At 43.6% G+C, this 72,089-nt stretch overlaps 1 protein-coding gene across 1 annotated transcript; it reads right to left on the minus strand.

Annotated features, from left to right (window-relative positions):
• Window positions 1–12,013: 12,013 nt before the first annotated feature.
• Window positions 12,014–36,611, minus strand: LOC126419315 (uncharacterized). The gene is made up of 2 exons (XM_050086495.1): window positions 35,777–36,611; window positions 12,014–12,161 (listed from the first exon to the last, which is right to left on the minus strand). The coding sequence occupies exons 1-2, from the start codon at window positions 36,212–36,214 to the stop codon at window positions 12,132–12,134; spliced, it is 468 nt and encodes a 155-aa protein (XP_049942452.1). The 5' UTR covers window positions 36,215–36,611; the 3' UTR covers window positions 12,014–12,131.
• Between the last annotated feature and the right edge of the window lie 35,478 nt (window positions 36,612–72,089).

A 72,089-nucleotide genomic window follows, 5' to 3' on the forward strand; every position in this document is an offset into this window, starting at 1 on the left:
ACACGTTCTAAACTGACATTAACACACTTTGATCCACTGCCTCTCACAGAAAACTAGACGTTGCATGGTGTAAATCATGTTGTTACTGCTGCTACCATAACACACCACACACACTCAGTGACACGTTCTAAACTGACATTAACACACTTTGATCCACTGCCTCTCACGGAAAACTGGACGTCGCATGGTGTAAATCATGTTGTTACTGCTGCTACCATAACACACCACACACACTCTATGATTTTAAATAGAAGAAAGTTACAACATAAGGAAGAGTTTGGCAGCATTGTGGAGCGTTTAGAAACTGTAGTCCGAAGGTGACTGACGACCTCTACAATTAAACTCGTATGTTACAGTGATGGAATAGCTGATGACTCTGCAGTCTGTTTCGACTGATTCCTCATATTGCAGTCATGGACGCTATCACTGTTTCGGTGCTAGCCATCGCCAGAAGGTGTTGCCCCTCCACCAAAACTCTTTCTCCATTTCAAACAAAAGATGTCAGTCAATCATTATGAAGTGACCAACAGCGTACCAGTCGATGGATGGTATGGAAAAGAAACCGTCGCTGTACTGTAATAATAAGCATCACAGTTGATAGTGAAAACAAATTCAGCAGCTTTACAGTAATTCCAATACCGACAAATGATGCGACAGCATGTTTCCCAATGTCAGTATCACTGCTAAACCGTCCATTCTCTTCTTTGTGAGTGTCATTGCGAATGTAGATTGATGACTATGCAGTATGTCCATTTACTGTTAATTCCCAAACATATACATCAACAAAGTATACCATACATCACTCTAGATATTTCTAGCATCTCTAGCATAGTGTATAATTGACGATCTATCTCTATGCGGAGTTACAGATCATTCTCGCAGTCTTAGGATAAAATCAGAGACTGAAAGACCCCCTCGCACTGTCTTTGATTAACCTACCCCGCAGTACCGTTACCGATTTAATCTGCAGCTGACCAGAAGTAGACTGCTACATTCCGCGTCTCGTGAATGAATGGACCTTGCTGAGTCCTTACCCATCCATGTACACAAGATTTCTCCAGATGTGCCCATATTGAGAAGGTTAGCACCCCTTATCTGTGTAAATTAACAGATTTGATAGCGTTTTAATAGCAGGTGATTAAGAGCAAAGACAAACGGGTAGTTTTCATGGATGATGGAGCTCCAGACGGACGGTGATCGAGGCATTTTAAGTAAATCAACTATGCTTTCAATTTTAAAATACTGTTCTAGTGTCTGGAATCAGCCAGGAGGGTATTGGTAAGAGAGAACGTAAACACATGCATTCCTAAGGCTATACGGTTCTGCATTTAAAACAGGTTATAATGTTAGATCATTTTCCAACCTATCAGTGATGTGGAATGCAGCGCTGTTAATATCTCACTCTAAGAAATATATTTCCAGCGCATGACATACATCCTTATTGCAGGTTTCTCTACGATAAACTATGGGAACAAACAGTAAAATGGAAAAACTACTTCCTTAAAACAGCATCTCCGTGTGATACATGCGCAGTGTAATTTTCCAGAGATGTATAGCGTCTGCTGCTCATATGTGATCTCAGTTCAGAAATTATACTATGCCCAGTTCATTGCTATATAAAATGGTCGTTAGTAATGGAGAATACATCTTACAATGAAGCAGATAATCACATAGCAGCAGCGTCCAACATGTGAAATTACGTGTCATACAGCCACTAACTCTGTAAACAGCATATCTGTCAGGAAGATGTATTCATGGGTATTGCAGTGTCTCACAGATACCTATTGCTAACCTAGAATCATCTTAGTTATGAAACTGAAGTCTCGATTTTATACCCAAGATGCGTCAGGGGAATGGAGTACATCGCATAAATCTTCATTCATTTATAGGAATGTGTCGAAACTGGAGGGTCACGTCTCATCACACAAGAGATGGAAGTCCTCTGATGACCGAGAGGTTTCCTGCTGTCGGTCGCGAGTAGACAGTGCTCTAAGTCACATACAGAAAACATGGTTGTACACGAGTCGAATGCAGTTACATCACACGACCATTGCATCCTGACAGAACAGCGGAAAAAATAACCTGCACCAACATCTCCCTCTCTAGAATGCTTCATCAGTCTGTCATTAAATCCTACCTCGTTACTCGTTAGTGATCAATCGATCACTATGTCGTCTCTCTCTCTCTCTGTTATCCTTTAATGCAGAAGCATGTATGTTCAGTGGCAGATAGTTGTCTGTTTTCTTGAAAAGCGTCAAATACAATAGTCAACTCGTGTATATCACTGTTACCTCAATAGATATACAGTAGAATGCTGCCTCGACAGAAAAAAATTGACTGTTTCCCTGGTTCCCTTCGCCTTCACGTCGACATTTTCTTGGATTCCTCTTGCAGTCGCATACTTGCTCCCATGCACAAGAATTGTTCTGCGCCAACCAGGAGACACGCAAGTTTTCCTCAATTTCCCCACATTACAGTGTATTTCCCTCAATTTAAACATATTTGCCGTCATTTTTCGCAATTCTATAGATTTCCTTAAGTCATTTCTACCCATGATCTGACGTGATGTGAGTATAACATTGAGAACCTTTTAGATAGTGAGTCGCCACTATATCATTTTCGGGCAATGCGTCAGCCACACTGCTGAGGTAAATGCATGCATGGCTAGACACACCTCATATGTCTTGTTAGGATCTCTAGGAACAATGCACCCTGTGCTATTCTTGGAAGCATTGGAACAGATTTCTATAGCATGACCTGTGACATTGGTATCCACAGGCAGAGAGGCATAGCACCAGCAATCGTAAACACGAGTGCATGCCTCAGAGGCATCTCATGTATGGCACCAGCATGAGTGCGCCACCTAGCGTGCACGCCCTGGAATTCTGTAGGGGAGCAGTTCACTGATACGTAGCGGTTAACAATATTAAGTGCCATGAGTGTCTGAGCACTGCATTGCAGGTCTGTAGACTATTTACTGCGACCTCAAGCACGCCAGGGTGAGTATTTTGTATCAGTGTAATAAAAGATGTAATCTGTCCCTAAATAAATTGTATGCATTGTTTTGACAGTTTATAACAAGTGAGCGTTTCTGCACATCAGTGAACTGCATTATTTCGGTGATTTACGAATAGTTTGTAGCTCTGTTGGCTGTTCATTGGATTATTTCGACAGTTTAGAACTAGTGAGTTCGTTTGCAGAAAGTTATACATGCATTATTTTGACAATTTACGAGTTGTTTGCGTGTCTGCACAATAGTGTACGGCATCATTTCGCTGATTTACAAGTAGTTTACATGTCTGTAGGCGGTATATTGTGACCCGAAGCATGTTAGGGTGAGTGTATTGTATCAGTGTAATAAACAAACTATATGAAATCCGTCCCTAAGTAAATTATTCCAAAAATAAATAAAGTACACCTCCCCCTCTCTCCAGCAGCCTAGTGCAGGGTGAATCCTTTTCCCACCATTTTTCCAACAGACCGCCATCATGTATTATGTCATGGGAGGGATGACAGTGCCCTCTGGTGACAGTACTGTTTACTACATCATTTGGACTCTGGACCTCATGGTGGACACACTGGATGCATCTACTCCTCCAACTTGTTTAAATAAAGTCTATTTAAATAAAGACTTATGTCCATCCTATCCAGCAGCCCAGCATAGGCTGAGTCCTTTTCCCGCCAATTCCTAGGAAGAGGTGGCGGTCAGATGACTTATGTTAGTGGAGGTAGCCGAAGTGACCTGTTTTCCTGCAATTTTCTTAGGTTAGTGGAGGTAGCCATGGTGTGTTGTATTGTACTGTAGGAATTTCAACTTCCTGTTATTTTCTGGTTAAGGGGGGGGGGGGAGATTGTGAGGGGGTTAGGTTGGTGGAGGGAGCCCAATTGACCTATCTTACCTCCAAAATTTGAACTTCTTGCTATGGAGTCATTGCAACGTTGCCATATCTATCACCGCCATCTTGGATCCGCCATCTTGAATATATTTGGCAACAACAGAGAGTGGGGTGACATGCAGGTTGCTCCTCTACTGTCGGTTGTACCCTAGGTGCCTAGAAATCCGTGGCTTGGTCAGATGAGTTCCAATTTCTTTTGGTGAGCGCTATTGGTAGGGTCTGTCCGTAGCTCAGATCCCACCAAGCCATAGACCCACGCTTTCAACAAGGCACTGTGGTAGCTTGTTGTGGCTCCATAATGCAGTGCTGTATTTACATGGAATGCCCAGCTGAAATAATCATTGTCTGGAAATGGTTACATTCAGCTACTTGGTGACCATTTGCATTCATTCACGGACTTCCTGGTCCAAAACATTGATGTAAATTTCGTGGATGACCATGTGCCATGTCAACGGTTTGAAGATCATTCTCGACAGTTCGAGAAATGACCTGGACACCCAGATCGCCTGACATGAGTCCCATCAAACATTTATGAGATATAATCGACGGATCAGTTTGTGTACAAAATCCTGCACCGTCAACTTTTCGCAATTATGCATGGCTATAGATGCAGCGAGGCTCAATACTTCTGCAGTGGACTTCCGACGACTTGTTGAGTCCATGCCACGTCTAGGTGCTGCACTATACTGGGCAAAAGGAGGTCCAACACTGTGTTAGGAGGTATCCCATGATCTTCCTTGCTTCATTGTATGTGTGCCAGATATTACTGACATTGAATTCCTGCCTGCCAGTTGCTCGTCGCTGGTCGCCTAGGGATCGCCTGAAGCACAGATGTATGTTGACAGTGCCACCACGCTTTATCTGCGTGAAGCTTTGGACAGAGATTTTAGTGAGCATATGGAGAACTACCAAGGATAGACAACAAGGGACACATGAAGACAGGTGTGTGCAGCAGGGTCAGAGCTGCAAGTTCTCGTGGCAGCAATGGGACAGCCTGATGGAGACGGGCCCGAGCTAGCAGCGAACGGAACTTGTTACCAATACCTAAACATGTGCTCCTGTTCTGAGCAGTAGGATGGTGACTTCCGTCTTGGCTCCAGGGGAGTCTGTACCGGCGTTACACAAGTGAGTACAACCTGTGGCATGTGCCCTTCAGCGGCAGTGACAAGAAGTGCATTGTGCATCATGCATAACATATGTTATGCAGTAGTTTGCATTGAGTTTGTCACTCACCTTCAATTTGTGCTCGCAATTGGAAGGTTAGGTATTTTCGGGTTTACTAATGTCCTAAGTGTGGCTGAAATACGTTTCATTCATTGGAGATTTATGTGAATTGTACCTTGGTAGTGTGCTCTTATATTATTATTAATTTCTGTTTAAATGGGTGATCTTGTATGTAACCAGTTAGCCTAGTGTCTAATTTTGTTAGCCCTTTCTTTCTTGTCTATATTCCAGCATAGTGAGCTTTATTTTCCTGCTGTTGAATTTGTCATATTGCATTTAGTTGATGAGTCTTAGGAGTTTTATTTTGTGCCTCATTTGTATTTTAATTATGAATTATACTCTGAACTTTTTCACAGCTCTATTGTATTATTGTCCCTTCTAACTTGTATAACTAATTAGTTGTAGGATTGTTGATCTACTGTGTGCTTTCCTGTTCTTGTAAAGTTAAATTTATTTTTAAGTCCTGGAATTTTGAAGTTGTGGGATTTATGTTTGTTATTAAGTTTATGTGTGTACTGAATTGATTTGAGTGCAAGTAACATTTTCTTACGTTTTTTCCTATGCTCATTTTCTGTGATTTCCCGAATTGTGTTACTGCCAAATGATTTAAAATTAGACAAGTATTTACAACCACATAACCCACAGCCACTTACGCCTTCCACAATCTCCTATGCCACACGTGCTAATTCTTCAGTGATTACTTTGAACTGAAGACGCTGCTCTCCAATGATGACATGGCGATCACGCATGGTGGTCAACATAAACAGTTGAAGTTATTGTTTATTTTAGACGAATCGTGTGTGAATAAAACCTTAACCCATTGTAAGAGATTTCAAAGGGAAAGAAATGTTATTAGTTAGATCCTTCAGCATGTATCATTTCTCAAGTATCTAGATGTCATATCAATACTAAAGAGAAGGAAACTTAAGTCTTTAACTTAATAAGATCTAATACATTTATGGTGCAGTCCTTCAGTATCTGAAAAACACAAGCAGACCAGAATTAAATTTTGTAAGGTACTGTATGTCCCCACACTACTAGATCCACTCCTATTACTTATATACGTTAATGACCTTCCACGTAATATTCAACAAGCAAAATTGGTACTTTTTGCAGACAGAATTAGTGTTATAATAAACTGCATTAGAGTGGAAGCAATAGAACAGTTATTAATTGATTTTGCCAAAGGATTACCGAATTAGTGTATGGTTCTTGGAAAACAGGCTCCCTCAAATTTTAGAAAAGCACAATACATTCAGTTCAGTGTAACAAATAGGGTCTTACCAACAACTGATTTAGCACAGAACTGGAGTCAATAAGTAGGATAGAATGATCCAAATTTTTGAGTGTATTTATTTATGAAATTTTGAACTGCAAAAAGCATATTACTGAGCTGGTAAAAAAACTAATCTTGGAAACAAACGTATCAATGTTTTGGAGTAACTCATCACATAGAAAGAAAGTATTAATTGAACAAAACCGTGCAGTAAGAATAATATGTTCACTCACTGACATCATGCAGGTACTTCAAGGAGCTAGGCAATTTAACTGTGCTATCACAATACATATTTTCGCTAGTAAAATTCGTCCTAAATAATCCATCACAATTTGAGAAGAGCAATGACTTACATACCTACAACACTAGAGGTAAAAATGACCTTTATTACCAGTTGTTAAAACTGTCAGCGGCTCAGAGAGGAGTTCAATATACAGCAACATAAATTTTTCATCATTTGCCCAATAACATGAAAAGTCTGACAGGTAACAAAAGAAAATTTAAATCATTTCCTCTGGACAACTACTCCTATTCCATTGACGAATTTCTACTTAAAAACTGGAAGCCAGTAAAAAAAAGCATGTTTTTAAATGTAGCTGCATACGTAGGAATAAAATGATAATTTGTTCAATTACGTTAGCACTAATCATGAACAGACATCTTGTAAACTGACTCGTTCCACATCATTTCGATAAAAGAAACCTTCAAATGGTCTATGGAATACATGAATAATTAACTAACTAGCTATAAGGGAACGTCAAATGAAAACGAGATGTATGGATAAAAGTAAGTAAATTGTTAATTATTTCAAAGGTAATCACCATAGCAGTTAACACATTTATCCCACTGTGAGAGGAGAAAATGTGGAAAAATGTTTGTGGTTGCCTACGTAAACATGAATGTTCCCAAGCACGCATCTCTTCATCTGAAGCAAATGGATGGTCACGAATGTTTTTCTTCTAGACTTCAAAGATATGGGATGGCCCACATATGGCCATGCTCGGTTCAGGCACGCTGCAGAACTTCGTTGCGAAGCCACTACACATCCTCAATACAGTTTCGATCTCTTCCCACGCGATTCCATATTTTCAAAGCCTCGATTTGCTTTGAGCAAGGAAGTGAAACCCTGGAGTCTTGTAGGTAATCCGATCCTTAGCTGATCGTACACAGTATGGGCACCAGATGAGTAAGCTGACGTCGTAGACGACTGGTTGACAGGTAACGTTAATGAAATATACTCGGTTGTCTGTTAGTGGTCTGCTGACACGCAATGCGTCCCCCAGCGAAGAATTAGTGGTGTGTGTGAAGGCCTCAGTCTTTTAAAATGACTTCTGTACATTAAACATTATCAAAACTTCACAATAGTCTCTACTATGCTTTGAACTATGAAGTTGAAGCACGTGTAGCGAAATTTTAAAATGTCAGATTCTCTATCTGGAACAGGGCGTATATTGCGTTCTGCAGAGCAGTTTTCTGCGCTAATGATGATTTCTACCACCAGGATCATGATACGAGTGGTCACTTTACTAACAGATTCCAGTAAGATGCTTCAACTAGCAAACATAGCTGAAGCGACAAGAAACTGGTATAGGCATGCGTATTCAAATACAGAGACATGTAAACAGCCAGAATACAGCGCTGCGGTCGGCAACGTCTATATAAGCCAAGTTTCTGGCGCAGTAGTTAGAGAGGCTAATGCTGCAACAATGGGAAGCTATCAAGATTTAAGTGAATTTGAACGTGTTGTTATAGCCGGCGCTAGAGCGATGGGACACAGCATCTACGAGATAGCGCTGAAGTGGGCACTTCCCCGTACGACTATTTCACGAGTGTACCGTGAATATCAGGAATCTGGTAAAACATCTACTCTCCGGCGTCGCTGCGGCCGGAGGATGGACGTGTAAGGGTATAGAGGCAACGTCATGAATCCATGGACCCTGCATCTCAGCAGGGGACTGTTAAATCTGGTGGAAGCTTTGTAATTGAGGGGGGGGAGGGGGGGATGTGGAGTTGGACAAATATGGGACCCCTGATACTTATAGATACGACTCTGGCAGGTGACACGTACGTAAGCATCCTGTCTGTTAACCTGCATCCATTCATGTCCATTGTGCATTCCGACTGACTTGGGCAACTCAAGCAGGAGAATGCGACACCCCACACGTCCAGAATTGCAGAATTGCTACAGAGTGGCTTCAGGAACACACTTCTGAGTTTAAACACTTTCGCTGGTCTCCAAACTACCCAGACACGTACATTATTGAGCATATTTGGGATGCCTTACAACGTTCTGTTCAGAAGAGATGTCCGCCCCCACGTACCCTTACGGATTTATGAACAGCCCTGCAGGATTCATGGTAATTCCCTCTAGCACTGCTTCAGATATTATTCGATCGATGGATATGTTGTTATGGGCGCTCAACAGTGTAGTCTTCAGCGCCCGAGATATTATTCGAGTCCATTCCACGTCATGTTGCGGCACTTCTGCGTGCTTGAGTTGGCCATACACGATATTAGGCAGGTGCACCAGTTTCTTTGGTCCTTCAGTGTGTAAATATTGTCAGGTGAGGGATTGTCCAACTCCGAAATCCATCATGCTGGGTTCTCAAATAAAAACTGGAAAAACAGTTTTAAGTGACTTCCTTTGTCAACATCGTGACATTGTTGTCAACCTAGTAGAATTTTTTTTCAGTCTTATATCTGTAATGGTGAGATAAAAAACTTCCTGGCATATTAAAACTGTGTGCCGGACCGTGACCCGAACTCGGGACCTTTGCCTTTCGCGGGCAAGTGCTCTACCAACTGAGCTACCGAAGCACGACTCACGCCCGGTCTCACAGCTTTACTTCTGCCAGTGTCTCGTCTCCTACCTTCCAAACTTTACAGGTAGTCTCCTGCCAGGTAGTTTCATATCAGCGCACACTCCGCTGCTGAGTGAAAATCTCATTCTGGGAATGGTGAGATATTTTGACAGTAGTGGCATGCATAGCTATAATGCTTGCCGGCACGGTAGCTCAGCGTGTTCGGTCAGTGGGTTAGCTGCCCTCTGTAATAAAAAAAACTGAGTAAATGGACCAATAACGAACTTCAATGGGCGTCAGGGAACGTCCGCCATGAACAATTGCAACGAACCATAACGAACAAAATGAGATTCAAAAATTAAAAAAAAAAAAAAAAATGTTGGCAGAGCACTTGCCCGCGAAAGGCAAAGGTCCCGAGTTCGAGTCTCGGTCCGGCACACAGTTTTAATCTGCCAGGAAGTTTCATATCAGCGCACACTCCGCTGCAGAGTGAAAATCTCATTCTGAAAATGGTGAGATATTTTGACAGTAGTGGAATGCATAGCTATAATGCAGCACATTGTGGTTTTATACACCTTACTTCTCTACACACATTTCGCTGTGTGATCAGTACTTACATCGTGCAAACGAGATTTTACCATTAAATTCCGACATAGTTCACAAATAGTGTTCATTTCACACAATGTTCAATTTCTAGTAATAATCATCATAAACGCCACGCTGCCCTTTACTTGGTTTATAAGCGTCTGCTGCGTAATACGTCAAGCGGAGTTAAGACGGTGGTGAAAAAGCCTTATTTTACTTCATCAAAATAACGTACCCGAAATGTCGTGAAAATATGGTGTCATAAATACTGCACTGTTAAATGTCCGTAGTCTCTTGGTTAACAAGATCATCGGAGCCACGGCACACAAAGCCGCATGAACTGGCGTATCACCTTGCGACTCGCCAAGTGTAGCCCGAGCTGTACACCTCCTGGCTCCTCATCGCGGGACCTTGCGTCTCTCTCATTGGCTGACGGCCAGCGGTTGCTGTAGCTGTTGTCATGTAATTAAGAGAATTCTCTTAACTAATTATACATTTAAAAGGAATTTATATTAATTACCAAAATATATTTACGAAAACGCCGAATAAACTTTTGATAATGATATCTTTATTCACTCTTTGGGCTGACCTCAATATATTGCTTCTTTGATGTGATCATCGGCCTTTTTCACATTTTTAAATTCATTTGACTCACTTCATCACTGCCCAACGTTATTTCACATGGTGAGATATGCTTAATTACTCATAAACTCCAGATTCGTTTTTCAATTACACTTTCCATTCACTGCATTGACATTCTAATGATACGCAAACTGTAACTTATCTCTAACTGCTGAAAATTTTGTGTTTTAATGAAACTTCTATACCTCTAAAACTACGGACGATACTCATTTGACGTGTATATGATCAATTTATATAACTGCATTGCACAAATCATCTTCAATATTGGGCCATTGGGACGAATTAAAGTTGAGTCACATCTCATGTGCGATTTAGCTTCTCTCTATATGGACACGCACTGCAACATGTCATACGACGCACTGCATAGCCTGTGGACGGTTCACGTGAATCCTTCTCCACACAACATCTCCATAAGCTCGAAACTGCCTTTAGTATTGAACGACATATCGCCTCACCACGTTTAGACCACATAAACCCACCTATACGTATCAATTTGCAGCGTCTAGAATCATTTACTTTCAGTGGTATTTCATACTTGTCAAGAAAGGAATGTATACGAATGTTCAATACTGCCAAGTACCAGTCTATTTCATCAACAGTTTTCATACTAATTCTCAAGTATATCACAAATTTCTGGATATTAACGCTGGATGTAGACACAAAATCAGAAAAAAACTTGATAAATCCATATTTTCGAGGCAGAATTACAAATGAAGACGTAGGAAATACAACTGTACTAAAGGACACATATTCCAGCCCAAAACACAGAGATACACGAAGGAAATATCAATGTACGATGACAGCGTTAGAACACCCACAGAAGTGAAATGGAGAAGCTATAGAGAAGAATCCAGGGAGATTAGTCACGAGCTGGCAGAGCGATGCTGAGAATAAAGAAAGGAGTGGGCAAGGCCTTCATTCACCAGCGACCGAGAAAGGTTGTCTCACACTGCACTGGCATTCGAGAGAACGTAGGTTCAAATCTCCCAGAGGTAGAAATCATCATAAGCCCAGAAATCTGATCTGCCTTTCGCAAGATAGGAGAATCAGGCATTTTAAAATTTCGCTACACGTCCTTCATCTTCGTAGTTCACAGCATGTTAGGGACTATTACGAAATTTTGATAATGTTTAATGTACAGAAGTAATCTTAAAAGACTGCAGCCTTCAAATAAGCCACTAATTATGTGATTCCCAAAGTCACTTTAGGCTTATACCAAGGTGGTTGCTTAGAGAGAGCACAGCAGATATCTCTCCCTATAAATATTCAAACCTAGGTGGTGCTTCTTCTCTAACGAGCTCGTCGCCAGGGCATTTAACTCCAGCCATTCTTCTTTTCATTTATACCAGCTGTGGAACACTAACGGTAATCGAGAGTTGGATAAAACTTATTTCTCCGGACGATACTGCACATCTTATCTAGATTCCCAATTACTACGCAGTAATGTTACTTAAATCATACAATAGAGTAATATTTGTGTATCTGGAAAGTGCAGCCATTCCTATTAATGCACAACTATGGAATTTACTCTGCAGGAGGATTTTTAAAGGAGCGTGGTTAAAATTCGAATAAGGTTACATTACGCAAACTTTAAACGTTAAATATTCATATTTATTACATTAATATAAAATAATTTTCTGACTATTCTCGCTAGTTCCAGCTTTGTTGTCGTAAAGAATCTTCCGTTTCGCTGACGGAGATATGCTGTTAGCCTCGTGGCGTGTTCTCTGGTTGTGGCTGCAACAGAGAGAACATCAGGCAAAATTGGTTAATGCACACTCCATCACAGGCTGCCCATGTAAATTAGAGGTTACTGAAATTTAAAACAGTTTTTGAACTGATGACGCATTCGAGACGAATTTGTAACTACATTAATTTAAATATACATATTAAATAATATTCTGCAAAACATTGATTAACAATATTAATAACAATTATTTTAACATCACAATTTATTAATAAATAAATATACAACCTATATTACAGCAATACATTTATTAGAAAATTGTGTCAATATATAACTCTCTTTGTATAATAGTACAGCATATTACTTGATGTCGGCGCATGGCAGAAATGATAGTAATAGGAAGTGTTCTCCACTTAATATTTTGGCAGAGAAGCTACTGCAAGCTTTTGTTAGCATATTCCCAACTTTTTGACTTCAAATATTAACCAGTATTTACACTGAAGAACCAAAGAAACTAGTGCACCTGCCTATAATCGTGTAGGGCCACCGTGAGCACGCTTAAGTGCCGCAGCACTCGACTAATGTCTGTGGAGGGCACTGACACCATGAATCCTGCAGGGTTGTCCATAAATCTGTAAGGGTACGGGGAGTTAGAGATCTCTTCTGAACAGCACGTTGCAAGGCATCCCAGATATGCTCAATATGTTCGTGTCTGGGGAGTTTGGTGGGCAGCCGAAGTGTTTAAACTCAGAAGAATGTTCCTGGAGACACTCTGTAGCAATTCTGGACGTTTGGGGCGTCGCATTGTCCTTCTGGAATTGCCCAAGTCCGTCGTAATGCATAATGGACATGACTGGATGCAGGTGATCAGACAGGATGCTTACGCATGTGTTACCTGTCAGAGTCGTATCTAGAAATGACTCCACCTGATACGCTCCACACCATTGCACAGCCTCCACCAGCTTGAACACTCCCCTGCTGACATGCAGGGACCATGGATTCATTAGGTTGTCTCCATACTTGTAGACGTCCATCCACTCGATACAATTTGAAACGAGACTCGTCCAACCAGGTAATATCTTGGTGTTGATGGGCCCAGGCGAGGCGTAAACTATTGTGTCGTGTATTCGTCAAGGGTACATGAGTGGGCCTTTGGCTCCGAAAGCCCATATCGATGATGTTTCGTTGAATGGTTCGCATGCAGACACTTGCTAATGGCACACCATTGCAATCCCTAGTAATTTGCTGAAGGGTTGCACTTAGTCACGTTGAACGATTCTCCTTAGTCGCCGTTGGTCCCGTTCTTGCAGGATTTTTTTCCGCGTATTACGGGATTTCTGATATTCATCCCTCCCCCCCCCCCCCCTTCACCACTATCTCGGAGATACTGTGTCTCATCGCTCGTCCGCCGAGTATAACACTACTTTCAAACTCACTTCAATCTTGACAAACTGTCATTGTAGCAGCAATAACAGATCTAACACCTGCGCCAGATACTTGTTGTTTTGTATAGGCGTTGCCGACTGCAGCGCCGTATTCTGCATGTTTACATATCTCTGTATTTGAATATGCACTTTAGAGCTTCAGTGTACAGAATTCCCTGTTACATTATGAAATGAAATTCTGTTTGTATTTAAAGAATTGCTGGCAGTGTAATGTAATACTATTAAGAGTAATGTATGCTGCCTCCCTTCCATTCCCACCCCACCGCTATTATCTGAGAAATTCTTCGAAATGCTGTACTGGCGCTGAAAGAGTGAAACAGAGAGAAGGAGTGGCTGTGAAAGGGAAAGAGGCAGAGACAGAGAAAGAATACTAAATTTAGTTACTAGGGCAGCCCATCCAGAATAGTGCAAGAAACTGCCCTCGATACCGTGAAAGACATCTTGACAATCTAATAGAGTCCGAACGTCTGCCATGAGATGAATCGTTCGTTTTGCTTTACAGGGTCAAATCAAACTTTATACAGTAAATTGAAATAATTTATTCATACATAAGAACCCATAAGGTTACTTCTCCTACGAAGCTTTAACAACAAATATATGAGGCAAGGTCAGAACTCACAGAGGAGCTATTATAAACCCTGTGATTACACGCTCTAAAAATCGTGAAACTGAAAGCTGCCAGATCTTTTTTAAGTGCTGATTTGCTTGAGGTATGGATAACAATTTTCTTGCATTAGTCATTTAAATACTCAAACGTAAGTTGATTGCATTAACACTTGTGAAAATTGTAATACCCAAAAAAAAAGTCTTGAATGAATCGAAACTTAAAAGAACGTGTAGTAACGTGCACTTAAAATCACACTTCAGACTTGCGTCACGTGTGTAGACATTGTTGCGACATCTCTTGTGTGAGCGGGAAGGTCAGTCTTGCGTCAGTGTCAATTAGTGACAACCCACTGCTAGTTTCCGCCGTAGACGTCAAATGACAGAATAACAGCATGTGATCTGTAACGGCGCAGAACAAGCGGCATGTGAGATAGGTCTGTCATTCCGACACATTTCGCCGTGAACGGGGATGACTGCTACTCACCGACTCGTACTAGTGGTCGTGCATAGGAGACTGTTGTACACACTGATGAGCCCGTTCCGAATCATGCTGTGTAATCGTGCCATAAGACAATCGCCTTCAAATCCCTAATGCTCCGTACACAGTATTGCGTATTACGTAATTGCGACTTACATCTACATCTACATCCATACTCCGTAAGGTAACTTCTCGTGTGTGCCAGAGCGTACCTGTGGTATCACTATCTTTTCCTCCGTCACCCGATTCGTTTACAAGTGGTGTATCAGTAAAATGAATGTTGGTAAACACTGTTATGTGCTCTATTATTCCTTTGATTTTGTTCATCGTGATCATTTTGTGGGACACACACACTCATGCAGACACACACACACACACACACACACACACACACACACACACACACTCACACACACAGAGGATTAAAAACATCTACCTCGCCTAGAAACCGCTCAGCCACAGCGGCCGGCAAAGTAACGCTACACACATACACATATGACAGTATTATGACGTACACAAGATATAAATGGCCAGTGCCTAGTTGGAGCTCTCATTTGTTCTCAGGTGGTTCATGTCAAAAGATTTGTGACGTGATTTGGGCCACTCGACGGGAATTAAAAGACTTTGAACGCGGTATGATAGTTTGAGCTAGACGCACTGGATATTCCATTTCGGATATCGTTAGGGAATTCAATATTCCGAGAACCACAGTGCGAAAACTGTGAGGAGAATACCAAATTCAAGGCTTTATCTACTATCACGGCCAACCGAGAGCATCGCCGTTTGCCCAGAGTTGTCAGTGCTAACAGACAAGCAGCACTGAGTGAAATAACCGCAGAAATCAATGTGGGGCGCACGACGAACGTATCCGTTAGGATAGAGAGGCGAAATAAGGCGTTAATGGGATATACCAGCAGATGAGCGACTCGAGTGCCTTAGCCAACAGCACGACATCGCCTGCAGGGCCTCTCCTGGGCTCAGAAACATGTCGATTGGGTCCTAGAGAACTAGAAAACCGTGACCTGGTCAAATGAGTCCCGATTTCAGTTGGTAAGAGCTGATAGGGTTCGAGTGTGGCCCAGATCTGACGAAGCGATGGACGCAGATTGTTAACAAGGCACTGTGCAAGCTGGTGGTGGCTCCCTAATGTGTGGGCTATTGGTTTACATGGAATGTACTGGGTCTGGTCCAACTGAACCGATCACTGACTCGAAACTGTTTTGTTCGGCAACATGGAAACCACTTTCAGCTATTCGTGGACTTCATATTCCCAGACTGTGATGGAATTTTAATGGATGCTAAAGCACTATATCATTGGGCCATTATTGTTCGCTATTTATTTAATGAACATTCTGGACAATTATCGAGAATGATTTGGCCATTGGGATCGCCCGACATGAATTACAACGAATTTTTATGGTATATAATCGAGAGGTCAGTTTGTGCACAAATTCCTGCACCGGCAGTACTCTCGCAATAATGGCAGGCTATGGAAACAGCACGGTTCAGTATTTTTGCAGGGAACTTCCAACGACTTGTTGAGTACATGGCACGTGGAGTTGCTTCACTACGCCGGGCAGAAGGATGTCGATACAGTATTAGCAGTTTATGCTTCAGACTCTGTCCTAAATTGTTTTAGGCATTGTAAATTGATACCTAGTACACGTAGAGATACGTATTTCAGTGCGTAAGTGCTGTTATATCGTCGATATGTGGCGTAACAATCTGCAGTTGTCATAAACATAAGCATATGGAAAGCTGTGTGGAGCGGGATCCAAGTGGATGCTTCACAGGCTATACTTTACATCGTCTGTTATGCTGCAGCATACGTGAATATAGAGAGAAGCTACACTACTGGCTATTAAAACTGCTACACCATGAAGATGATGTGCTACAGACGCGAAATTTAACCGACAGGAAGAAAATGCTGTGATATGCAAATGATTAGCTTTTCAGAGCATTCACATCCGGTTGGCGCCGGTGGCGACACCTACAACGTGCTGACATGAGGAAAGTTTACAACCGATTTCTCATACACAAATGGCAGTTGACCGGCGTTGCCTGGTGGAAGGTTGTTGTGATGCCTCGTGTAAGGAGGAGAAATGCGTACCATCACGTTTCCGACTTTGATAAAGGTCGGATTGTAGCCTATCGCGATTGCGGTTTATCGTCTCGCGACATTACCGCTCGCTTTGGTCGAGATCTAATGACTGTTACAAGAATATGGAATCGGTGGGTTCAGGAGGGTAATACGGAATGCCGTGCTGGATCCCAATGGCCTTGTATCACTAGCAGTCGAGATGACAGGCATCTTATCCGCATGGCTGTAACGGATCGTGCAGCCACGTCTCGATCCCAGAGTCAACACATGGGGACGTTTGTAAGACAACAACCATCTGCACGAACAGTTCGACGACGTTTGCAGCAGCAGGGACTATCAGCTCGGAGAGCATGGCTGCGATTACCCTTGACGCTGCATTACAGACAGGATCGCCTGCGATGGTGTACTCAACGACGAACCTGGGTGCACGAATGGCAAAACTTCATTTTTTCGGATGAATCCAGATTCCGTTTACAGCATCATGATGGTCTCATCCGTGTTTGGCGACGTCGAGGTGATCGCACATTGGAAGCGTGTATTCGTCTTCGCCATACTAGCGTATCACCCGGCGTGATGGTATGGGGTGCCATTGGTTACACGTTTCGGCCACCTCTTGTTCGCATTGACGGCACTTTGAACAGTGGACGTTACACTGCAGATGTGTTACGACCCGTGGCTCTACCCTTCATTCGATCCCCGCTAAACCCTACATTTCAGCAGGATAATGCACGACCGCATGTTGCAGGTCCTGTACGGGCCTTTCTGGATACAGAAAATGTTCTACTGGTGCCCTGGCCAGCACATTCTCCAGATCTCTCACCAATTGAAAACGACTGGTCACTACTTTTGATGAACTGTGGTATCGTGTTGAAGCTGCATGGCAGCTGTTCCTGTACACGCCATCCAAGCTCTGATTTTCTCAATGTCCAGGCGTATGAAGGCTGTTATTACGGCCAGAGGTGGTTGTTCTGGGTACTGATTTTTCAGGATCTATGCACCCAAATTGCATGAAAATGTAATCACATGTCAATTCTAGTATAATATATTTGTCCAATGAATACCCATTTATCATTTGCATTTCTTCTTGGTGTAGCAATTTTAATAGCCAGTAGTGTATTTCATGACCACGTATTAGACCTTATTGGAGGACAGAAATATCCTCTATAGAAATGAACACTGACTGCGTAAACATAGGTTGTTCGTGCATGTGATCGACAAGGCCGCAGATAACATTGAGTAAAACAGAGCTTGGATGGCGTGTACAGGTACAGCTGTCCATGAAGCTTCCACACGATACCACAGTTCATCAAGAGTAGTGACTGGCGTATTGTGACGAGCCAGTTGCTCGGCCACCATTGACCAGACGTGTTTTCAATTGGTGGGAGATCTGGAGAACGTGCTGGCCAGGGCAGCAGTCGAACATTTTCAGTATCCAGAAAGGCCCGTACAGGACCTGCAACATGTGGTCGTGCATTATCGTGCTGAAATGTACGGTTTAGCAGGGATCGAATGAAGGGTAGAGCCACGGGTCGTAACACATCTGAAATGTAACGTCCACTGTTCAAAGTGCCGTCAATGCGAACAAGAGGTGACCGAGACGTATAACCAATCGCACTCCATACCATCACGCCGGGTGATACGCCAGTATGGCGATGACGAATACACGCTTCCAATGTGCGTTCACCACGATTTCGCCAAACACGGATGCGACCGTCATGATGCTGTAAACAGAACCTGGATTCATCCGAATAAATGACGTTTTGCCATTCGTGCACCCAGGTTCGTCGTTGAGTACACCATCGCAGGCGATCCTGTCTGTGATGCAGCGTCAAGGGTAACCGCAGCCATGGTCTCCGAGCTAATAGTCTATGCTGCTGCAAACGTCGTCGAGCTGTTCGTGCAGATGGTGGATGTCTTTCAAACGTCCCCATGTGTTGACTCTGGGATCGAGACGTGGCTGCACGATCCGTTACAGCCATGCGGATAAGATGCCTGTCATCTCGACTGCTAGAGATACGAGGCCGTTGGGATCCAGCACGGCGTTGCGTATTACCCTCCTGAAACCACCGATTCCATATTCTGCCAACAGTCATTAGATCTCGACCAACGCGAGCTGCAATCTCGCGATACGATAAACCGCAATCGCGATAGGCTACAATCCGACCTTTATCAAAGTCGGAAACGTGATGGTACGCATATCTCCTTCTTACACGAGGCATCACAACAACGTTTCACCAGGCAACGCCAGTCAACTACTATTGGTGTATGAGAAATCGGTTGTAAACTTTCCTCATGTCAGCACGTTGTAGGTGTCGCCACCGGCGCCAACCTTGTGTGAATGATCTGTAAAGCTAATCATTTGCATATCACCGCATCGTCTTCCTGTCGGTTAAATTTCGCGTCTGTAGCACGTTATCTTCGTGGTGTAGCAATTTTAAACGGCCAGGAGTGTGTGTTCCTTAATTCTACAACAGAACGACGTCAGCGATATACTACTGTAATTGTCTGCGTATGCCCTATGACCCTCGTTGAGAACGTTATTGATCTCTATCTCTTCCCATTCGCTTAAACTATTCATTCCACAGACCTATGTTTGAAGCAGACCAAATTATTTCACATGGTGAGTGTAAGATCGCAAAGATATCTCATCCGGTCCACATGCTATCTGACGTTCAGAGATTTTACTTAATTTCCTATTGCTCCCAATTTTTGCTGTGTATGCAATTTCTGCATACTTGTAACGAGTGGGCAGAGAAACCATATTACGATGTTCCTCACCGAGACCGTTTCGAAAGACGGAATTCACAGCCGGTAATGTGGCAGTGCGGTTCTAGGCGCTTCAGTCTAGTTACGTTAAATAGTTCTAAGTTCTAGGGGACTGATGACCTCAGATGTTGAGTCCCATAGTGCTCAGAGCCAATTTGAACCGAATTCAATATTTCCGCTTTTTCTATGTCTCCCTCTGTCTCAAGGCCTGTATGGTCAGTGTCTGACTGAAAATATGATTTTTATCCATTTAATGATTTTACGGAAGACCAAAACATACGATTTTTGGTCAGATCGCTTCCCAAACGCTCTGCAGCTGCATGTCCTGAGGTAGGTGGTCTACAGTGCATCATACTACCACGTTTGTCTCACTTTTGCAGCTTGCCGTCATTCAGATTATTCCAAATTCAAGATCTGCAACAACGTCATCAAATATTAGAAAGCTCTTTACTGCAATAAATACGCCGGCATCTGTTGGCGAGTAGCCTATCATTGTGATGTAGGTTCAAAAATGAAACGACTTGACTTATTGGCTGTCGCTTACATATTTGAACAGTTTAATCTCTATACTGTGTACATACGCGGCCGGCGACGATGAACACCAAATTGTTCAATGTTGTTCACACACGGCAGTGCCCTTAGCACTAAGAATGACGGCCTGTTCCTGTGGACCATTCCTACATATCGGTAACTGAGCCCAGTCTACATCAAATATTGTTCAAAAATAGTTCAAATGGCTCTGAGCACTATGGGACTCAACTGCCGATGTCATTAGTCCCCTAGAACTTAGAACTAGTTAAACCTAACTAACCTAAGGACATCACAAACATCCATGCCCGAGGCAGGATTCGAACCTGCGACCGTAGCGGTCTTGCGGTTCCAGACTGCAGCGCCTTTAACAGCACGGCCACTTCGGCCGGCCTCAAATATTGTGATCGTGGATAAGTGGCGATGGTAAACTACGCTCCGGTACAAAAGCAACAGCTGTAGCCAAAAGGGCCAAAAACGCTTGAAATGAAAAAAAAAGGAAAAAAAAGATTCAGCAGTGAGGTCAAAGGTCGGTGTGAAAAGTTGCGACTCTTTGAGTGCCTGAAAAAATCGTTATCGTCTCGGCCCGGCATACAGTTTTAATCTGACAGAAATTTTCATATCAGCGCACACTCCGCTGCAGAGTGAAAATCTCATTCTGGAAACATCCCCCAGGCTGTGGCTAAGCCATGTCTCCGCAGTATCCTTTCTTTCAGGAATGCTAGTTCTGCAAGGTTCGCAGGAGAGCTTCTGTAAAGTTTGGTATGTAGGAGACGAGGTACTGGCAGAAGTAAAGCTGTGAGGACGGGGCGTGAGTCGTGCTTGGGTAGCTCAGTTGGTAGAGCACTTGCCCGCGAAAGGCAAAGTTCCCGAGTTCGGGTCTCGGCCGGGCACACAGTTTTAATCTGCCAGGAAGTTTCATATCAGCGGACACACCGCTGCAGAGTGAAAATCTCATTCTGAGCTCTTGATATTCATACAAGTGGTTCTCTTTTCTCAAAAGGTCTCTTTAATTTTCCTGTAGGCAGTATCTATCTTACCCCTATTGATATATGCCTCCATATCTTTACATTTGTCCTCTAGCCATCCCCGCTCAGCAATTTTGTACTTCCTGCCCATCTAATTTTTGAGAAGTCTGTATTCCTTTGTGCTTGCTTGATTTACTGCATTTTTATATTTTCTCCTTTCATCAATTAAATTCAATATATCTTCTGTTACCCAAGGATTTCTACAGGTCCTCGTCTTTTTACCTACTTGATCCTGTGCTGCCTTCATTATTTCATCTCTCAAAGTTACTCATTCTTCTTCTACTGTAGTTCTTTCTCCCGTGCTTTTCAGTTGCTCCATAATGCTCTCTCTGAAACTCTCTACAACCTTTGGTTCTTTCAGTTTCTTCAGGCACCGTCACCTTAAATTCCCACATTTTTGCAGTTTCTTCAGTTTTAATCTACAGCTCATAGCCAACAGAATTTGGTCAGAGTCCACAAGTACCCCCGGAAATGTCATACAATTTAAAACCTGGTTCCTAAATCTCTGTCTTACCATTCTACAATCTATCTGAAACCTTCCATTGTCTCCAGGCCTCTTCCACGTATATAACCATCTTTCATGGTTCTTAAACCAAGTGCTAGCTATGATTGAGTTATGCTCTGTGCAAAATTCTAACAGGCGGCTTCCTCTTTCATTACTTACCCCCATTCCATATGCACCCACTACTTCTTCTTCTCCTCCTTTTCCTACTATTGATCGAATTCCAGTCCCCCACGACTATTAAACTATCGTCTCCCTTCAGTATCTGAAGGGTTCATGGAGGGGGGGGAAGGGGGGGGGAGCAGGCTGGTACCGCATATTGCTACGAGATATTTTATTTCTCACAAGTCACTCTTGAATCCATATATATTGACAATCAAGTGAATGGTGTTCTTTTTCTTTCGCAAAGTATCTCAAACACAGAATGACAAAGAATTATTAATGAAAGTACAGTCATATGTGGTATCAAACGAAAATTCTGACCCGATTGAGAATTTACTAATAGAAATGACGCACTTTGTCATCTTGGATCGACATGTGACGTCAGTCGTGAACCACACGAGTGTATTGCGACCCTCCCTGTTCATTTTGTGTATTAACAGGTTTGCATACCACAATAATGGTAGCCTCAGTTCGTCTCAGGTGATGCAGTTACCTGTATGAACTACCGTCTGAAAAAAGCTGGCCGAAAAGTAAGTCACCTGTCGATACACTATGTAATCAGAAGTATCCGAACAGCTGGCTGAAAACGATTTACAAGTTCGTGGCACCCTCAGTCGGTATTGCTGGAATTCAATATGGTGTTGGCCCACCCTTAGCCTTGATGACAGCTTCTAGTCGCAGGCATACGTTCAATCAGGCCTGGCACGAAGTCGGCGTTCCGAAACATCCCAAGGGTGTTTTGCAGGATTCAGGTCAGGACTCTGTGCAGGCCAGTCCATTACATGAATGTAATTGTCGTGTAACCACTCCGCCACAGGTCGCGCATTTTGAGCAAGTGGTAGATTGTGTTGAAAGATGCAATCGCCATCCCCGAATTGCTCTCCAACAGTGGGAAGCAAGAAGGTGCTTAAAACATCAATGTAGAGTTGCGCTGTGATAGTGCCACGCAAAACAAGGGGTGCAAGCTCCCTCCATGAGAAACAGGACCGCACCATAACATCACCGCCTCCGAATTTTACTGTTGGCACTACACACGCTGATAGATGACGTTCACCGGGAATTCTCCATACCCACACCCCGACATGGGATCGCCACATTGTGTACCGTAATTCGTCACTCCACACAACGTTTTTTAACTGTTCAATCGTCCAGTGTTTACGCTCCTTACACCAAGAAAGGCGTCGTTTGGCATTTGCCGGCGTGATGTGTGGATTACAAGCAACCACTCGACCATTAAATCCAAGTTTTCTCAACTCCCGCCTAACTGTCATACTACTTGTAGTTTGGAATTCCTGTGTGATGGTCTGGACAGATGTCTACCTATTACACATTACGACCCTCTTCAACTGTCGGCTCTGTCTCGTGATGACTGGGTGTTGTGTAATGTCCTTAGGTTAGTTAGGTTTAAGTAGTTCTAAGTTCTAGGGGACTGATGACCATAGATGGTAAGTCCCATAGTGCTCAGAGCCATTTTTTCAACTGTCGGCGGTCTGTTAGTCAACAGACGAGGTCGGCCTGTACGCTCCTGTGCTGTACGTGTCCTTTCACGTTTCCACTTCACTATCACATCGGAAGCAGTTGATCTAGGGATGTTTAGGAGTGTGAAAATTTCGCGTACAAACGTGTGATACAAATGACACCCAATCACCTGGCAACTTTCGAAGTCCGTGAGGTCCGCGGATCGCCCCATTGTGCTCTCTCGCCATGTCTAATGACTACTGAGGTCGCTGATATGGAGTACCTGGCAGTAGGTGACAGCACAATGCACCTAATATGAAAAACGTATGCCTAATATGATAAACGGAGACTGCTCAAGAAACATTCTAGCGACCTATCCCAGAATGTTTCACAGACATGTGTGAACCCCTCACGCAATAGCACTAGCAGGTGAAATTGAAAGTCCACAAAGAAAGGCGGCAGGAATGGCCACATGATTCTTTGACTCACGGGAGAGGGCCGTGGAAATGTTGAAGAACCTCAACGGACTGAATAGGCATTCCATTAAAACAGACTTCACTTACACCTGAAAGCCTCCTTATAAGTGTACAAGAACCAGTGCTAAGTGAGGAACTAGGGACGCTGGAATACGCTACAGGCTCACACGCATCGCTCCCACAGGTTAGCGAAGGTAAGGTTAGATAAATTACAATGCTTGTAGAAGCGCTTGAGCATGATAGGCGAAATGAATTTGAATAAACGCACATATGCAGTAAATGTTCTTCATAGACCACCTAGCAACAGACAGACCTAAAATTATCGAATAAATTAGCGTAGAGGAAGGTATCAATGGTCATAAGGCTGCGGTAGAAACTATGACTACGGATTTTACAAGGAATGTTAATAAAAGCAGCAAGATACTTTTTCTTAGCAAAAGTGACAGGATACAAATCGCAGCGTATAGGAGTAGTCAGCATCATGTATTCAGTGTTGAGGACGAAGATGTGGAGCACAAAAGGATAAAATTCTGAAGTGTCGTTCAGTATACCTTAGACAGGCCCGACAAGTTGGCCGTGCGGTCTAATGCACGACTTTCCGGGTGGGAAGGAGCGCCTGGTCCCAGGCACGAATCCGCCCAGCGGATTTGTGTCGAGGTCCGGTGAACCGGCCAGTCTGTGGATGGTTTTCAGGCGGTTTTCCATCTGCCTCGGCGAATGCGGGCTGGTTCCCCTTATTCCGCCTCAGTTACACTATGTCAGCAATTGCTGCGCAAACAAGTTCTCCATGTACGCGCACACCACCATTACTCTACCACGCAAACATAGGGGTTACACTCGTCTGGTGTGAGATGTTCCCTGGGGGTCCACCGGGGGCCGAACCGCACAATAACCCTGGGTTCGGTGTGCGGTGGCGGAGGGGTGAAGTGGACTGCGGTAGTCGTCGTGGGGTTGTGGACCACTGCAGCTGCGGCGGGGACGGAGCCTCTCCGTCGTTTCTATGTCCCCGGTTAACATACAATACAATACAATGCCTTAGACAAGTATGTTCCAGGCAAGGTCTTAAGAGATGTGAAAGACCCTCCATGGTTAAGCAGTAGTATTAGCAAACTGCTTCGTAAACAAAGCGAGTTTCATCTCGGATTCAAGAGAAGTCAAAAACTAGCTGATGAACGAAATCTAAAGGAAGCGAAAATGAGCGTGACGAGAGAAATCTAAATGAAGCTAAAATGAGCGTGGCGAGAGAAATCTAAAGGAAGCGAAAATGAGCGTGACGAGAGAAATCTAAGGGAAGCGAAAATGAGCGTGACGAAATAAACGAGAGAAGTGTTCAATGACTTTGTAAGTAATTTCTTTTCAGTCGAAATCAGTAACTGATTCGAAATCATCTATTCTTTCACTCAAACGCCATACTGGTACCGAAACTGAAGATACCAGAGAGAAAACCCAAATATTGAATTCCGTCTTCCGAAACTGTTTCATCGCAGAAGCTCGTACCATGGTTCCTCCAATCAGTCATCGCACGAGCGTCCAAAAAACAGATATTCAGGCAACCCATGGCGGAACAGAAAAGCAACTACAATCGCTTAGTCCAGATACCTATACGATTCTACAAAGATTACGCGAAAGAACTTGCTTCCCTTCTGGCAGCAGTTTATCGTAGATCGCCAGAGCAAAGAAGGGTACGTGGCGATTGGAATAAAGTGCACGTCATTTCCGGTTTTAAGAAGGGCCGTAGGACAGATGCACACAATTATAGACCTATATCGTTGACAGCAGTCCTCTGTAGTATTACGGAACACGTTTTATGCCCAAGAATTATGACCTTTAGGACGAAAATCAACATGAATTTTCCAAACAGAGATCTTGCGAAACTCAGCTCGCTCTGTTCCCTCATGAGATCCATAAGGCAGTTGACAACGTTGTTCGTGTTGATGCCGTGTTTCTTGACTCCAACAAGGCATTTGACACCGCCCCGCACGGTCGTTTAGTGTGAAAAATACGAGCTTGTCGGGTATCGGACAAGATTTGTGACTGGATTCAAGACCTCCTTGCAGACAGGACACAGCTCTTAGTGGAACAAAATAGACTGACGTTAATATAATTTACGGATTACCCCAAAGAAATATGATAGGTTTGTTACTGTTTACGGTGTATACAATTACTGGTCAGAATCCAACTAACTAGGGTATGCACTTGTGTCGTTCTTTGGCGTGTACTGCCACAGGCATTGTATAAATGCCGGTGTGGGAGCTTTTCGTAAGCGACTCGCACTAGAATGCAGCATCAAACACCACTGACATTTTACTTTACCCTAATTAGTTTCTTAATGTCAACAGGCTCTGTTCCATGTAAAAAAAAGTCTATGTTTGCACAAAAAATATACTTTCTAAGTATTTTACAATCTGTGTATTGACTAACAATACGAGCCTCTGACTGAAAAACTATTGTGTAAAAAACGTATGTCAATAGCACTTTCCAGTACCGCAGTATTTGCGATGCACGTTTTAGGTGATTCACTGCGTATAAATTATCTAGTAGAAAGCGTTGAATGCTCTTTGAGACTAGAATGAGATTTTCACTATGCAGCGGAGTGAGCGCTGATACGAAACTTCCTGGCAGATTAAAACTGTGTGCCGGACCGAGAACCGAACTCAGGACCTTTGCCTTTCGCGGGCAAGTGCTCTACCAACTGAGCTACCCAAGCACGACTCACGCCACGTCCTCACAGCTGCTGGCAAAAGTAAAGGTGTGAGGAAGGAGCGTGTCGTGCTTGGGTAGCTCAGTTGGTAGAGCACTTGCCCGCGAAAGGCAAAGGTCCTGAGTTCGAGTCTCGGTCCGGCACACAGTTTTAATCTGCCAGGAAGTTTCTTTAAGACTGTTCGCAGGTGATGCGGTTGCCTTCAAAAAAAAAATGTAGCAGCCCCTGAAAGCAGTATCGATTTTCAGAATGACCTGCAGAGGAGTGATGAATGGTGCAGGCTCTTGCAGTTGACCGCGAACGTAAATAAATGTAACATACTGCGCAAAGATAGGAAAAGAAATCCATTAGAGTACATTTGATGTTGATGACAAACCGCTGGAAACAGTATCTGCCGTAAAATATCTAGGAGTAAACATCCAAAGCGACCGTAAGTGGAATTACCACATAATAGGATGCGAGACAGATTCATGGGAACAATCTTAAAGAAATGTAACTCGTCACGGAATCATTTAGTCGGCGCGAGAGCGTTACCGAGAAGATTGGCAAACTCAATTCCATTGGTACCTTACAAGAGAGGTGGTGTGCATCATGGACACGTTTACTAGTGAAATATCGAGAGAGAAGTTTCCGGGAAGAGGGGGACAACATATGAGTTTCTTCCACATACATCTCACGCACCGATTACGACAAGAAAATTTAAAAAATTAAAGCCAATGCAAAGGCTGCCGACAATCATGTTTACCGCGTGTGATACAGGCGAGGGGACATCAGTTAGTGGTACCGGAAGTACCCTTAGCCACACATCATTTGATGACTTGCGGAGTATGGTGTAGATGGTGGTTTTCAGTGTATACATGCAGAGGGGATAACGATAGTTAGTGTAACAGCTACCGATAAATTGTGGACTGCTAACTTAAAAACATTGGAGAAGCAAAGAACACTATATCTTCCAAAGAACGGACCAATGAAAATGACCGTCGTATGTAGATGTAACACCTCCGAATTCTACAGCTGACTAGCATAATCTAAAACGAAGTGAAGGTATTTGTTCTCTTAAACACATTTAGCTAAAGCAGGCAAATTTCTAAAATTAATACACCGTCGTAACTCTTGACTGCCAGCTAGTTTGTCGATGGATTTGCGTAGATTAAAGTCCACTGTATTAAACCCCTAACTGGTATCGCTGAGAGAGCACATGTTTGGTTCTCGTCCTTTGGAGCCTCAACCTCGTCTCTAATCTCTAATGATGTCTTCGTCATTTCGAATGACAGTAATTTACGATTGCTAGAAAGTACGCTACAAACAATGAAAAACAACACGAACTGGATCAAAATTAATGGTAGATAATATACTGTATTCTATTCCCTGATGATATAATAGTCTTGTCATAAAATATTTTCTGATGACTAAGACACGTACAAATTTTAAAAAAATACATTTCATCCGATTCGGTGATGACATGGTGGTCAGGCACATACTGAAACGGACGCGAATTATACGTTAAAGGTGCACTCATTGTGTATGCCGGAAGGTCTCATTCAGAATGTCGAACAGGCTGTTCTGGCAGTCATTAAGGCAGCATCGCGCAACGAGCTGGAGATTGTGCCACACATTGGAACAAACTATGCCCGTCGTCTAGGCTCCGAGGTAATACATGAATGATTCCAGAGACAAGCAGCACTCCTAAAAGCAGCACTTGAGATCTTTGGGCAAAAATTTAAGTGTATGTCGAAAGCATAGGCTAAGGGAAAATGGAGGTGATGTATATGTCACAGTAGACCAAAAACACAAATCCATTGAAATAGAAATGGAAGCTGCATGCAAGATTGTTTCTGCAAGACCCAGTATCAAGGGTGGACATAAAATCTTCCTATCGATGACCAGAATCACCGCATGATATGACCGAAAGCTTTGCAGTAAACTTCAGTTCATCTGTACGTTGAGAAACAGCTGAAATCGATAAAATTGAACAAAGGCCAAGGGTCCGCTAGAATCCCTGTCAATTTGTATACTCAATTTACGACTGTGTTAGCCCCTCTGTTAACTACAGTCCATCGTAGATCCCCCAAACAAAACAAAGGTCCCTCCCGTCACGGGAAGCGTAGCAGACGTTTCCCACAAGACTACAGTCCAGTATCCTTGATATCCATTTGTTATAGAATTTTAGAACATCTTCTGAACTCAAACATAATGGAGTATCTCCTCCATGCCAACCATCATGGATTTCGAAAACATACATCACGCGGAATCCAACTCCTAGTTCTCTCACATGTCATACTGACAGTTGTAGCTGTAGGTTCAGCGGAAGGCCGCTAAATCGTAACCGAGAAGCAGATTTTTCCAGTAAAAGCTTTTACATTATGACGCGGCTCCATACTAAACTGAAGAAACTGCAAAAAGGTGGGAATTTAAGGAGATGGGACCTGGATAAACTGATAAACCAGAGGTTTACAGAGTTTCAGGGAGAGCGTAAGGGAACAAATGGCAGGAATGGGGGAAAGGAATACAGAAGAAGAATGGGTAGCTTTGAGGGATGAGGTAGTGACGGCAGCAGAGGATCAAGTAGGTAAAAAGACGCGGGCTAGTAGGAATCCTTGGGTAACAGAAGAAATGTTGAATTTAATTGATGAAAGGAGAAAATATAAAAATGCAGTAAATGAAGCAGGCGAAAAGGAATACAAACGTCTCAAAAATGAGATCGACAGGAAGTGCAAAATGGCTAAGCAGGGATGGCTAGAGGATAAATGTAAGGATGTAGAGGCTTATCTCACTAGGGGTAAGATAGATATCGCCTACAGCAAAATTAAAGAGACCTTTGGAGAAAAGAGAACCATTTGTATGAATATCAAGGGCTCAGATGGAAACCCAGTTCTAAGCAAAGAAGGGAAAGCGGAATGGTGGAAGGAGTATATAGAGGGTCTATACAAGGGCGATGTACTTGAGGACAATATTATGAAAATGGAAGAGGATGTAGATGAAGATGAAATGGGAGATATGATATTGAGTGAAGAGTTCGACAGAGCACTGAAAGACCTGAGTCGAAACAAGGCCCCGGGAGTAGACAACATTCCATTAGAACTACTGACGGCCTTGGGAGAGCCAGTCCTGACAAAACTCTACCATCTTGTGAGCAAGATGTATGAGACAGGTGAAATACCCTCAGACTTCAGGAAGAATATAATAATCCCAATCCCAAAGAAAGCAGGTGCTGACAGATGTGAAAATTACCGAACTGTGAGTTTAATAAGTCACAGCCGCAAAATACTAACGCGAATTCTTTACAGGCGAACGGAAAAACTATTAGAAGCCGACCTCGGGGAAGATCAGTTTGGATTCCGTAGAAATGTTGGTACACGTGAGTCAATACTGACCCTACGGCTTGTCTTAGAAGCTAGATTAAGGAAAGGCAAACCTACGTTTCTAGCATTTGTAGATTTAGAGAAAGCTTTTGACAATGTTGACTGGAATAATCTCTTTGAAATTCTGAAGGTGGCGGGGGTAAAATATAGGGAGCGAAAGGCTATTTACAATTTGTATAGAAACCAAATGACAGTTATAAGGGTTGAGTGGCATGAAAGGAAGCAGTGGTTCGGAGAGTGAGACAGGGTTGTAGCCTATTCCCGATGTTATTCAATCTGTATATTCAGCAAGCAGTGAAGGAAACAAAAGAAAAATTCGGAGTAGGTATTAAAATTCATGGAGAAGAAATAAAAACTTTGAGCTTCGCCGATGACATTGTAATTCTGTCAGAGACAGCAAAGGACTTGGAATAGCAGTTGAATGGAATGGATGGTGTCTTGAAGGGAGGATATAAGATGAACATCAACAAAGGCAAAACGAGGATAATGGAATGTAGTCGAATTAAGTCGGGTGATGTTGAGGGTATTAGATTAGGAAATGAGACACTTAAAGTAGTAAAGGAGTTTTGCTATTTGGGGAGCAAAATAACTGATGATGGTCGAAGTAGAGAGGATATAACATGTAGACTGGCAATGGAAAGGAAAGCGTTTCTGAAGAAGAGAAATTTGTTAACATCGAGTATTGATTTAAGTGTTAGGAAATCGTTTCTGAAAGTATTTGTATGGAGTGTAGCCATGTATGGAAGCGAAACGTGGACGATAAATAGTTTAGACAAGAAGAGAATAGAAACTTTCGAAATGTGGTGCTACAGAAGAATGCTGAAGGTTAGATGGGTAGATCATATAACTAATGAGAAGGTATTGAATAGGATTGGGGAGAAGAGAAGTTAGTGGCACAACTTGACTAGAAGAAGGGATCGGTTGGTAGGACATGTTCTGAGGCACCAAGGGATCACCAATTTAGTATTGGAGGGCAGCGTGGAGGGTAAAATTGTAGAGGGAGACCAAGAGATGAATACACCAAGCAGATTCAGAAGGATGTAGGTTGCAGTAGGTACTGGGAGATGAAGAAGCTTGCACAGGATAGAGTAGCATGGAGAGCTGCATCAAACCAGTCTCAGGACTGAAGACCACAACGACAACACCCATACTTATAACACTTTTATGTCATACTGAAAGCCGTATATCAGTCAGGCAGACGCAATAATTCTCGATTTTCGAGAAGCATTTGACTCAGTTCTTGGTAAGATTTCAAAGTGGTGCAGAGACTGGCAACTTACATCAAATTCTCAGAAATTTAAAATTGTGCACTTCACAAAACCCTATGAAAATAACATCAGTGAGTGACAGTTGGTAAAATCATAGGAAAGTCTGGGTGTAGCACTTAGTAGAGACATGAACTGGAGCGTGATACTATATATTGAGTGTAAGTGACAGAGGGCAGCAGAGGCCATTATTTTGTCAAGGATGGTGGAAACGCCACTTTGTGGGGGGTGGGATGGGCTCTTTCCTTGGATCAGAAGGTGAGGTGTGAGTGAACCATTGGTGGTTCCACTAACAGTAATTTATTGAGACATAAGACCCTTTAAACAAACAGTATAATACATGGAGTACATAAAGTCCGGGAACACTTTCAATTATTTATTGCACAAGAACTAAACATTGTACAGATGTCATACATACTATGAATTTTCTTTTTTTTTTTTTGACAAACATTCCCTATGCGAACCATGAGTGACATGGCAGACGTCAATACTGCAATCGAATTCTTGCCATATCCCTCCCAGTCTGGCATCATCGACAGTGGCAGCCGCTTCCCGTATTCTCTTGACACGGTACTGACATCTTCTTCTGTCGATCAGCGTAGCGGCTAAGTCGTCGTAGCGAAGTATGATGTCCGCTGACTAACCATCGATCTGTCCATCCAGGCGACGTTTCTTCATATCTTCTTTCTCCCTCGAAGGACCTCTTCAAAGGACCACCTCAAATGACCCCCCTCACACCCATTTGTCGGAGGTGTTTTTGCCAATGTCGCTAACTGACTCTTCGACCTGGATCTGTGCTTCTCACATTGGGCTGAAACGTGACCAATGTCGGCACACGTGCCGGCTTTCCGTTGTTTTGCCTATATGCTGGTGTGGTCGGGCATTGCCCTGTCGTCCTCGTCCGCGTCGCCAGATACGTCACGCGCGTGACTTCAGTATGCTGACAGTTCCTGGAACATTGATCCTGATTTATGAACAGCTATGGTCTTGTTCCTTCGGAAACATTGCCCATATGTTCGGTAGTTGATCTATCGGAGTGCTGAATGCTACTGCCCAAACTCCACTGGTCATCGGACTCCTGAGGTTGGGTAGAAACGTGACCAGTCCATTGTTCGACTACTGCCGCTTCCAAATATTACGGCTTAACGTGGCTAAGTCTCTAAAATGTCCACTTAAACTATAACAAGTCTTTACACAATGTTCTGCTTTGAACAACGATAAATAACACATAATTATTATACACAATTCTTATACACTCTACACAATGCCTCAGTCATGGGTAAAGCAGGTAGTAGGCTTCAAAATGGGTCAAATGGCTCTAGGCACTATGGGACTTAACATCTCAGGTCATCAGTCCCCTTGACTTAGAACTACTTAAACCTAACTAACCTAAGGACATCACACACATCCATGCCCGAGGCAGGATTCAAACCTGAGACCGTAGCAGCAGCGTGGTTCCAGACTGAGGCTCCTAAACCGCTCGGTCACAGCGTTTTGTAGACTTCAGGAAATGCTATCAGTCCACAAATGAGATTGCTTACAAGTCACTCATATCACTCATACGGCTCATTCTGTAACATTACTCAAGTACAGGGCTATTACAAATGATTGAAGCGATTTCATAAATTCACTGTAGCTCCATTCATTGACATATGGTCACGACTTACTACAGATACGTAGAAAAACTCATAAAGTTTTGTTCGGCTGAAGCCGCACTTCAGCTTTCTGCCGCCAGAGCGCTCGAGAGCGCAGTGAGACAAAATGGCGACAGGAGCCGAGAAAGCGTATGTCGTGCTTGAAATGCACTCACATCAGTCAGTCATAACAGTGCAACGACACTTCAGGACGAAGTTCAATAAAGATCCACCAACTGCTAACTCCATTCGGCGATGGTATGCGCAGTTAAAGCTTCTGGATGCCTCTGTAAGGGGAAATCAACGGGTCGGCCTGCAGTGATCGAAGAAACGGTTGAACGCGTGCGGGCAGGTTTCACGCGTAGCCCGCGGAAGTCGACGAATAAAGCAAGCAGGGAGCTAAACGTACCACAGCCGACGGTTTGGAAAATCTTACGGAAAAGGCTAAAGCAGAAGCCTTACCGTTTACAATTGCTACAAGCCCTGACACCCGATGACAAAGTCAAACGCTTTGAATTTTCGGCGCGGTTGCAACAGCTCATGGAAGAGGATGCGTTCAGTGCGAAACTTGTTTTCAGTGATGAACCAACATTTTTTCTTAATGGTGAAGTGAATAGACACAATGTGCGAATCTGGGCGGTAGAGAATCCTCACGCATTCGTGCAGCAAATTCGCAATTCACCAAAAGTTAACGTGTTTTGTGCAATCTCACGGTTTAAAGTTTACGGCCCCTTTTTCTCCTGCGAAAAAAACGTTACAGAACACGTGTATCTGGACATGCTGGAAAATTGGCTCATGCCACAACTGGAGACCGACAGCGCCGACTTCATCTTTCAACAGGATGGTGCTCCACCGCACTTCCATCATGATGTTCGGCATTTCTTAAACAGGAGATTGGAAAACCGATGGGTCGGTCGTGGTGGAGATCATGATCAGCAATTCATGTCATAGCCTCCACGCTCTCCCGACTTAACCCCATGCGATTTCTTTCTGTGGGGTTATGTGAAAGATTCAGTGTTTAAACCTCCTCTACCAAGAAACGTGCCAGAACTGCGATCTCGCATCAACGATGCTTTCGAACTCATTGATGAGGACATGCTGCGCCGAGTGTGGGAGGAACTTGATTATCGGCTTGATGTCTGCCGAATCACTAAAGGGGCACATATCGAACATTTATGAATGCCTACAAAAACTTTTTGAGTTTTTGTATGTGTGTGCAAAGCATTGTGAAAATATCTCAAATAATAAAGTTATTGTAGAGCTGTGAAATCGCTCAATCATTTGTAATAACCCTGTATGTGTGAGCCGTGCAAGATATGACTAGCAGAAGATATTAAACGTTTACAGAGAAGAGCAGCGCGAATGGTCACAGGTATCTTGACCCGTGGGAGTGTCACAGAGACGGTGAAGGAACTGAACTGATATACACTTGAGTTAGAAAGCCTAGATAAAAAGTTTCGTCCACCAGCTTTAAATGATGGCTTTAGGAATATACCACGAGCCCCTATGAATCGCTTCCGTTGGGATGATAAGGACAAGATTAGATTAATTACAGCACGCACAGAAGAATTTAAACTGTAATTCTTCAGGCACTACAAACGAGAATGGGACAGTGGGACGTACCCACTGCCATGAACTTCGGAGTGGTCTGCAGTATGTAGATGTAGACAAAGAGGGATTTATTAACATCAGATACCAATTTACGTGTTAGAAAGCCTTTCCTGAAGGAATGTGTGTGTGATTTATCCTTGTGAGGATGTAAAACGTGGACAATAATCAGATCAGACAAGAGGAGAGTAGAAACTTTGCAAATGTAATGGTGAAGATTAGATGCAAACGTATAATATATAGCGAGGAGGTACTGAATCTAGCTGGGATGAAGAGAAATTTATGGCACAATTCAAATGAAAGAAGGGATTCGTTGATGGGCATCAAGGAATAGTAAGTTTGGTAATGGCATGTGTTTCTGTATAGTGGAGGGGGTAAGAGTTGTAGAAGGATACATAGACATAAATACAGAAATACAGTAAGCAGGTTCAAATGAATGTAGATTGCAGCAGTTGAAGGGGCCTAGAATGGATAGACTAGCATGGAGAATTGCAGCGAACAAGTGTTCGAACTCATGATCACAATAACAACAGTAATGAAAAGTAAATAATTTAAATCTTAACTAAATTTCCCACGCTTTCTGAGTAGAATAATTAAAAACTAGTACTATCCAGTTGTTTCGCTGGTCATTTGTTATTTGGCTTTGATAACGTGCTGCCTGTCTCTGAAAATACACGCTCTTAGAGCAGCGATGTGGCTGGAATTGGCAGTCAGGGAAATAGGTGACTGCTCCACCTTTTTGTCTTTTGTTAACTGTGTGCTAATGTCTTGCAGTAATTCCAAAAGTCATACACGGTTTCAAGAGAAGAATCAATATCTGGTTCACAATTGCTGGCTCCAGCTGTAGCAGCAAAATTAGTTACTGATAAATAGCTTACTGTGGAAATAGCCAGTCCACTAGCTCCAGGATCCTGAAGATGTACGTAATCGAATTTTGGGTCAAGAAAATACGACACTGCAGCCAAATGGTTATGTTCAGTTTCTCCATATTGGTCGCAATCTGCGTTTTCTTTGCTGTTTAAATTCATATTTTACTGCTCTATTATACTTCTGTCAGTTCAGTCATCAGTTATGTGGCCAAAATTTTGGGTACGCAATAAAACTGCAATACATCATCACTAGGATCATTCGATAAGTTTCGTGCTATATGGCAGAGATTTGAGTAAAAGTATAATTTCAAAGGTATCGAACAGAAAGTGAAGGAATCAAAGTGAAACTACTCGATACCAAGAAGTACCAATACCATTTTCCCTGTCTGTATGGCCAGCGTTTGATGCTGTGGGGCTGTTCCCGTGATGAGAGAAACTCTTCCCATAGGAAGCAACACTACAGTGATGAGAACTTAAATCAGCCACCTTGTGAAAATCAGGATATCTGGATTCAGTTCATGGACTGGGAAAATATTTGGATGTAAATGGAGAAACAGTTTCATTAAAAAGGTTGGCTGCCCACTCTATGTATTTCGAATCACGCTGGTGCTAGATATGACAATTCAATGAACAGCTTTGACGCAACGAAAATAAAACCAGAAAGCCTCACACTTACCAGATACCGAGGAACAGCGTCGGGGAAACCGCAGTTGTAAGTGGAGCCACTCTGCAACAGTAGCTGAAAGTGAGCCGTCTGTTTCGAGGTTGCTTGTTGGGAACACACGACACGTGGGGGACTTCCATACACGTGCCTGGGGAGCCCGCTAATCAGAGACTGATAGAGGCGTTCCTCTGTGCGTGTGTCCCCTAGAAGCAACTCTGAATACACCCGGAACGAGCATTTGAGTGGGTCATCAATAATGGGTAGCTTAAAATCAAAGCGCCCTGCTTTAGTACCAGTTTGGCAAACAATGGTGGGGTATCCTGGAAATCTGAGGTACAACCTTCCATTTTCATGAAGAAAACGACATTTCACTGGACGATCCTCATTAGGGCGCTGTACTCTCAGTTGGAAATATTCGTCTGGTAACTGTGAACTAGTTGTGCAGTGCATTTCAGTGTGAGTAAAAATTCTTAACCATCCGCTTATGAAAGTGAAAAGGTAAGGAAGATTGTCTCCTATCAGATTCAAATTGGTATCTACCGTTGCGTTTCCTTCGAATCAGCATGTGTAGGGCGAGTATCCGCGCGGTAGTGCGACACAGAAGGTCGAGTGGCCTCCGCTGTCACATTCGCCATTCTTCGACTCACAAATGATGGGCGGAACATTCGCTATGAAAAAGACTAGGGAGTCCTCGGGCCTAGAAGGGGAATACTGGAATCCTGACTCATCGAAGTAATCTCTAGCGTTGCGGCCGCTCGAGACGACGGCCATCGTCAGCAGCAGAAGGCTGCAAGACCTCCCTGAGGTCTTCATGGCGCACTAAACTCTGGCACTGCCTGCTCCTCGGGCTGCGAGGACAGTGCTGTGCTATAAATGCGGCGCCCCTACGTCACAGCCGTACGTAACTGTGTTAGCTTTTGTTTTTCAGTTTGTCCGCTACCCCTGTTTCCTGTGAGCGAGTATTGTGGCTGACGTCACCGCAGCCGCTGCGGACGCTGTGAGCCGGTGTAGCCGCTGTCTCCCAGGCGTATCGCTTACGGGCGCCCTGTGACTTTTTTTTTTGTGCTTACTTTTTGTGACTGAGTGCCATGTGCGTCAGAGTTAACTGAATGAAATTACCCCCCAACACTATGTCCAACTAAACTGTACCAGGCGGGGAGGTGCCTTTGAGGCGTGCGGGCGGATGGCCTCTCCTCAAATCGGACCTATATAGTATATATATATAGTACCTGATCAGGGTCGACATCTTTGATCGTGAACCGTTTTTCGATTTGGAGGGCGGGTCGCATTGTCGAATCTGTGATTACAGTTACTGTATACTAAAGTACCATCGAGCGAGGTGGCGCAGTGGTTAGCACACTGGACTCGCATTCGGGAGGACGACGGTTCAATCCCGTCTCCGGCCATCCTGATTTAGGTTTTCCGTGATTTCCCTAAATCGTTTCAGGCAAATGCTGGGATGGTTCCTTTGAAAGGGCACGGCCGATTTCCTTCCCAATCCTTCCCTAACCCGAGCTTGCGCTCCGTCTCTAATGACCTCGTTGTCGACGGGACGTTAAACACTAACCACCACCACCACCACCACCACTAAAGTACCAGAGAATACTGCGTATTAGGCGTAACAAAAGCATAGGGCTATAGATAGAGATGTGATGAAGGAAACGCGTTTGGGTGTCAACAGGATAATGTGTGAAGCGTTCAATGACTGCCGTAGCAGAATAATGTCCAATGATCTTTCACAAAACCTAAAGAAATACTGGTCGTATGAAAACGCTATTAGTGGCACCAAAGTTAATGCCCAGTCCCTGACGAATGAGACAGGAATTGAAACTGTGGATAACAAAGCAAAAGCTGAAGTGGTTAACACCGTTTTAAAAAGTTCCCTTGTAAAGGAAAGCCGAGGATAACTACCCCAATTTAATCCCTGTACCACCGAAAAGGTGAGCGAAGTAAGTATTGGTATCAGTGATTTTGAGAAACAGTTGAAATAGTTAAAAGTGAACAAAATTCCAGGGTCGAATGAAATCTCTATCAAATTCTTTACTGTATTGACGGCCCTTCTAATTATAATTTATTGTAGATTCTGTGTACAAAAAACCGTACCCAGTTCTTGGAAGGAAGCACTTGTCACACCCATCTACAAGATGGGTAGTGATAGTGATCCTTGACATCGATTTGTTGTAGAATCTTAGAACATATTTTGAGCTCAAAAATAATGATGTATTTCAAAGAGAATGACCTCCTCCATGCTTAGCAGCATGGATTCCGAAAACATCGACCATGTGAAACACTAATCGCACTTTTCTTACATGACGTACTGATAGATTTGGATTGAGGCAGTGAGGTACATGCAGTATTTTTTGAGCTCCTAAAAGCATTTGACTCAGTACTGCACCTACACTTATCGTTAAAAGTACGATCATATGGGGTATCAATCGAAATTTGTGACTGGATTTGATAGGGACGACGCAGCATATTATCTTGGATGGAGAGTAATCGTCATATGTAGAAGTAACTTGGGTGTGTCCCAGGGTAGGGTGTTGAGACCCTTTCTGTTGATGTTGTATGTTGATAACCTTGTGGACAATAATAGTAGTAACATCAGGATTTTTGCAGATGATGCATTTATCTGTAATGAAGTTCTGTCTGAAGAAATGTACATAAATATTCAGTCAGCTATTGATAAGATTGCAAAGTGGTTCAAAGATTGGCAGCTTGCTTTAAGTAATCGAAAATGTAAAATTGTACACTTCACAAAACGAAATAACATGGAATCATATGATAATAACATCAGTGACTCACTGTTGGATAACTCGTACAAATACCTGTACATAACAATTTGTAGTGATATGAAACGGAAAGATCACGTGGGTAAAATTGGGGGTAGAGATCGGTTTATTGGTAGAATACTGGGAAAGTGCTATGAGTCTACAAAGAAAGTGCCGACAAATCACGGATACTTTCGATCCTAGAATGTTGCTCAAGTGTGTTGCAACCGTATGTTGCAACCGTACCAGATAGGACTGATAGCGGATACTGAAAGTATACAGAGAAGGGCAGCACGAATGTAGTCATACCCACCGCCATGTGGGATCTCAACTCGCCCAAGCGATAAATGCGTGAGAGCATGGACCTACAGTTCATTCAGCCGTGCAGGATCGTAAAGTCACATCATCTATCTTGTGTTGCGAAAATGCCTTCTCTGTAACAAACAAGAGTGCTTATGAACAGATGCGACGACGTCAAGAACAGCACGACCTGTGAGCATGGCCATCATTATTGTTGTTTCCCTTGATGCGGCAGTAGAGAGAGAAGAACCGACGGTGGTGCACCCAGCAAGAACTTAGGATCGGGCGTCATGGGGGTGGTGGCAATTTTTACACATTAAGACCTCCTCCGGTTCGCATGGATCATAATAAGGATAGCAGATGTCGTATTTGTGATGTGTCAAGTTCAGTGACTGTGCCCTAATATTGAGGTCTCTGTGGGTTTGTGGAAGATAACAAATGATCGAATGTAGGCCATGCCTTTCTGATCTGCCACCATTCACGGAAAACATCTGGTCATGGGTTCCCGAGAGGCTGGCACGGAAAGAAAAACGGGAAAACAGTCACTAAAACGAATGAACTCTGGAACAGAGTAGGTAGAGCACGGGATGACTATTCGATTACCGACCTGTCTACAGCTGTTGTTAATGCCAGAGATGGCAGCTCAGTGCACTAACTGTACACCCTGAGATCACTTACAAATTTTGAACTTGTATTACTCGTACTCTCGTATGGGGCCCCGTGAAGGTTAGAGGCTCGACAGAGTAGATGGACTTTAAGGCCCCATGGCTGCGCAGCACTGCTCGCTCAGGAGTGCACCACAACTTGCGCTGCATGAACATGGAGGACGATAGCGTTTCATGCAGCAGGTATACACTTAGGTGAGATAGCGATATGGACTCGTGCAGGTGGCAGTAGTATTGCCTTCACAAGGTATAAAAGGGCAGTGCATTGGCGAAGCTATCATTTCTACTCAGGTGATTCTTGTGAAACAGTTTGTGATGTGAGTATAGCCACACGAAGGGAATTAACAGACTTTGAACACGGAATGCTAGTGGGAGCTAGACGCGTGGGGCATTCCATTTCGGAAATAGCAGTTCAATATTCCTATGTCCACAGTGTCAAGAGTGTGCCGACAACACCAGATTTCAGGCATTACCTCCTATCACGGACAACGCAGTGCCCGACGGATTTCGCTTCACGACCGAGAGCAGCGGCGTTTGCGTAGAGTTGTCGGTGCTAACAGACAAGCGACACTGCGTGAAATGACCGCAGAGCATGGGATGTACGACGAACGTATCCCATAGGATAGTGCGCCGGAATGTGCCGCTAATGGGCTATGGCAGCAGATTACCGACGCGAGTGCCTTTGCTAGCAACACGACGTTGTCTGCAGCACCTATCGTGTCCATATCGGCTGGACTATAGACAACTGCAAATCCGTGTCCTAGTCAGATGAGTCTCGATTTCAGTTGGTAACACCTGATGGTAGGGTTCAAATGTGGTGTAGATCCCGCGAAGCAATGGACCCAAGTTAACTACAAGGCACTGTGCAAGCTGGTGGTGACTCCATAATTGTGTTGGCTATGTTTACGTGTAATGAACTGTTTCCTCTGGTCAAACTGAACCGATCATTGACTGGAAATGGGTATGTTCGGGTACTTAGAGACAATTCTTATCCATTCATGAACTTCATCCTCCCAAACAAGGATGCACCATGTCACTGGCCACAATTATTGTTTATAAGAACACTCTGAAAAATTAGAGCAAATGGTTTGGCCACCCAGATCGCCCTACACGAATTTATGGACATAATCGAGAGGTCAGGTTAATGCACAAAATTCTGCACCGCCAACCCTTCCGCAATTATGGTCGGTTGTAGAGGCAGTATGGCTCAGTATTGCTGGAGGGAACATTCGAAGACTTGTTGAGTCCATTTGAAGTCGAGTGGCTGCACTAAGCCGAGCAAAAGAAGGTCCGACACGATTATAGGAGGTATGGCATTACTTTCGGCACCTCAGTTATGGGCGGCCACTCAGCCCACAAATGATTCATCGTCAGATCAATCATCACTGTAATAGGACTGTTTGATAACTACCTTGCTTGTCACACGGTTACTCTCTTTGGTCGCGTCTTGGATTTGTCTCTCCGCTACTCTAGGTCTTGTCGTAGTCATTGTGGCGAAGGCTTAGCTTAGCGCCTAGTTGTCGTCTAACTTCTTGTCCTTGTCTGTTGTGGTGTTTTCCTCAATATGTTTGTCGCGTTTCACTCGCCGAACTTTAGTTTGGCGTACTCTTTTGCAGGCGGATCCCCCACCTAAAGCCATCCTCCGTTTCTTCATTTCTTTCGGACCACCGACGTGTGTACCGATATCCGGCTACACATGTTTATAGCGGCACAGAAACCAACATTTCGTTGTTTTCTGCGCTTCCTAGTTTCATTTCCAACAGCCAGTAATTTGTACTACGTAAATCAACGTTGTTTTTCTGTTTTTCTTTCCGTTCCAGTTACTTGTTGAGAAGAAATATCGTGGAAGGAGGACGAGGAGGATGGGAGGGAAGTGTCACACTGCGAGTGGCCAGCGCCATTTGTCAGCTGGAATTATTCAAATTTCCCGTTATTCCCGTCACATATACAAGAATTTTTACCCAAGTTCTCTCCGTGATACATAACTCCACTCCTTTCCGTTCTTTCATTATTTCTGCAAAGATTGTTCAATTATTGTTGCTATTCTATCCGAAGAATCGATTTATCTGGATGTACTACCTCGTAAGTATTGTTACGTTTCCATCATGTTCTTCTGCTGTCGGCACATCAAACAAAGCAGCAGCAAACAAATAACAAATGGTCAAGATGAACAAAACTGAGCTACTTCAACATCATAGAAACTGCAACACACTTTAATTTTGTGGAATGCTGCTTGTACAATAATACTTCCAGTGGTTATTTTCTAGAGAGGCTTCTCTCACATAACTTTTAAATGAAAAAGAAGAATTCCAGTCGTATGGATCATAATTTTATGGCGAATGTACAAGAAGTTTCCAGACCAATGATAGAATTTATGTAGCTGCTCACGTTGATGACGACTAATACGGACGTACTGTATAGAAAATGAAGAATTGCTTTCGCGCTAATTCGAACATGCATAGTAATTTCTCAGTAGTACCGCACATTAAGAGTATTCTTGCTTAGCTTTTAACTTTGATTTGAAGTTTCGTTAGAAGCACATTGCCATATGGTTAGTTCTGTACTGATTTTTCTCTTCTGCATATTTATGTTATATAAGTAGCAAATCAGGGGATATAGTTTCTTTGTGTGTCATGTATCAGGTGATACAGGGATACAGGGATTACCTCGAACCGGAGATGCCGCATTAACTGTCTGCTCTCCGCTGATTATTGACAATCATCTAGGACGATAAAGATAAGATGTAGAAATTCCTGTTGAAGGTAAAAGAAATGTGGAAGAAATAGTTTCTTAACCTTCCCAAAGTAAAGACACGATCCTTGGCTTTGAAAGGGAAAGAACTAGTCTAATGCAGAATTGTTGATTTTAACTAGATGTGTCAGTATCATTTCTCAAATATTTTGAATGTAACACCAGATAATAATGCGAAGATAGGTTAAGCCTCAAAATTAATAAGGTCTAGCACATATGTGACACGGTTCTTCGTCATGTCGTCACGAATGGGCCAGAGTTAAATTTTACAAATTACTGTAGGTTAGAAGAAAAAAAGGCGTGGGTCTAGTTATCAGAGTTTAGAAACGAGAGAAATACTTAAGGAGTTCCCAGATTTGGTCACACGTCGAGTAAAATGTACGTCGGGCGCTTCTCCATAAATCAGAACGTCTTGAATTAAAGATTTCAAAGGTTTTTTTTTTTTTTTTTTTTTTTGTTTGTGGTTTTAGGGCGCAAAACTTCTATGGTCATTAGCGCCCAAAGATTTCAAAGTGTGTGTTACTTACTGTTAATACTACGCACTCAAGAATATCCTGCAGGAGTCTGTTGATGGAATTCACGATAATAAGTACTGCTTCCCAATAAATTTATTCCTTAAAGAAATTTGTCACAGTTAATTTATTCTTTTTCCAGCCCAAAGGCTCGGTTTGAACTCACCACTAAAAGTAAGAATAATCTTCATAAAGATTTTAAATCTACATAGCGCTATAAAGGCGTCGGCAACAGAGGAATTCACAATTCTATAACCTGCCAACAGCCGTAAAACGCTTAGCTTCTAATGAAGCTCAATTTAAGAAGAGCCTAAAGATTCTATTAATGGCCAGCCACTTCTGCTCTACTCACAAATTTTCATTAGAATCAGTTGAACCATATGTTAATAACAATACCGATTAACGTTAATGTTCTGCAAAATCTGACTTCTGCATATCTTCGGTGCAGTAATGTGGACAATGTGAATAAGTGTCGTGATCTGATGTCTGACGATGAGTGATAACATCTCACTGTATTATACATTTAAATGTGTTGTGATAAATTTGTTATTGCCTCTTAAATTAAGATATGTTTCACTTGTTTTTGACTCATTCCACGTCCAGAAAGAGCATTGCCATTAGGAGCTGATGAAGAAAATTAGTATACCTCTTGACTGTAAATATGCACAATTTTTTCTTAGTTAATGACGTTTTACGCCCTTGAGGATCGTCGTACTAAGTGTATAGGGAAGAAGATATACCTCATTTAATTTAATCGAGGGACACGTCAGTGACAGAATGGACGATATGAAATACTACAAGCAAATTCTGATATGCAAGCCTGCCAGGATAAGAGAAAAAGAACTATGAAAACGATGGAGTGATCTTAAACCTGAATGCCACGTAAAGCCGAAATAGGAATTAGTCTTCTGTGCAAGAACGAAGAAGAAGCTGTGTCGAGTGATGAAAATCTAACAGAAAATAATTAAAAGACAGTCATGGACTGTGCAGCCGGTCCCGCCGGAGGTTCGAGACCTTCCTCGGGCATGGGTGTGTGTGTTTGTCCTTATGATAATTTAGGTTAAGTAGTGTGTAAACTTAGGGACTGATGACCTTAGCAGTTAAGTCCCATAAGATTTCACACACATTTGAACATCTGAGCAACGCGACAGGGTATGAGTATGGACTCGATTACGTCAATAGTTACAATTTGCCTTTGATAAATGTGTTTTGCTATTTGTGGAGCAAAATAACTGATGGTGATCGAAGTAGAGAAGATACAAAATGTAAACTGGCAATGGCAAGGAAAGCGTTTATGAAGAAGAGAAATTTGTTAACATAGAGTATAGATTTAAGTGTTAGGAAGTCGTTTCTGAAAGTATTTGTATGGAGTGTAGCCATGTATGGAAGTGAAACTTGGACGATAAATAGTTTGGACAAGAAGAGAAATGAAGCTTTCGAAATGTGGTACTACAGAAGAATGCTGAAGATTAGATGGGTAGATCACATAACTAATGAGGAGGTAGTGAATAGATTTGGGGAGAAGAGGAGTTTGTGGCACAACTTGACTAGAAGGGATGGGTTGGTAGAACATGTTCTGAGGCATCAAGGGATCACCAATTTAGTATTGGAGAGCAGCGTTGAGGGTCAAAATTGTAGAGGGAGACCAAGAGATGAATACACTAAGCAGATTCAGAAGGATGTAGGCTGCAGTACGTACTGGGAGATGAAGCAGCTCGCACAGGATAGAGTAGCATGGAGAGCTGCATCAAACCAGTCTCAGGACTGAAGACCACAACAACAACAACAACAAAGACATTTCATCTTTTTTAAAACATGTCATGATCTCAATGCACTTTTTATGTAATAACCAATTTTCTGAACAGAACGACGGTGTCGCCATGGATAATCCCTTGTCACCCTTGGTGGCCAACTTGTTTACAGAGGACTTCAAGGAAAAGGTGCTGAAATCTTCCAGCTTGAAGCCCACAGTACTTTGGAGGTAAGTTGTTAAGCCGTTTATAGTGTGGCCAAATGGTCAAGATGAACTACAAGACTATTTAAACCATACGAAGTCCATCCACAGACAAATCCAGTTCACAATGGAAATGGAAAAAGAGGGCTACCTTCCATTTCTGGATGTCTTGGTACGACGCAAAAATGATGGCTTTTTGGGACATGCGGTGTATAGCAAACCGATGTATACGGATTTATATTTACGTGCAAATAGCTGTTACCATCCTTGGCAGACGATGAGTGTTCTCGGAACCCTGGTGCAAAGAGCACACATCACTGCTGACGGGAACACTCTGGGAGACGAACGTCTCCACTTGAATAGAGTTTTTGAAGCCAACGGATATTCTCGACAGCAAATATATACGGCACTACCAATGAAACTACCAACGATGGGCATAAGAAATGTAGATGAGGACAAGGAAAGTTTTAAATCCGTCACTTTCCTGTCCTGTGAGGGAAGACAATCGTCAAAAATAGGATCTTCAGCAAAGTAAAAGTGATTTTGCGCGTTCCATGGAAGACAGAATCATTCCTGGGTACCATTAAAGATGATTTGGTGTTCGGAAGACTGGGGTTTACAAGATCCCCTTTGAGCGTGACTTTTCATATATCGGACAGACAACACGTACATTCCATGAAAGATGCACAGTCACTGCTGGTCCTACAACCCAATAAATCGGCTGTAACGGTGCACTGTATTGAGACTGGGTACTCTATGGTGCACGAAAACATCGAAATTGTAGCCTGGATGTCATCTTTCTGCGACTCGTTCGAGAAAGAAGCCACTGAAATTGTGTTGGCGACGAATTTAATGAATAGAGATAGCAACTTTGAATAAATCATGGGATCCGGCACATTCTGTAATGAACTTATTAAGACGTCGCCTCTGTATAGCTCGCAGTGACATTGATAACACAGTGCGGATCGGACGCCCAACAACAGGCCTAACTCATGCATGTGTTGTACCACTTTGCCGCCGATCGACGTCGCAGGCCGCATTGGTTGTTGTACGGTCTTCCAGTTTAAAAGAACGGAGGGAATGTTGGCGAATCAGTCAACGGCTCACTCTGAAGATGGCTGATTGATACTCGGCCGAAATATCAGAAGAAGAAGAATGGAATTTATGCGACTGTGCGCCCGAAATTTAAGGAAGCAATATTTACTTCACTTACAGGAACTGTGTGAAAAAATTTGGTATGTATTAAAAGAATTGATGTCAGTGCAATATGAAATTCTTAAGCGAGTTTTATCAAGGGATAAAAATGAATATTAATGTTGATTCTCCCCCCCCCCTTCCCCGCACCCCCTCCACGCAGCTAACACTGTTTAAGAATCTCTTTCAGAATGTGATACTGTAGTGCATATAGTGATGGAGAGTGGCAGTTAAAAAGCTCTTTCAGAATGTGATACTGAAGTGACTATAGCGGTAGAAGGTGGCAGAGATACAAAGAAGGGAGAGGGAGATAAAGAGAGAAAAATCTCTAATTCTATTAGTAGAATAGATTATTCACTATGGAGGGGACTTTTTCATCGTCTGGAGGATTCCGGAAGTATTTTATTAGAAGAATCGTTCATTTTGCTTTACAGGTCTAATCCAAACAACACACAGCAAGCAGAAATAATTTACACGGGTAAACCAACCGGAGAGGTCGGTAGGCATTATTTGAATATCACGTGATTTACATAAATTTACAATAGAAAATTTGTCAATGCTTTTTATTTCCACAATGTGACGAAACCAACTCTGCTCTGTGTCTTATACGTATGACACATTAATAAATAATTTGCGAGCCACGGTTAGTACAAGCAAAGACCAGCGACTTCCACCAGCGATGTACTGCAAACAACGTTAACGTATAAACAGTCCAGTGTTTCAGACGGACCATTATTACTATTTTGCGTATACCATGTACTTTAAGTTTTTTTTTGGAAGGCCATCTTCCGCAGTAGCTCTTGTATAGTACTCATTTCTATGTCTTAAACGTTCTGCATTTTACAAAAGTTTTCTCAGCAGAAGCGCTTTACTTTATTTGTAAAGCAACATCAGTGGCGATTGAGCAAACATTTTTGCATACAAAATACGTTTTTGCATTTTTATTCCTATTGAAGGCTTCCTGCATAAGAAGTCAGCATCATTCTGCCAACGGCCTTGTCAAAGAGGGCGGTGGAGCGGATAGAGGTTCAGGGCACCCTCTTGTCCTAGGGGTGGGAAATTGCCCCTAAAGGCGGAAGAATCAGCAATGATCAACGACATGAGGATGCAGAAGGCACTGGAAACCACTGCATTAAAGACACGTAACGTGTATCCACAGGACATGTTGCCTGTAATTGAAGAAGTGTCATGATGATCTCTCCATTGGCAAAAGATTCCGGAATAGTCCCCCATTCGGGAGGGGACTGCCAAGGGGGAGGTTACCATGAGAAAAAGATTGAATAATCAACGAAAGGATAACGTTCTACGAGTCGGGGCGTGGAATGTCAGAAGCTTGAACGTGGTAGGGAAACTAGAAAATCTGAAAAGGGAAATGCAAAGGCTCAATCTAGATATAGTAGGGGTCAGTGAAGTAAAGTGGAAGGAAGGAAAGGATTTCTGGTCAGATGAGTATCGGGTAATATCAACAGCAGCAGAAAATGGTATAACAGGTGTAGGATTCGTTATGAATAGGAAGGTAGGGCAGAGGGTGTGTTACTGTGAACAGTTCAGTGACCGGGTTGTTCTAATCAGAATCGACAGCAGACCAACACCGACAACGATAGTTCAGGTATACATGCCGACGTCCCAAGCTGAAGATGAACAGATAGAGAAAGTGTATGAGGATATTGAAAGGGTAATGCAGTATGTAAAGGGGAACGAAAATCTAATAGTCATCGGCGACTGAAATGCAGTTGTAGGGGAAGGAGTAGAAGAAAAGCTTACAGGAGAATATGGGCTTGGGACAAGGAATGAAAGAGGAGAAAGACTAATTGAGTTCTGTAACAAGTTTCAGCCAGTAATAGCGAATACCCTGTTCAAGAATCACAAGAGGAGGAGGTATACTTGGAAAAGGCCGGGAGATACGGGAAGATTTCAATTACATTACATCATGGTCAGACAGAGATTCCGAAATCAGATACCCAGGAGCAGATATAGACTCAGATCACAACATAGTAGTGATGAAGAGTAGGCTGAAGAATCAATACGCAAAGAAGTGGGATATGGAAGTACTAAGGAATGACGAGATACGTTTGAAGTTCTCTAACGCTATAGATACAGCAATAAGGAATAGCGCAGTAGGCAGTACAGTTGAAGGGGAATGGACATCTCTAAAAAGGGCCATCACAGAAGTTGGGAAGGAAAACATAGGTACAAAGAAGGTAGCTGCGAAGAAACCATGGGTAACAGAAGAAATATTTCAGTTGATTGATGAAAGGAGGAAGTACAAACATGTTCCGGAAAAATCAGGAATACAGAAATACAAGTCGCTGAGGAATGACATAAATAGGAAGTGCAGGGAAGTTAAGACGAAATGGTTGCAGGAAAAATGTAAAGACATCGAAAAAGATATGATTGTCGGAAGGACAGACTCAGCATACAGGAAAGTCAAAATAACCTTTGGTGACATTAAAATCAACGGTGGTAACATTAAGAATGCAACGGGAATTCCACTGCTAAATGCAGAGGAGAGAGCAGATAGGTGGAGAGAATACATTGAAAGCCTCTATGAGAGTGAAGATTTGTCTGATGTTATAGATGAAGAAACAGGAGTCGATTTAGAAGGGATAGGGGATCTAGTATTAGAATCGGAATTTAAAAGAGCTTCGGAGAACTTACGGTCAAATAAGGCAGAAGGGATAGATAACATTCCATCAGAATTTCTAAAATCATTGGGGGAAGTGGCAACAAAACGACTATTCACGTTGGTGTGTAGAATATATGAGTCTGGCGATATACCATCTGACTTTCGGAAAAGCATCATCCACACAATTCCGAAGACGGCAAGAGCTGACAAGTGCGAGAATTATCGCACAATCGGCTTAACAGCTCATGCATCGAAGCTGATTACAAGAATAATATACAGAAGAATGGAAAAGAAAATTGAGAATGCGCTAGGTGACGATCAGTTTGGCTTTAGGAAAAGTAAAGGGGCGAGAGAGGCAATTCTGACGTTACGGCTAATAATGGAAGCAAGGCTAAAGAAAAATCAAGACACTTTCATAGGATTTGTCGACCTGGAAAAAGCGTTCGACAATATAAAATGGTGCAAGCTCTTCGAGATTCTGAAAAAAGTAGGGGTAAGCTATAGGGAGAGACGGGTCATATACAATATGTACAACAACCAAGAGGGAATAATAAGAGTGGACGATCAGGAACGAAGTGCTCGTATTAAGAAGGGTGTAAGACAAGGCTGTAGCCTTTCGCCCATACTCTTCAATATGTACATCGAGGAAGCAATGATGGAAATAAAAGAAAGGTTCAGGAGTGGAATTAAAACACAAGGTGAAAGGATATCAATGATACGATTCGCTGATGACATTGCTATCCTGAGTGAAAGTGAAGAAGAATTAAATGATCTGCTGAACGGAATGAACAGTCTAATGAGTACACAGTATGGTTTGAGAGTAAATCGGAGAAAGACGAAGGTAATGAGAAGTAGTAGAAATGAGAACAGCGAGAAACTTAACATCAGGATTGATGGTCACGAAGTCAATGAAGTTAAGGAATTCTGCTACCTAGGCAGTAAAATAACCAATGACGGACGGAGCAAGGATGACATCAAAAGCAGACTCGCTATGGCAAAAAAGGCATTTCTGGCCAAGAGAAGTCTACTAATATCAAATACCAGCCTTAATTTGAGGAAGAAATTTCTGAGGATGTACGTCTGGAGTACAGCATTGTATGGTAGTGAAACATGGACTGTGGGAAAACCGGAACAGAAGAGAATCGAAGCATTTGAGATGTGGTGCTGTAGACGAATGTTGAAAATTAGGTGGACTGATAAGGTAAGGAATGAGGAGGTTCTACGCAGAATCGGAGAGGAAAGGAATATGTGGAAAACACTGATAAGGAGAAGAGACAGGATGATAGGACATCTGCTAAGACATGAGGGAATGACTTCCATGGTACTAGAGGGAGCTGTAGAGGGCAAAAACTGTAGAGGAAGACAGGGATTGGAATACGTCACGCAAATAATTGAGGACGTAGGTTGAAAGTGCTACTCTGAGATGAAGAGGTTAGCGCAGGAAAGGAATTCGTGGCGGGCCGCATCAAACCAGTCAGTAGACTGATGACCAAAAAAAAAAGAGGGTATGTTGGACAAGGATGGTATGTCAGGATGCGCCGTATTAAAACTCCTCTCACAAGTGATTTCCACCTACAGTGCCCCCATTCGTCTTGGTCTGTGTCACTGGGTCCCACTTGCTGAGGAAACCACTTCACTGTCTGCGAAACAGCTTGGTGCAGAAAGGCTGTCTTAGCAACCCGTGCAAAGCGCTGCGCTGTGTTCGGCCTTTTACACGGAGTTTTGGCCACGTCAGGACGCACCGGCAGCCGAATAAGTGGTCTCTGTCCCCGATGTCTCAGCGCCGCTTGCGGGAAGCCACAGGGCGGCCTGCTGCGTGCTTCTTCGCCATCGCGGTTAGGATCGCAGTGACAACAAGCGTCTGTGATTCATCAGCCAAATCTGTGGCCCTTGCCTCGGGATGTCTTTGTCGTGTGTTGGGAGCCAACAAGACAAAATGGTTCAAATGGCTCTGAGCACTATGGGACTTAACATCTATGGTCATCAGTCCCCTAGAACTTAGAACTACTTAAACCTAACTAACCTAAGGACAGCACACAACACCCAGTCATCACGAGGCAGAGAAAATACCCGACCCCGCCGGGAATCGAACCCGGGAAGCCAACAAGACAGCCCACGGTAGCGAGCCATTGCGTGGCCCACCGCTGGCTGGCTGCGGGCCCCACGTTGGCCTCAGAGGATCGAACCAACGACCTGCTGTGGACTGGAGCGCTGGCGCCCCATCTGCTGCTGCGTGTAGCCAGTAGGGTGACATGCCCCACCGTCCAGGAGAGCTGTCACACTTTAATGCCTTGTTAGTGAACCGTCACCTATTTATATGCGGCTGTGCACCTCTGTTTTGTTAACGTGCCGCTCCGAATCATGTACTCATAACACCTGGGTTGGGTCGGTGGGCCCCTTCTGCCTGTAACTTGCACTATGCAAACTACTGCGTGTACCCTTTACAGCGGGGCTGTGGCCCTGTGGCCTCCATTCTACTTCGCAACTGCTGGTAGCGTGACTTACTGTCGACAGGCCCGTGCCTGGCTGTAACTTGTGTGTTCAGCAATATTGCACCGAAGCTAACCTTTTCCCATCTTAAACGGTGGTGCTGCTACACTATGGAATTAAAAATCCAATTTCTTACGGCTGTGGCGACTGAGTAAACGCTTTTGCATACATAATGTTTTTATAATTTGGTTCCTATACAGATAAAAACCCATTTTCTTCTGATGTTGTATTTTTCACACGTCACTTATGGCGTTTATTGCTGTTTATTATCACATCTTTCGAGCCAGTTGGTTTAAGCGACTTTTCTTCCTGGGTGGCGTGTCGCGAAAGCCGTCAAACACCGACGCCACACTGCAACACACAGCCGTCGGGCAGGTTGCCAGCTCAACCCCTGCAACTACGTAACGTTCCGGCTCCGTCATTTGCAGCACGACCTGCAGAGAGAGTCTTCGTGTACACCGGACCAAAACACAGAGGGCGTGTAAATCAGGAAGAGAGAGCCCTCCTGCCACGAACATTCTGCTGCATCCGCCAAAGTCAAGTGCAGCCAATCAGGAGGGAGTATACTTCCGCTGTGCGGGTATTTAGGAGCGCGCCGACGCCGATCACGACAGTAACGCTGCCAGCCAGGATTAGTAGTTTGCTTGGAATCCAGCACCGCCTCGACGGCACGCCACATTCGCCGCCCAGGGACCTCGGCAATGGGCTCACGGTCCTGTTGGTATACTGTCAGACTCATTTGGCAAGACTGTTGAAGTTGTGAACTCGTACTGATCGTAACTTACATGTTAGTCCGTTCCAATGTCCTCCACTCTGGGAGAGCGAGCACTCAAACATTTTAGAGTCATACAAGCATACAACGAACTCTCACTATAGAACCTGTCATTCTGCTGTTTCCTCAACCAAAACCTGTGTTTCTAGTACTTTCGTTTAGTTGCGATCTTATTTTTCTGCTAGGCACTAGTTACAAAGTTGTTACTTGTCTATGGCTTTCAACGAAGACCATTTGTGTTGAATTCATTGTGTTAAATATAGAGGAGGAACAAATAGCTCGTGTGTTTCTCGCTTAAATGTAAGTCCACAATATTTCAGTGGGCTTTTGGACTTGATGGCGCGCTACAGTTTTTGCAAAGTGTCCACGTACTAGTGTGCATTACTAGCGGCGCCGTGTACCAGAAAGTCAATGAGCTGCGGGTTGACTGACAGCATCATTTAGTGGCAGGATAATGCTCGCTCACGTGTTGCCAAGGTTGTTTAGACTACGCTGCAGACGTTTCATGGGAAGCCCCTACACATCGCCGGCCGGTGTGTCCGAGCGGTTCTAGGCGCTACAGTCTAGAACCGCGCGACCGCTACGATCGCAGGTTCGAATCTTGCCTCGGGCATGGATGTGTGTGATGTCTTTAGGTTAGTTAGGTTTAAGTAGTTCTAAGTTCTAGGGGACTGATGAACTCAGTTGTCCCATAGTGCTCAGAGCCATTTGAACCTTACACATTCTCCATAAGGGTCCCGATCTCTCCCCATGCAGTTTTCATATTTTTGGAGCCCTGAAGATATACCTATGTGGCCGTCGATTTGCTTCGGACCATAAGGTGCATGCCTGGGTTTGATTATGGTTACATAGGCGCTTTCAAAACAATTTTTCAAGAAGAGATTGACCGTGATGTGGACTCATGTTACAGACACTGAAGACGAGAACTGTAAAACAGCATATATATGTGTAGAGCACACAGGTCAGATATCACTGTATCCGCTGTGTGCGTACCGTGAAGCGGGAGATTTGAATCTGATCATATTTTCAAGTTTATTTATCATCCAAATGGTACATTTTAAAACATGGATTCCTTTATCACAACTGTGTCTACTAAGTCTGTGGTATTGATAGCTACGATGCCACGGCGTAGGTGCAAGTTCTTAAGTTGGCACTACTACAGACACCGACGACAGCGCCCTCTAGTCGGCGCTGTGGAGCTCTACGAGCTCCGCTCCTGATACAACCCCATTCCATCAAGAGCAGACGACCTGGAAACATCGCTTCAACTTAAGAGGGTGTTGGCTTGCTATTGAGACTTTGTACTACTTACGACGGGAATACGGTTTCGCACCTACGGGTTCTTCAGTTGCGAAGTTACGTATGTCATTGACTAATATTCTCTATTAAATGTACTTTCACGTAAAAAGCTGTACCGAGGATCTTACTACACTTGCTCCTACTCAGTTCCCACATTCGGCCTACCCTTTCAGTTTTCAGAAGCAGACACACGCGCCGCCTTCCAGGCGGGACAGAAAAAAGTCCTTCTTTAGTCACCATTAATCAATTGACCGAAAAATCCGTTAACGTTAGAAAATGCACAACTTCACGGGCTAATGTAGGCAGAGAGGTAAAACATGACACAAATGCTCGCAATGACTTGAGGTTTTATTGAAACCAAAAACGAATGCAAAATTCGGCCAACAGGTGGCGACGGACAGTAAAACGTCAGTGACGTCACGTGTGAATCGTGTACAAAATGTCAGCGTGACGGGTGCGACGTACTCCGTTACGTTACAGAATTGCTTCATCCGTAACCTGGCTTATAAACAGCTGCTGATAGGTACGACTTTTACGCACGACGGCGCTCCACCCCGTATTGCCACACATGTGGTAGATCGTTCAAATGGCTCTGAGCACTATGGGACTTAAATTCTGAGGTCATCAGTTCCCTAGAACTTACAACTACTTAAACCTAACTAACCTAAGGACATCACACACATCCATGCCCGAGGCAAGATTCGAACCTGCGACTGTAAGGTCGCGCGGTTCCAGACTGTAGGGTGTACAACAGCTCGGCCACAGATTTCTTGCCTAAATCGTTTGGTGAGGATCACGTGCTGAGCCGGCACCATCGCAGTGCTTGGACTGCCAGGTTTCCGGACCTCAATCCGTGAGATTATCGGTTGAGGAGTTACTTAAAGTCACAAGACTAGAAATGTGTGCATAGGTCATCGGTCCCTAGACTTACACACTACGTAAGCTAACTAAAACTAGAATGAGGTTTTCACTCTGCAGCGGAGTGTGCGCTGATATGAAACTTCCTGGCAGATTAAAACTGTGTGCTGGACCGAGCCTCGAACTCGGGACCTTTGCCTTTCGCGAGCAAGTGCTCTACCAACTGAACTACCCAAGCACGACTCACGTCCCGTCCTCATAGCTTTACTTCTGCCAGTACCTCGTCTCTTACCTTCCAAACTTAACAGAAGCTCTCCTTCGAACCTTGCAGAACTAGCACTCCTGAAGAAAGGATATTGCGGAAACATGGCTTGGGTAGCTCAGTTGGTAGAAGACTTAACCGCGAAAGGCAAAGGTCCTGAGTTCGAGTCTCGGTCCGGCACACAGTTTCAATCTGCCAGGAAGTTCATATCAGCGCACACTCCACTGCAGAGTGAAAATCTCATTTTGGAAACATCCCCCAGGCTGTGGCTAAGCCATGTCTCCGCAATATCTTTTCTTTCAGGAGTGCTAGTTCTGCAAGTTTCGCAGGAGAGCTTCTGTAAAGTTTCGAAGGTAGGAGACGAGGTACTGGCAGAAGTAAAGCTTTGAGTACTGGGCGTGAGTCGTGCTTCGGTAGATCAGTTGGTAGAGCACTTGCCCGCGAAAGGCAAAGGTCCCGAGTTCGAGTCTCGGTCCGGCACACAGTTTTAATCTGCCAGGAAGTTTCATTTTAACTTAAACTAACCTATGCTAAGAACCACACACGTACCCATTGCCGAGGGAGGACTCGAACCTCCGGCGGGAGGGGACGCGCTGTCAGTGACATGGCGCCACAAACCGCGCGGCCACTCCAGTCCTATCGCGATCGTCCGCCTCATTAGGGATGCTAAAGCACAATAGCCGGCGGTAGTTTCTCACCGTACCTATTGATATACCGTACAGTGTTGTTCACTACATTGTCCCTTGTCTCTAAATGTTGATTATTGACGGCCACATGCCGAGCATTTGTTAGAAATAATATCGTCTTCGCTAAATATCAACCGTTATATTAATTATTGCTTTCGTATCAGATGAAGAGGCATCTATCGGTCTTTTCTACACTTTGTTTTAGTTTCAGTAAAACTCGATGTCATTTAAGGCATGTTTGTTTATTTTTACCTCTCAACCTACATTATTCCATAAAGAACTGAGTTTCAAATGTTAATGTATTTTTGTGTCACGCTGTATATACTGTGTAACGCCGTGTATAATCATACAGAAAGTCCGCCCCCGGTAGCTGAGTGGTCAGCGCGACAGAATGTCAATCCTAAAGGCCCGGGTTCGATTCCTTGCTGGGTCGGAGATTTTCTCCTTTCAGGGGCTGGGTGTTGCGTTGTCCCAATCATCATCATCATTTTCATCACCATCGACACGCAAGTCGCAGCAGTGGCGTCAAATCGAAAGACTTGCACCCGGCGAACGGTCTACCCGACGGGAGGCTCTAGTCACAAGACATTAATTCACCATACATAAACAAGGTAGCTGACGTGGTTTATAATAGCATATGTTATGAATAACATACTTTAAACAAGGTGTAGGGTCCAAAAATAATTTAAGCATGTACGAATACACACCTATTTTTTTTATATATTGCTAACTATGTTTATTTTCTTCATTCAGCTGTAGCGCGAGTGGCATCCTGTGGAGGTTGCGAAACTTCTTTATCTCATCCGCAGATGCTAATGTTGTTACCGATGATCGTAATAAAGTGCTTATGCGAGCAACGACTGAAAACTTTTGTAGAAGTGCCACCATAATCGCGGGTTCTTAACGTGACAGTACGTCCGTCTTTATCTTAATAACGCGTTGGTATTTTCACACCTAAAAGACTTGCAGAATACGCTTATTCTAAAATGAGGTTGGGCACATAGATTTATGGACTGCATATTAGCTGACAGAAACTATAACTTCAGCTTTAGTTCTAGTAATTTAAAGATCGCTTAGTATGTCACGTTTTTTCTTACAGTTTTACGACGTCGTCTGGATAAAGAATAATGTTCGCAGTATTTTGATATTTTGATGTTATCTTCCTCACTGGTTCAAAAATTGTGGCCATTTACAACATAATACAATTACGAACGAAGAACAGCTTACCGAGAGAGTCTTCGTCCTCTAGCACAGCTTAGCAAAAACACAAGACTCACTGTGGAGAGGAACGTGGCTCACATTTCATCTGGCAATCCTTATTTAACTTACCAGTATTTTTCTAAGCAGTTGGGCGACATGTAGAAATGGACTCGAAATGAAAGTTGTTGCCTCTGCATCAAAGGGTCCCGGGTTCGATTCCCGGTTGGGGATTTTCTCAGCCTGGAGACTGTGTGTTTGTGTTGTACTCATCATTTCATCACCATTCGAAAAAGTGGAGAGATTGAACAGGGCAAAGATTGATAATTCGTCCGGTCGCTAATAACCACGCAGTTGAGCGCCCCACAAAACAAATATCATCATCATCGTCACGAAATTGGAATTCCGAAGATCTGGTCCCTCATTGCTTCGAACGTGTTTATATTAATCGAAAATTATACACGAAAATTGTGGCCAGCAATAGCGACAATCCAGGATTACTTGCTTCTCGTGAAGAGCTGCCTCAACAATGGCACACTAGGATTGTATCAACGCGGCCACTGCGATAAATGGCGTGATGCACGGAATTGTTATTTCGTATTCATTGTCGCTACTTACAACAACCGCCAGTGTTAATGTGTGGCAAGCCGAGACGTGATACCACAAGCGTTAGCTGATACTAGTGGGCAAAAGTAAAAAACGCAGACGATCTTGTTACTCAGTCAGAGAGCACGTTTGCATCCCTGCAACTGCGTGTTATGACCTCCAGATTTCACCGCTGTACGCAGATACCTGTCACAGGACTGTCGTGAGCAAATTTTTGTTATAGTCCACTCGCACGAATTGATAGCACAACAGCCGTCTAGACTTGGAAACGCTGAGAAAATTGAGGGTCCCTATTCCTTATCAAACTTCGTGCGGATGACAACAGTTAGTATTATTTTCTCCTTCGCAAAAACATCCAAACGAAAGACGCGCATATTGTATAGTTACGTGGCACACTAGGTGTAATATCTGGGGTTCCTCAAGAGGAAGAGTTTTGGTCTTTCTCGTGTTTTTAGTATCTTTAAACCCTCTTAGATATTTTGCAGACGATGCTGTAATTTTTCGCTCACTAAATGCTTGAGAAGATGAGCAGGAATTGAAAAATGATATCTGCAAAGTGTAAAAGTTGACAAGGGAACTTAAACCAAAAAGTGTGATACCCTCCACAACACTACTAAAGAAATCCGCTAAATTTCGTTTTCACGCTAAACCACGCAAATTTAAAAATTTTCTATGCTTCTAAATGTCTGCGGATTACAAACACGAACGACTTAAGTCTTGAACATAGTATGGAAATTTTTTTTTATGGAGTTTGATCCAAAGACTGCGTTTCACGCATATAACACTTTGAGGATGAAACAGATCTGCTAAAGTGGCTGGTTACACTATACTTTGCGTCTTCTTCTCCAGTACTGCTGTGCAGTATGGGACTCTTACCAGAGTAGACTGTTGGAAGCAACGAAGAAATTCAACGAAGGGCAGCTCATTTCATACGAACGTGAAATCGGGGAGAGAGTGTCACGTATATTATAAAAGGACCTGGGGTGCAAATTATTAAAGCAAAGAAGTTTTTAGCTCCGGCGACGTCTTTATACAAAAATTCAGTTGCCAACATTCTGTTTAGAATGCCAAAATATTTCGTTAGCTCACATCTACCTAGGGAGAAACGAATGTCGTAAAAAAATTAGAAAAGTCAGAGCTCGCATGGAAAGATGAAGGTGTTCCTTTCTCCTCGTGCTATTCGGGAGAGGAATGATCGAGAATTTGTCTCAAGGTGGTTGTATGAATCGCACGCCAAACACCTAAGTATGAATTGCAGAGAAGTCATGTACACGTAGATGCAGACATGCGTGAAACAGGATTGGTCGCACATTACCGCCTCGACGGTAAGGTGTCGAAGAAAAATCCTAGGTCTTAATGTCCCCGGCTCCCATCGCCCCATCAGCCCAATACCCGGTCTAGTCGTATGTAGAGCTTTCCTATTAGCGGTAGGACAGTTTCGTCTAATCTGTGACGGTCGACTCCTTACTTGTGTTACATAGGACTTTACACTTCCTGCCTATAATCTCCTCAATAAGTACTTGTATACCTCCATAGCTCATGAACTTTGCGCAGCCATTCCGTAATGTCTCAATACCTTTTTATAACTATCTGAAATTAATACAGTTAATTATCGGACTTCGATGTTGTTTCCTAACGATTTCGTTTCGAAAATTTCCACGAGTAACGGACTCTAATGCAGTCTTCTGAGATCGTGTCATGGTTTAAACCGTCTTTTCATCTCAACTGTCAGCATTAACCTAGAACACACAAGTACCGACCGCACAATGCGCAACACTTGAAGGTTGCATTACGGACTTTTCGGTCACGTCAACATGCATAGTGAACAGAGCTGCTGCTTGCTGTGGACACGGTATCGAGTTAAAGCGACGTGTATAGTGAACAAAGCTGCTGTCTGCTAGGTTCAAATGGCTCTGACCATTATGGGAGGTCATCAGTCCCCTAGAACTTAGAACTACTTAAACCTAACTAACCTAAGGACATCACACACATCCATGCCCGAGGCAGGATTTGAACCTGCGACCGTAGCAGTTGCACGGTTCCAGACTGAAGCGCCTAGAACAGCTCGTCCACAACGGCGCTGTCATCTAGGGACACGGTATCGAGTTATAAGTAACACCTCATGAGTAGTATCACACGAAAGGTATCGTTGTCATAAAAGCATCGATACCTTGATGCATCTATGACTTGATAAAACCACTATAGCAAGTAATTAACAGCTCCAATCTCTCCATCTCTACTTTTAAAAGCTGTCTATAATGGAGAGTGATAGACGTTTGTCACTAATTTTATATAGGGTATTATAAGCGTTAAATTAAGCAGTATTTTTATTTTCATTACAGATAATGATTTTTAAAAATTGGCAGCTTAAATATGAAATTACAGGACAGATTAGAAGAAAAACAGCTGAATGGCACTTAAAACTAAATAAACAAATTGTGACTCCTGCTTCCCGCTCTTCCTGCAAGTAGTCACTCAGAAATAACTTTAATCCTGTCGTTTCGATGATAATCTGTTAAGTGAGTCTGACAACGTATTGCCTGTCGAAAACAAACGCTTGGAGGGCACTGATGTGACTGAAATTATCATACTCATTCACTGGCTTTCAGCAACTGGGGAGATAAAGCCTTCATGTATCCTGAGTGCTCCAAGGGATTAGCTCACAGAAATGAGTCACTAATCCATTTTTCTTATTGTTTCTTGTACAGCAATGCCTTACGATGACTCCAAAAGCCACATAAAGTTTCAAGAGAAGGAGTATCTGGTTCGCTAATCCTGGTGTCAGCCGTTGCAGGAAGATTACTCACTGTAAAACGCCTTACTGTAAAAAAATTGCCCTACGCAAGCTCTGTAATCCTGTAAATGTATGTTTTCGGATCTTGGGTAAAGCGTACATGATGCTGCATGGAAATGGTTATATTTAGTTAGACCAACAGGCGTTCTATTTCATTGTTTATCTCATATTTTACAGCCTCTACTAAAGTGCTGTCAGTGCAGTCCTCAGTCCGTCAGTTATACGGCCAAATTTTAGGTAAATAATAAAAATGTAGTAAGTCATTACTAGAAACAATCGGTACCCGTATGTTCCACGCCTCCTCCTAAACCAGTGTATCGATTACAGCCAAACTTCGAACACATATCACTTACCGTCTGGAAAGAACCAGTGTCACAGTAAGAACCACGTGCCTCTCAGAGGGGTGGGGGTGAGGTTGAGGAAGAAGCCTAGCCTATGACAAGCAAATAACCAAACTACATTCATCCATTACTTGAGAATGACAGCACTTATGGACTAACAACCAACTTCACACATAACTTCAAACTTTTACAAGTTTTTTTCTCGCTGGTACCTCCAAAAATGATGAAAGGAAAATACGTTTATCGTTTACTACATATTCGCTGTTCATATAGTAAAACTACCGCATCAGGCATGGCCTTTTACTTCATTACATCTTTAATACAACTCTTGTTTGCAACACATTTTGCAGTCAGTATCCACATATACCACCGGACATAACATCATAAACATTAAGCTACGTCAGAAAGAAATTGCAGGGTAAAAATCACTGGAGATGCAACTGAAGTACGAGTGTTGCCCAGAAAGTAATGCACTGCATTTTTTCTCAACCGTAAACAATGCTACGAAATGCAAAACGCTACGTATGTATTATTTGACGCCAAGTTTCCGTCACTTCCGACAGAAGGGATAGCTGCAGGACAGTTTCAAAATGACGTTTGTAGGTGATGTGCGTTACAAGCAACGTGCCGTCATTGAATTTCTAACTGCAGAGAAAGAAAGTGTGGGGAATAATCACACATGCTTGTGCAAAGTCTATAGAGCATCTGGTGCCGACAGAAGTACAGTTAGTCGCTGGGCACGGAGGGTGAGCATCAGAAGACGGTTCGGAGGAGCTCAACGTTTTGCAGCGGTCGGGGAGACCATCAACGGCTGTCACCTCTGACATGTTGCAGCGAGCTGATGCTGTTATTCCTCTTGTTTGCGCCATTACAGGATACCATTCGTGGAAGACATTTTCAGGACGATGAGGAGGTGATCTACACAGTGTAGCACTGGCTCCGTCACCAGGACAAAGGGAGATACCGACGGAGCATATATGTCCTTGTTTCGCGCTGGAGAAAGGCCGTAGAATGGGATGGAGATTACGTGGAAAAATGGGGTGTGTAAATAAAACACTATTCTTTCGTGTGTGTGACTTTCATTATGTTCAATAAAGAATTGTCGATGAAAAACAATGCGGTGCATTACTTTCTGGGCAACGCTTCTTTGTGCAGAAATGTATGTGACATGCGTCCATGGCAAAGCCTTGGGTAAAAAAACTCCTAACTCCCTGAATCGATTTCAAACAAACTTGGTACTGTATTAATTACTGCCTGGAAAGAAATACTGTGTCGATAAACACCAGAAACCTCGTGTTGAGGTGGAGATGCTAAAGTGAGGAGAAGAAGAAGAAGGAGACTACAGGGAGATAGGGGAAGAAGAAGATGGGCGTAGATAGAGGAAAGGAGGAGACTAACTTAAAGTGGAGGAGGGGGAAATAGAACGGGAAGAGTATGATGTGGGCAAAGAGAGCGGTGAAGAGGAGGATATGGACAGAGAGAATGACAGGAGCAAGTAGACACAGAGAGGAGGAAGGAGGAGATCGATTAACAGAAGATGTAATAAATACTGTAGAGGACAAGGGGTTATTTTTGGGAAATATGGTGCGAAATTGTGATTTAGTGTGTTTCAGGGCTAGTTGCGCCAGCCTCATGGCAGACGGCGACGAAGGCTGGCCGGCGCGTCATGCAGGTGACACAGTTTTGCAACGAGCGTCGGTATGTGTGTACGTATGCGCAGCAGCCATCAACAGCCAGAACGCAGCATTGGCAGAACTACGCAGGCGTGGGCCGCGTGTGGCGCGGTTGCGTTAGCCAACTCATCGAGAACCTTCTAATAAAATCGGCGCCGCGTAACCGGCGGATTCAGCAGCGATCTGCACTATTTAAGGGCATCAGAGGTGGGCGTCGGCATCGGTTCGACCGATTGGGCATTCGGTCGCTGTTACGTCGTCGTCATCAGTGACGCTGTCCCCAAGGACCGGCCGGCGGAGGGCGTTGGCCACTGCTGCATCGGCGACTCCTGGCGTCGTCACGAGCCGCCGCATCTGCAGGAGGCGGGCTAGGCCGGGCCTCGTGCTGCTAACCTCCTACCGCCTGCACAGCTGCTGATCGAGCAGGGCGTCGCGTTCCCTGGGCTGTGTGCATCAGCACGTCTCCACCACGACACGAGCGGTGGGGCTGAGCTACCGGAAAATGTATTGGAAGAACTAACAATAAAGAGGAAGATTGTTAAAAACTGCCACCTTCTTCCACCCAGCCTCGCCCTACAACCCCGACCACGTCACCCGCTCCGGTCATCCTATTACAAAACATATTCAGGCAAGGTCGAGTACTGAGCAAGTCTGATATGGACGTGTGTTAGTTGAAAGTACTCCATACCCAGAAGAATCGGTTTTTTGGTGTAACTACTGCCATCGTTCCTTGCTTTTGAATGATGGGAGAACTTCTCCCCTCAGCACTTCAGCACTATCCTGATTCCATTCACAGTTTAGCCACAAATTTGGATGAAAATGCAGACAAGGTGTCTTCAGAACAGCAGGCTGTTTATTCTCTACATCTCGAATCAAGATGTTACTTGTTGTGAGAACTCAGGGAGAAGCTATGAGATAAATTGAATTAAAACAGAAAAAGTCACACTTACCAGATATCGAGGACCAGTGTGGGAGAAATTTCAGTCTCAAGCGACCCTGCAACAGTATTTTGAAAGTGTGCGGTCCCATTTGAAGTAGCATTGCAGGATCACACAATATGTGGAGAAGCGCCATCCACGCGAGTGGGCAATCCACTAATCAGAGATTGGTAGAGGCATTCCTCTGTGTGCGTGTCCCTGAATTCAACTCTGAATACAACCAAAACGTGCATTTGAGTGGGTCATCAATACCCATCAGGTTAAAATTGTAACGCCTGCTTCAGTACCAATTTGGGAAACGACAGTCGTGTATCCTGGAAACCTGAGGTGCAGCCTACCACTGTCGAGAAGGAAACGACATTTCATAGGAAGATGATCGTGAAGGGGTTATATTCTCATGTGGAAATTTCAATCTGGTATCTGTGACTTGGCAGTGCAGTACATTTTACTGTCATCCCATTATGGTACTGGCGAAGGAACGTTCCGGAAGAATCAGGATGAGATTAGTGTCTGTCGTTGCGTTTCCTTGGAACGAGCATGCGTAGTACTAGTACCCGTGAGGTAGGTCGTGACAAAAATCGACGGCCTTACATTGTTTCTGGTAAGATTCGTCACCCTTCTTCGGCTCACAAATAAGGAGCGGAGCGTTGGCTATGAAAAAGACGACAGCGTCTTCCGACCTATAAGGGGAATACTGGAATCGTGCCTCTTCGAAGTATGCTTTGGCGTTGCGGCCGCCGGAGACGGCGGCCATCATCAGCAGCAGAAGGTTGCAAGCCCTGCCTATGCTCTTCAAGGCTCACTGGAATTGCCCGCTCCTCAGACTGGATTGTGCAGTCCGAAGCAGATCCGCATCCATTCACATCTATCGGCCCAACATGCTATCATCGTTATTCTGTACCATCCAACAGAGAAAAATTACGAACTATAAAATCTCCACTAACTTTTTCCGATATAGAGCTCACCCAGACACCGATGGTGGCACGATGATGCATAGCTGTGGGGGAGGGAGGGAGGGTCCAGCGCGGATAGAGAGATGTCGCAATGCTTCCCAGAATGCTCTGTAAGGCTATTCGCAGATGATGCAGTTGTCTATACCAAAGTAGCAACGCCAGAAGATAGTAAGGATTTGCAGAACGACCTGCATAGAATTGATGGTGCAGGCTCTGGCAGCTGACCCTGAACGTAAATAAATGTAACATATTGCGCATATACAGGAAAAGAAATCCACTTCTGTACAGCTACACTGCTGATGACAAACAGCTGGAGACAGTGTCTGCTGTAAAATATCTAGGCATAACCATCCAGAGCGATCTTAAGTGGAATGACAACATAAAACAGATAGTGGGAAAATCAGACACCAGACTCAGATTCATGGGAAGAATTTTAAGAAGACGTAGCTCATCCACGAAAGAACTGGCTTATAAGGCGCTTGTTCGCCCGATTCTTGAGTATTGTTCATCTATCTGGGATCCCTATCAGATAGGACTGATAGAGGAGATAGTTTTCAGTTGAAAATGCTCGTGTCTAGTTGAAAATGCTCGTGTCTGCTCAGTACATTTTACTGATTCGGACTATGAGAGGGATCTGAAAAGAGAAATGTCGAATATTCATTCTAAACGCAGCTTGACGACTGATGCTGTTTCAGCTCTAAATGTGCCTCCTCCAGTGCAATGAGAAAAATACCCGGGCACAAAAACGAAGCTACCGTAAATAGACGATATTTTACAGGCTGTTGCGGTATCAGACGCCAAATGCGGCGTATTGACACCAAATGTAGTGGATGGGTGCCAGGAGGTGTCGTATTAAAACTCGTCCGAGCTTTTCAAATGATTTATTTTTTCCACTACTGAGCTTCGTTCACCTCGGTCTGCATCACAGGCCCCACATTGCTGAGGTCACTGCCCCAGCGACCTGTGCAATGCAACGCTGTGTCGGACCGGCCTTGTACGCCAGCTGTAGAGTTCTGATTACGTCAGGATGGCTGGGCCAGCAGCCGACTCAGTGGCCACCGTCCCCGGTGACTCCTCGCTGCTCCGCCTGGAGCCGTAGGCCAGCCGCGCTGCTGCTTCTTCCTCGCTAGCATAGCTGAGAACGCAGCGGCAACGACCGCCCCCGTTCCGGCATCCGAACCGGCCGCTCTCGCCTTGTAAGTCTCCGGCGTGTGTCGGGAGACGAAATGACTGCCCACGGTAGCGACCCGAAGAGTGGCCCACCCTGGCTGGCTGCAGACCCCGCGTCGGCAGAGGGTCGAGCCAACGACCCGCCATGGATTGGGACGCTGTCGCCCCATCTGTCGCCGTGTGTCGCTGGTAGTGTGACACGCCACACCATTCAGGAGAGCTACCACATTTAAATGAATCTCGTTAGAAAACAACACCTATTTATACCCGGTTCGCGGCTCTGTTTCGCTAACGCATCGCTCCGAGTCACGAACGCCCCACACCCCAGTTGTGCCAGTGGACCCCTTCTGCCTATAGCTTGTGACATGTGAACCGCTGCGTTTACGCTTTTCAGTGGTCCGATGGCCCTTGTGGCCTCCATTCCACTTCGAAACCGCTGGTCAGCGTAACTCACTGCAATCCGGCCCACACCTGGCTGTAACTTGTGCTCAGAAACTAACTTTTCCTATCCTAAACTGTGGTTCCACTACAAGGCATATATAATTACTAACTAATGAAGAAATTACAACTAGACAAAAAGTTTACCATGAAAATAAACAGAGCTGTGAATGCCACAATGCGTGCTTACGCCAACAATTAGAAATCATCAAAATAGAAGTAAAAGACCTTATGCGAAAGAATGCAGATTTACAAGATCGTTCATCTCGATGTAGCGTGAGTTACTGGGATTAAAACATGTGCGGAAAGTGATCCATGACTCCTTTTTAGTCAACAGCAAGTGATCATGAAAGGACGGACCATCTGAAGATACCCCAAGACTTTACGTTGCCTTTCTTAAAAAGCGGTATCTTTTTTCGAGACTTTGTTGTAATGTGTTTCGTAGGACACGCACTTTCATCAGAAAAAAATCTATCAACAAGTGGAAAAAACACAAAGGCAGTAAGCTAACTGAGAGTGAACAAAGACAAAAACTGAAAAAAACTTGTAACATAACTTACAGGTCTCTTAGGCCTAAGCCTTTGTCACATTGTTCTCTCAGAAAAAAAGCAGTGCTCTCAGAGAAGGTGAAAGATGTTGACGTCTTTTGGAGGCTTTACACAAGCATTTCACCGATCGTAGAAGAAGCAGTGCAACTGGTGTAAAGCTTAATATTAATAACAGTAAATACGATAAAATATGGAAAATCTCGATCATATTCATACCCGGAAGTGAGTGAGACACGTATGCCAGCAGTGCAGCGTGGCGAGAGGGTTCACGGCGACATCACAGCTCACAGCCTGCCTGGGCGTGACCCCTTCCGTGTACTCTAGTATCCGTAGTGTAACTCTGCGTCCGCAGCCCGGGTTAGATTCCTGACGGGGTCAGGGATTTTCTCTGCCTTTTCTCTGCCTCGTGATGACTGGGTGTTGTGTGATGTTCTTAGGTTAGTTAGGTTTAAGTAGTTCTAAGTTCTAGGGGACTGATGACCATAGATGTTAAGTCCCATAGTGCTCAGAGCCATTTGAATCATTTGTAACTCTGCTTCTCGTCAGATTACTGAAGTTAAGCACTGTCGGGCTTGGCTGGCACTTGGATGGGTGACCGTCTGGGTCTGCAAAGCGCTGTTGCCAAGCAGGGAGCACTCAGCCCTCGTGGGGCCAACTGAGGAGCTACTTGACTGAGAAGTAGCGGCTGCGGTCACGAAAGTTGATGACGGGCGGGAGAACGGTGTGCTGACCACATGCCCCGCCATATCCACATCCAGCGATGCCTATCGGCTGAGAACGACACGGTAGTCGGTCAGTACCGTTGGGCTTTCCGCGGCCTGTTCGGACGGAATTTGGTTTTATATACAGGGTGTTTCACTAAATGTGTTTGCCTCTGGAAGTAATAGGCGACGGAAATATTTATTGCGGTAGGTCACCATAAGAAACGTTACACTGTCTGCGGAGCCATGAACATAGTTTATTGTGTTATTATACAAAGAGTTACAGCAAAAAGATACAATTTTTTAAATGGAACAGTAGTTGTTTCTATCATGCACTGGAATCAGTAACACCAGCTGTGTATACATCAATTTAAATTACATTCCTATCACTTTTAGTTTTGGAGCTACAACCCCTCCAAGTTTCAGGGACAGATACCACACTCGCTGCGCATAACGCAATGCGCCTTCTAAATGTGGTGCGGCCGAGTTGTAACGTCGCCGGTGTCACGGAGCTTCCTCTATGCGCTGTTAGACTGCCGACTGTCACCGCACACGGCCGTATACCCGACAGTTCGAACCATACAAAGAAACGGGGCTCAGTATACCACAGTTACTGACTTCGGATGAAGATGGCATACACGAACAACGATTACATTGACATGTTGCTGATGCTCGGCGAGTGCCGACACGATGCCACTGAAGCAGCCATGGCGTACGCCGTGAGATATCCGAGACGGAGAGCTCCGGTATCCATTACATTCTTACGTGCCGAACAACGACTTCGGGAAACAGGCAGATTGGTAATGCGCCGCAGTAACAGAGGAAGAACTGCAAGAAATGAGGAGACGGAGGTGTTTGTTTTAGCTGCAGTACAAAAAAAAATGGCTCTGAGCACTATGGGACTTAACTTCTGAGGTCATCAGTCCCATAGAACTTATAACTACTTAAAGCCAAGTAACCTAAGGACATCACACACATCCATGCCCGAGGCAGGATTCGAACCTGCGACCGTAGCGCTCGTACGGTTCCCGACTGTAGCGCCTAGAACCGCTCGGCCACACCGGCCGGCGCAGCTGCAGTACACCACGATCCTCATTTCAGTTTACGAGCCGTTTTTGCAGTCGCTGGTGTCAGTCTCACATCTGTGTGGCGTCTAGTACACGGCCATAGGTATCACCCCTACCGCCTGTCACTGACTCTGGAGCTGCATGGGAACGATTTCCGTGCGAGAATTACGTTCTGTGAATGGGCCATGCGTCATTTCACGCTGGAGTCTTTACAAGTTGTTATGTTCTCTGATGAGTCCACGTCCACGAATTATGGTGCAGTGAATTGCCATAACGTGCACTACTGGGCCGCAGGCAATCCTCGGTGGGTACGACCTGTCGACCGTCAACGTAGGTGGTCTATTAACGTATGGTGTGGAATTCTTGGGGATGAAATCATCGGTCCGCGCTACTTCCCATTCTGCGCGTGCTGTTGTGGAAGAACTAAACAACAGGTTTGCAAGAAAGTGGTTGGGGCGCCATGGTCCTCATTCATGACCCGCAAGGTCGGGCGATTTAACACCATTAGATTTCTTTTTGTGGGGGTATCTAAAGGATCGTGTTTATGTCACTGAGCCCACATCCCCAGATGATCTAAAACAGCACATCGAGGACGCATGTTGCTCCGTGACACCGGCGATATTACATCTCGTCCTCAGATCCTTTAGAAGGCGCATTGCATTGTGCATTCAGGAACATGGACACACATTTGAACATTTCATTTACATCAACTTCCCACCGCCAGAACATCCATCACCCACCACACAGCCATGTATTATGTACAGCATGAGGTATCTGCCCCTGAAACTTCAAATTAAAAGTGTTAGGAATGTAATTTAAATTGATGTATACGCAGCTGGTGTTACTGGTTCCAGTGCTGAATAGAAACAATTATTGTTCCATTTTAAAAATTGTATCTTTTCGCTGCAGCTCTTTGGATAATAACACAATAAACTATGTTCATAGCTCCGCAGACAGTGTAACGTTTCTTATCGTGACCTACCGCAATAAATATTTCCGTCGCCTATTACTTCGTAACTTACAGAGGCAAACACATTTAGTGAAACACCCGGTATATAAGTGCGTCAAAACACTCTTCGGTGGTTTGTGTACTGCTCGCTATTGAAACGGTAACACCACGAAGACGGCTCGCAAGAAACGTCAATGGGCAAGTCCGCTCAAACGCTGCACACTATGAAAAAGTGCGCAGGTGCGTCCAGTTGCACACATCTCATCCGGCGTCCAAAGCGAAACACTGATATCTGTGACTACACACGTATACCAATTCAACGGAAACGTTCTGCTTCCTTGTTTACGCTGTACCGGGAGGACCGTAGCACTCTCACTCAAGTCTTGGTTGCCTCTGGCGACTGTAGCCTTACGTGAGACGTACTGAGAAATGGCGAGTATTGCAAAGAACCGGAAATCTGTGTTTTCAGTCATTTAAAGACGACTAGGAACTGCAGTTCTTCTTTACAGAAGTAGGTAAAAATTCGCAGTGTTTGCCGTACCGCCAGATAATGACGGTAAGCGCAAGTTCACGACTGAAAGCCACTACAACTCCTTTCACAAAGAACAGTGAAGAACAGTGAAGAACGGCAAGCCAAATTAAATGCGCTTAATAAAATGATGAGGCACATCAACAATTTTTTAATGTAAGTCATAATAATTGATACCTGTTGAACTGTTCGTGTCTTTTGTTTCACTCGTATCTATTATTTTACTGTACAACATGCTGTTTTCGATTTTCCAGACTGACAGTTACAGTACATCTACACTGAGAGCAAGTTTCAAAACTGAGTTAAGAATGACAAGATCCGGGAAACGGTTTTCCGCCTATGAATTTGTAAAAGACTGACTCATTGATACCACAGAACTTTTGTATCCAACAAACGTTAGTGGTTCCAAGAAATTGGCCTTTCCAAACAAGCAGTGACACAGCGTTTAAGTATTATGGCCGGCGATGTGCACAGGCAGTTAATAAATAAAGCTAAGGACTTTGTTACTTTCTCTGTTGTGTTGGATGAAGCAGGAGATCTTACAGCTCTGGTAGTGATAGACATACGAGGTGTCGATGACACTCTGCGTAACAGAGAACGTTTTGGACTTAATAACTTTGAAAGGGACTCCATCAGGTATAGTCTTGCTCTAAGCTGTCGAGCAAGCGATTGATGGTGTCAGTATGGATTGGACTCGGTTAATCTCAGTGACCACGGTTGGAGTACCGGCAATGCAAGGCCATCAGAGGCCTCATAGCACTGTTCCGCTAAAAGCTAGGACGCACACAAGAGGTGTTGTACGGAATTCACTGCAATCTACATCGAGAGGCGCTTTGCGCAAAATCAGTAGCGTTAGATAATGCGTTAGATAACCTCATATGTATTGTTCTGCGTACTGTAAACTTTTCTGAAAGAAGGGTCTACGCACCGCCAGTTTCGGCAGTTCATGGAGGAATTGGGAGAGGAATACGGCGACATACTTCACTACACTGAAGTACGCTGGCTCCGTTGAGGTAAAATGTTGAAAATATTTACATTTGGCAATGGTACATTTATTACATGAGAAGCGAAAAAGTGAACCGAAATTAGGAGACCCTTGCTGCATATCAGATCTTGCATTTCTCGTGGACATTACGTCTCACATGAATAGCGTGACTGTCAGTTTGCAAAGTGACAATAATTTAATTCCTGAACAGTTGGAGAAAGTAAACGCTTTTGAAAGGAAGGCTGCTCTTTGGGAGAGCCAATAATTTTCTGAAAATATTGTACTTTTCCCTACCCTTGGTTTGGTTCACGAAAGTGCTACATTTCATAAATATTTGCCAGTAATTGTGTGAATTAAGCAGCAATTTCGCGTACAATTTGTAGATGTTACGAGTGTGTTTCATATCATCCGTTGTTTTGCATGGCCGTTCTCAGCAACAGCTGAATACGCTCCGAATCATCTACAGATGGAACTGATCGATCTACAATGCAGTACACGGCTGAAGTAGAAATTCTTTTCAGTATAAAGTACGAAATAATTCTACCAAAACTTTCCACAGCAAGAATTTCCACGCTTGCATCACGAAGCAGCGAGAAATATGTCCATGTTCGGATCTACATAGGTGTTTAAATGATTTTTCTCCGTAATGAAAATGAATAAATCAACTTTCGATTGGGTATTACTGAAGAAAATCTTTGCAGCTGAATTCGCTTATCAATGTGCCATGCTTTTGTGCCCGCCATCAACTTTGTTGTTTCTCATCACCAACAATAAATAATAGCGGAGGTATGTACCGTCTATGCAACTAAATGAAAACAGTTTGTTTACTGTCATACGCGTTTCGCTTCTTTTATTTGCGAAGCATCATCAGTGGCCTGAAATATATGTTTCCTTTTATACATACAATAAACGTGTTATGTGGTAGATATAATATGTTTCTATATTACATTTTATTGTGTTTTTCTCTTATTTTTTAGGTTAGAAACAACTTTTGTAGCACAACTTCCGTAATGTGTGCTTCTCCTTAGGTGTTACATACGATTTCAAGCGCTATTAATTCATGTGTGTGGTCCTAGAGACGTATTTGTTAGTTTCCATACTCCAGCTGGCCTATTTCTGGCGTTTTTTCACCCACGTTTGTCACATCGCATGTTTCCATTTTATGATCAACATATGTGTGTGTTTTCGGTGTGTAGTGTTTCCAACTGTTGTTGTGCGTTTGTCTGTCTTTCGTTTGTGTTGTCTTGTGGTTTGGTGTTTATTTGTTGTGAGTGAGTGAGTGAGTATGTGTGTGTGTGTGTGTGTGCGTGTGTGGTTCAAATGGCTCTGAGCACTATGGGACTTAACATCTGTGGCCATCAGTCCCCTAGAATTCAGAACTAATTAAACCTAATAGGTATATAATACATTAATAAAATTAAAGTTTGTACTGATTGGAAAAGATGCAGTACTTACAAGTCACATATTAAAAAAGATCTAAGCCGGAAAGGCGACGTCATGAATAGTTGTGGGATGGCGAGCCGCTAAGGGCTGCTCGTACTGTGAACAAGGGTTGCAACAGCAAACACCACAACCAACGTTTTGATGTGGTCCAGAAGTTTACAAGAAACAGCAGCATTGTACCATCAGCAGATAACTTTCTCCACTGCCATGCATCTCCAGATGAATCATATTAGTCATTTGGCGACTATAATTCAGGCACCAGCTTCGTTGTTATATCGTGAGAAAAACACTATTTTGATAAACTATTAAGTTAAAGTGAACAAAGGTAGAGTAAATCCGTTAGCATGTCCTTCAGAAAGAATGATCACTATTCTACGCATATCAGTTATATTAAGAGTAACACAATTCTCTCTCATTGTTAGAATTTGCTATCGTACATTATAATCGAAATATATAAATGTTAAAGTATCTGTATCATTTAAAAAAGTATCATTCTGTACCATGATAATCTAACAAGATCAAATTTAGAACTTAGCGTGAAGAACAACAAGCGATTATATTCAAGTGATAGCAACTGTGATTCTCAATTTCACATAGACATGCAGTTGTAATTCAATGCTCTAAGTGTCTTGTGTACCACGGTAACTTAACTCGGGCTAGGTTTCGGTCAGTCATATCGTTACTGAACTGTGATTTATTTTCAAAGAATATTCTTAAGAATTTATTTTATGTACTAGCGATTCATCAAGAACATTAACACATTTAATCATACTATGTAAGCATGGAGGTAGTTGCCAGGGAGTAACTGATGAAATCATAAGCAAATTCCTTTTAACAAATGGTAATTTTATTCACT

This window comes from Schistocerca serialis, chromosome 9 (assembly GCF_023864345.2).
Source record: "Schistocerca serialis cubense isolate TAMUIC-IGC-003099 chromosome 9, iqSchSeri2.2, whole genome shotgun sequence".
Classification (NCBI taxonomy): Eukaryota; Metazoa; Arthropoda; class Insecta; order Orthoptera; family Acrididae; genus Schistocerca; species Schistocerca serialis.

What these genes read in the sequence shown, in the direction of transcription:
- LOC126419315 (XM_050086495.1), bottom strand. Translation starts at nt 36,214, where the DNA reads ATGCACTGCACAACTAGTTCACAGTTACCAGACGAATATTTCCAACTG. An exon ending in ACGCTGTTCCTCGGTATCTG is followed by an intron (nt 12,162 to 35,776) that starts GTAAGTGTGAGG and finishes TCTCTGTTGCAG; the next exon opens with CCACAACCAGAGAACACGCC.